Source organism: Bos indicus x Bos taurus, chromosome 14 (assembly GCF_003369695.1).
Source record: "Bos indicus x Bos taurus breed Angus x Brahman F1 hybrid chromosome 14, Bos_hybrid_MaternalHap_v2.0, whole genome shotgun sequence".
In the NCBI taxonomy this organism is placed as follows: Eukaryota; Metazoa; Chordata; class Mammalia; order Artiodactyla; family Bovidae; genus Bos; species Bos indicus x Bos taurus.
Window position 1 is genome coordinate 5,173,324 of NC_040089.1, and position 72,089 is coordinate 5,245,412.

Here is a 72,089-nt window from a genome sequence, read left to right on the forward strand (position 1 = left end):
TTTAACGTATATGCAGAGTACATCATGCAAAATGCCAGCTGGATGAAGCACAAGCTGGAATCAAGTTTGCTGGGAGAAATATCAATAACCTCAGATATGCAGATGACATCACCCTTGTGGCAGACAGCGAAGAAGAACTAAAGAGCCGCTTAATGAAAGTGAAAGAGGATACAGAAAAAGTTGGCTTAAAACTGAACATTCAGAAAACTAAGATTATAGCATCTGGTCCCATCATTTCATGCAAATAGATGGGGAAACAATGAAAACAGTGACATACTTTATTTTTGGGGGCTCCAAATTCACTGCAGATGGTGACTGCAGTGGTGAAATTAAAGGATGCTTGCTCCTTGAAAGAAAAGCTATGACCAACCTAGACAGTATATTAAAAAGCATAGACATTACTTTGCAAAGCTACGTTTTTTTCCAGTAGTCATGTGTGGATGTGAGAGTTTGACTATAAAGAAAGCTTAGAGTCAAAGAATTGATGTTTTTGAACTGTGGTGTTGGGGAAGACTCTTGAGAGTCCTTTGGATTGCAAGGAGATCAAACCAGTAAATCCTAAAAGAAATCAGTCCTGAATATTCATTGGAAGGACTGATGCTGAAGCTCAAATACTTTTGTTACCTGATGTGAAGAACTGACTAATTTCCCTGATGCTGGGAAAGATTGAAGGCAGGAGGAGAAGGGGACGACAGAGGATGAGATGATTGGATGGCATCACCGACTCGATGGACATGAGTTTGAGTAAGCTCGGGGAGTAGGTGATGGACAGGGAGGCCTGGCGTGCTGCAGTCTATGGGGTCGCAAGGAGCTGGATATAACTGAGCAACTGAACTGAGACTGACTGAGTGGAACATTATTCAACTGTAAAAATGAATATGGATATAATACACATTATGTGGATGAACCATGAAAACATCATGCTAAGTGAAAGAGATATGACACAAAAAGTTATCAATACATAGTTTATGATTCCATTTATATAAAATAATCAGAATAAATAAATCTGTAGAGATTAATTTTTGCTCTCTCTGTAGAGAGCAGAAGAAGATTAGGGAGCCAAGGAAGAGGTGGATGGAGAGTTACTCTTAATGAATGGGGAGGGTCTACTTTTGAGGTGATAGAAATGTGTTGGAACTATACAGATGTGTTGTTTAAATAATATTGTTAATGTTAATGAACAATAGATTTTGAAATGGCTGATTAATGTTATGCAAGTTTCACCTCAACAAAAATATATTGGTAACTACTTTCTTTCAATTAAAAAAAAAAAAAAGTCTTCCCACCACTCAGTGGTGGTCACATTATGAAAGAACATATGGGATTGGAGAGATTGTGGCCACCATCCTTGGAAAATATAGTTTGTTGGGAAAATAATTCTCTGTATTCATCACTTTTATTGTACATGGAAAGTACAATTGTGTCCTCCTTATGATTGTTTAGATTACATTTATTAAAATGCATTTTTTAAGTCTGTGGACTCTAATAATAAATCATTAAAGGTTGTATTTTGCAAAAAAAAAGTGAAAGTGAATTCACTCAGTTATATCTGACTCTTTGCAACCCCATGGACTGTAGCCTATCAGGCTCCTCCCTCCATGGCATTCTCCAGGCAAGAGTACTGGAGTGAGTTGCCATTTCCTTCTCCAGGGGATCTTCCCCACCCAGGGATCGAACCCGGGTCTCCCGCATTCCAGGCAGATGCTTTAACCTCAGCCACCAGAGAAGCCTTAAAATGCATTTTTAAGTCTGTGGACTCTAATAATAAATCATTAAAGGTTGTATTTTGCAAAAAAGAAAAAAAAAAGAGGGTCTTAAAGTCTTTGGTCATGATCGGTTCAAAACAGAATTTCTTTACACTGAGTTCTTGCATCATACACATTTTATGATATCTAAATGCAATAAATATTCAGAAACTAAGGTCATCATAAGATCCTGTTTACACAAGACTGTTCCAGCATAGTAATTATTAAGGACATCACCCTTACAGTCTCTAAATCATTCTTATCTGAACATACTATATGATTAGCCTACCATTGATAAATAAGGCTGAAAATGTTTTCCAAGGTATTTTGGAGTATTTTCATACAGTTTGCCCGCCAATGCAGAAGATGGACTGTAACCCACCAGACTCCTCTGTCCATGGAATTCTCCAAGCAAGAATATTGGAATGCGTTGCTATTCCCTTTTCCATGGGCTCTTCCCAACCCAGGGATTGAACTTGTGCCTCCTGCCTTGCAAGCAGATTCCTTGCCACTGAGCCACCAAGGAAGCCCTGTGTTTCACACACCTAGGGTCTTTTCTTTCCTAGGTTGTTTCCAAAACAACCCCAGTTACTTCTACACTTTCTTCTGCTATGTATTTCCTATCTTACCCTACTTAATTACCCCAGGCTGACCACAGCTCAGTTTTTATATCCTTCCATAAGCCTTGGGAGCAATTCAATGTGCTATAATACAAACAGGAGTGGGCTAGGGCACGGGGATCCGATTCCTCAGCTCTGCCAGTAAGCTTATGGGAAACACTAACCTTGCAGTTCAATATCATCCTGTTCCTTTCTCTAATAGACTTTTAGATGAGTTTATGGACTTGTGGGAAAGTATCCTAATCACACTTCTAGCACACCCAGCTACGTGGCTTAGGCATTGACTTCCCAATCCTAAGGATCGGTGTTCTCACCATGGAACAAGTGGCGTAGTCTCAGTGATGACCATTTAGGTAGTTATCCCCCACTCCATCCTTCCCAAAGCAAAATATCAGTTGCCACTGACTTTTCCATTTTCTTCCCTATTCGGTTCTACGTATGAGAACTCAAGGGTCTGAGAACAGGGAAGGCCGAATGTGTTTGAACTGAATTCAGGCCCTCCTCTATGTTTCTGAGATATAGGAGAAAAGATATTCCAAGAAGAAATATAGACATTTTCATTTTCATTCTCTGAGCTTTCCTGATATTTCCAATCTCAGGCAGTTTCTCTTGGCACCTCTTTCCTTTGGGCCTTTCCTTGATCACAAAGACAAAATAAAATACCAAGGCAGTCAGCACAGGCATGGGTGTGTCTTCCCAAAGCCTCTTGTGTGTGTGCATGTGCTAAGTCGCTTCAGTTGTGTCTGACTCTTTGTGACCCCATGGACTGTAGCCCTCCAGGCTTCTCTGTCCATGGGATTCTCCAGCAAGGATACTGGCGTGGGTTGCCATGCCCTCCTCCAGGGCATCTTACTGACCTGGGGATTGAACCCACGTCTCTTGTGTCTCTTGCACTGGCAGTCAGGTTCTTTACCACTAGCGTCACGTGAGAAGTATCCCAAAGCCTCTTGCTAGATGTTTAACTGTGAATGAATCATAGAACTTTTCTGAGACTGTTCTGCAATTTAATTATGAGCTTTTCTGCAATCCAAATAAAAAAAATGAGTGTTATGCATAAATAGGTAGAAATCTCAGCTGAGAAATGAAAACTATAAAAAAGAACCAAATGGAAATGGCAACAAAAAATAGTGATAATAGACTACTCTGTTCTTACAGGCTTATTTTGAGGGTTACTTGAGAAAATGGGTTTGATGGAGTGTTTTAAACTGTAGAGAGCTACATAAATAATAATAACAATACAGTAACCATGAAGTGGTGTTTTGTTGTGTGAGAGGTGTTGAGACTCTGAAGGCAAAGCTTCCCCAGTGGCGAGCAGGGGAATGAATATGGGCGCCCAACTTTGAACTCGGCCAGGAGTGCCACGTCACCTGGCACCTGCATTATCCTGGAGGGCACGATCTGTGGAAACCAATGGGCCTGGCGGACCTCGTACCTGCGGCATCGCAGAGGCTTTCCACCTCATCGAGGCTCGTCTGGTGATCGCCTCACCGAAGGCAGTTGGAAATATCAAAACAGTCATCATTGTTGTAATGAGCTTTCATGTTTAATAGCTCCAAGCATGAAGGATAGCTGGCTTTTCAGAGAGCCATCCATCCAGCAGCATGGTTCACCACCCAGAGGTAACTGCAAGCCTGCAGGCTCTGTCGCAGCCACGGCCTCAGACCAAACTGGGCGCTGTCGGTGGGGGCGTTTTCGATCAGAATGGACAGGCTCACCAAACTGCTGCCTAATGAATGGCGACTTCTCCTTGATACCCAGAGTCCTTCACCAAGGGCATCAGGAGTCACTGGGCTTAGAAGGAATAAAAACAGTAATCATAATAAATCATAATGGTGCCAACGATAGTAAGGAAAGCAAAAAGGATGTCTGTGTCTCAGGCACTTTGCTAGGTTTTTTCACATTTATTATTTTTAATCCTTAGAGCAAAACTGTGGCTTTATTATGCTTAGGTTTTGCATTAAGGGAAAAAATGTTAATATTTATGGTTTGCAAAGCACATTCCTATAATTTTAAGTCACTGTTTTTTTGTTTTTCTAAAACAAACCAAAAAAAAAAAAAGAGTGCTTGATAAAGTAACCTCTAAGTCCTCTAAGTAAGCAAATAAGGCAATAAGCCCAGAGAGTGGAGGTCAGAGGATGTAGACAGTCGGGAGAGACACAGGCAGAAACTTGAGTTTCTCTAGTGACAGCAGTCTTTGTTCTTTAAAATTCCCTGTCATTTTTTTTTTATATAAAGCATATTTTCTCTTTTTTTTTTCTTTTTAAATGATACATTTGGAACCCCTGCTTGAGTTGATGCTTGAAGAATTTTCCCTAAGGAGGAAGGATGCCCTTGTACCCAGACCTGCCTGTAGAGGTGTCTGCTCTCCCATATTCTAGCTTCTGAGGAGGCACTCAGCTGTCTGCACTCTCTCCTCTGATGGCCAGGACTTCCTGAGAAAGCCAGGATCAATTGGGGCTCCTTTCTCCCTTCTTAAAAAAATAAAAAGTACCCTGGCCAGCTTTTGTTTTGTTTCTTTCCTCAAGGATTTGACTGCTTCCACAGCCTGACAGAAGCTTAGAAACATAATAAGCTGAGAAAGGTGAGCAGAGGCCCAGGCACGTGCGGATTCCCTCATTGCTCTTTCCCGGCTTTTGTTCTCAATTCTCAAGGCCACAGAACCCAGCCTCTGCTCTATAACCCAAGAAAGAAAGTGAAAGTGAAAGTGTTGGTTGCTCAGTCATGTCTGACTCTTTGTGACCCCATGGGCTGTAGCCCGCCAGGCTCCTCTGTCCGTGGAATTCTCCAGGCAAGAATATTGGCGTGAGTTTTCCCTTCTCCAGGGGTTCCTCTCCACCCAGGGATCAAACCTGTGTCTCCTTCATTGCAGGTCCCAGGTTTTGATCCTGAAGCCCCAGGCCCAAGAAGTGTTCGTCAACATCCTTCTTCCCACCCCAGAGTGGAAGACACACTGTTTCTTTCAACCTTTAAAACATATTTTTTCTCTAATTAAGATTGTAAGGATAATTTATTTCAAATCAGCTCAATGCAAGCTTATTTATCAAACACTACCTCTGAGGAATGACACATGAAGAGGCATTAATAACTCATATGGTGTCACAACTCCCATGGCAGGAGCGGGTGGCTTTCAATAGAACTGCTGTGACAAAACACCACAACAGAGCCAGCAATGAGAGGTTTGGAGGGAGCTGCAGAAACAAAAGTCATCTTTGCTGCAGGCGGGGAGCCTTCATTACTGGGGTCTGCAGACGGGCTGACCACCTCAGACACCTCTCCACCCAAACGGGAATCTTCCATGAGCCATTCAGCAAATGCACTCTGTAAACAGGTTTATTCTGAAGCTCTTAGAAACAGATTGGTGTCAAGAGACTTGAAGGGGCATCAGTGTCGCATGTCCCCCACTATGCTTTCCAGGAACTCTGGGAAAGTGTGTGCATGAGCTCTGGGAAACAACGGGAGACAGGGAGACATCACAGGAGTAGAGAGACCGGCTCTTGGAATTCTTGGACTCTGCTTGCTCTCTGTGCAGAAATGCCTTATCTAACTCCCTTATAACCTGATATCGGGGTAATTAATCTTTTTCTTTTCTCAGCACAGGATCCCATTTGCCCATTTTAGCAGCATTTTAATAATTGAAGCATTTTCATAATTATCAGGAGTTAATCACTACATTTTAGTCAAAACATCTCATATCAGACATCATTTGGAGCTGGGAAGAGCTTGAATGTATGGGGAAATAATGGCAGGAAAGAGTAGTGCTCATTGAGTAAGTAGCTAAGGAACTGCCATGTTGATGAGCATCAGGCATTCACTCATCTCCCCCAAAGGCCTACTCTAGTAATTAACACACATGGAGGTCAGAGAAGCTTAAGGCTGAAATATTTTAATATTTGCACAGCATTAACCTCCTTCTCCTGTTTATTTCCAGCCAAGAACTTTGTTATCTTAAGGCAGAATAAATAAAATAAAATAAAAAAATAAAGCTGAAACTCCAGTACTTTGGCCACCTCATGCGAAGAGTTGACTCATGGGAAAAGACTCTGATGCCGGGAGGGATTGGGGACAGGAGGAGAAGGGGACGACAGAGGATGAGATGGCTGGATGGCATCACTGACTCGATGGACGTGAGTCTGAGTGAACTTCGGGAGTTGGTGATGGACAGGGAGGCCTGGCATGCTGCGATTCATGAGGTCGCAAAGAGTTGGACACGACTGAGCAACTGAACTGAACTGAACTGAAGGCAGAATAGCCTCAAGGTCAAGAATCAGCAAAAACACTTCCTAACAGAGTCTCCTATTTCCTACCTATTTCAAAATAAATTTGCAGAAAATCTCCCTGTATTTCCTTTATCTTATGACTCTCCAATAGAAACTCCAATCTTCCTGGCTTACATATATTGGTTATCTGTGATCTTGCAAAATTAAATGCTTGCCTAAATTCTAAAAAGTTAAGGGCATTATGGACCATCTAAGATAAGGGTGGTGGCTCCACAAAAATACAAAGGATGTCAGAAAGCAAAGTTCTAAAAAGACAAACATCAACAGTCTCATCACTGATCTGCATTTTGAAGAAGGAGTTTTGAAAGTTCATTTTCTAATCTGGTTCATCCTGTGGAATCCACTGGCTTCCTAAAAATAATAGGATATTTTAATGCAACTTATATGTGTGATTGCTGTCCCAGGGCCGGAAGATGACCGCAGCTGCTGGAGAAAGATGCTGACTTGGAAACAGTGAACGCCTTCTGCATGGTACACGGTGCCTGGCAGTCCATGTCACAACCATTCACTCCCGAGCTGCTCACAGCACACACCCTCAGGCGACCTCTATTCTCATATCTGACTGGATTCTGGGGGGTTTTATGCTGGTTGCAAGTGGCCAAAACGCCAAACCCTGATCTTCTAAATTCAGATCCTGGTGCCTCTAACTTGATTGTCTCTAAATCCAGTATCTCATCTAGGAGACAGTTGATTAATGGTAAATATTCTGATAAGATACCTAATGATCTTTCAAACAAGTGTGAACTAGCAGCCCTTTTTATGGGTTCCTCTAATACATTTGTGGAAAAGACTCTGAAGATGGGAAAGACTGAGGGCAGGAGGAGAAGGGAGCGACAGAGGATGAGATAGTTGGATGGTATCATGGACTCAATGGACATGAGTTTGAGCAAGCTCCAGGAGATAGATAGTGAAGGACAGGGAAGCCTGGAGTGCTGCCATCCATGGGGGTCAAAAAGAGTCAGACACGACTTAGTGACTGAACAACACTGTACACTTTCCTCATAGAGTCTATCAGATCATCATCATTGCTAGCTTAATTGTACATCTTTCTTGAAAGGATGTAATATCCCTATGGACAAGGACTAAGGCTTCCTGGTCAACCTAGAGCTTACAGCCTAGCTGGGGCAAACGCTCAAAGAAAATAAATAATATAAAATGGTGATAAGGGCTAAGGAGAGAATAAAGTGGGGAAGGAGAGAGGGAGGTAGAGATTTTAAAACGGATGGTTGACAGAAGCCTTACTGAGGATGTGGCACTTTGGTTAAAGCCCAGAGAAGGTGAAGGAGCAAGCCCGGAGGACCTGAAGGAAGAAGGTGCAGAGCGCAGGCTCTGAAGTAGGGGCTGGGAGGATGTGAGCCCAGGGCAGTCGGAACACACTGGGACGAGACGGGGGGCCCTGGGGCAGACACAGATGTGGACCACGTGTGGACCCGGAGAACAATATAACCTAATGTAATGGCTCATTTTACGTGTCAAACCAACTTGGCCACAGCGTGCCCAGATATTCACTTGAATGTTTTTCTGGGTGTGCCTTTGAGGGTATATCTGGATGACATCAGCATCTGAGTCCGTAGAATGAGGAAAGCAGACCGCCCACCCAATGTTCTCGGGCATCTCCCAATCTGTGTAGGAGGGCCTGAATAGAAAATAGAGGAAAGGAGGAGTTGCTCCCTGCCTCCTCGAGCTGAGACACCTGTCTTCTCTTGAACTCTTGCCCTGTCAGTGGCCCTGCTTCTCAGGCTTCTGGACTCACATGAGACCAGCTTTCCGGGGTCTCCAGCCTACAGATTCCACGTCATGGGACTTCTCACCCTCTAGAATCCTCTGAGCCAATTCCTCTCTGTACGTTAGTTCTGCTTCTCTGCTTATCCCTAGTAATTCACTTGCTTACTATGTTAGAGGATATTTCTGACTTTTCCATTGAGAACAGATGTAAACTATATGTCTGTTAAAACACACGATCCTTCAGAAAAATGCCTTGAATATGATTGAGAAGATCAGTTAATACTTTTTGAATTAATCTGATAAACTACTTTAAGCCAGTAAAATTGTATCCCTTGACTCCCACCCTTTCCTCACTAGAAAACACTGTCCCTGGAAAAACGTCACAAGACTTGAGTAATAGATCGGAGGAATCTGAGGGAAGGGTGGGCTTTCCCAGTAACTTCCAAATATTGCCACATAAAAATTACACTTATCATATTTCTATTAATTTTACAATGAATATGTTTTAAATGAAATTTTACATGGATTATTCTTAAGGCAGGTCATGTTTACTCTTACCTATAACTTTTGCCTATGTCCTAGAGAAATGGTTCCAAATATTTTGATTTGTAAACTAGGACTATAGAGGCCAGAATTCTTCAGAGGGTTAGATGAGATGAAGTAAGAAAAAAAAAAAAGCCAACACAAATTTTAGTTTCCTCTGTTTGTTTACCTTAAGTAGGATTCAAAACAGATCCTGGTGAAGCTAAATCAAAGTCTGGGCTCAAACGAAAACCCCAGGTTCCTATACATTAAAATATTAGATTTAAAATATCTTCAATCTTCTGTCACCTCCATCACTGGAAACTGAATTAAAAAGAACTCAAAGTAAACACACAACTTTAAAAAAAGCTCACAATATCCACAAAGAAGATGAGATGTAAAATGTCACCTCTGTGGGACAAGGGAAAGGCAATCAATATAAATATGAGAAATATGATATTACTGGATTTCTTTTTCAAAAGCAGTATGGCCACTTTCACCCTGAACAAGAAACATTTTTTTTTTAATTTACATTTTGGAAGCAGGGTGGATTTTTCTCTTTGCCTGAGTTGAAATATAAGCAACAAAGACAGAAACAAATGAACAGTGTCAATATTTCATCTATAAAAGTGTTGGGTATTATGTCAGCTTTTCTTATTCCTCTTTTGAAATTTTGAGGTTATTTAGCTATGTGACATTTTATGACCTTTTTCCTCCTTTTATTGTATACAGTGAATAATATCTTTCAAGATGTAGCTCAACTGCCACCTCTGTGATTCACACAACGACAGAATTACAGAAGTAGAGAGTGTCTCCAAGGTTTACTACCTACGCAATCATTTTCTTCCCAGGTTTGTGCTGCGGTTTGGAGGCAGATTTATCTCTGAAATTATGGTGGTGTTTGTTTCGTCTTTCGGTTTCTCTCTGCTACTGCTGTCCTTTCACAGGCACCTTGGGAACACCCTCTGAACAGAAGCAGTTAGAGAGACGCTGTTTCTTGATTCCTAATCCAATTATATTGATCCAATGATTAGAAAATCTTGAGAGGAGAGAGAGGAAGAGAAAAAGGAGGGCTAAGAGAAAAGAGGAAAGCATGAAGAGAGAAGAGACCTCTAGGGGCAAAAGAAGATGGGAGAAGGAGAAGGGTAGGGACTCCACCAGGCTCTTTTCTTTTGTTCTTTTTAAAAATATTTATTTATTTATTTGCAGCATGTGGGATTCAGTTCCCTGACAAAGGATCGAACCCAGGCCTCCTGCATGGGGAGTATGATGGAGTTTTAGCCATTGGATCCTGGGGATAGTCACTCCACCAAGCTCTTTTCAAGTGTAAACCACCCTCAGTGCCAATGATCCAAACTGTGGATGACACAAAGTCTAGAGTCCTGGGAGCTTGTCAGCCCTGAGAATGTGGACATCTTCTATGACAATGGGAACACTCAGGGATAACTCAAACACTTGACTAGGGCTGAATTGTGAGAGGTATCTGGGAATCAGTCCTCCCTATGCTTGATGTCCTTATACAGTGGGCCAATGACTAGTATTTTTAGTTTGTTTGTTTTAAGTTATTGCAACTTCTTTTCTACAATGAAATAAATATGCATTTAATTTAGGAAATTCAATAAATACATTTAAAACAAAAATATAAATATATAAACACATAAATGTTGTCCATATGTCTCAAAATTGAATACTGTAAGTTATACAATATTATTATCCTTATTAAAATGGTTTTGGCTACTCTAGATATTTGGAATTATCATATACATATTTGGGGATTCCCAGGTGGCTCAGTGGTGAAGAATCTACCTGCCAATGTAGGACACACAAGGGGTGCAGGTTGAATCCCTGGGTTGGAAAGATCCCCTTGGAGGAGGCGATGGCAACCCACTCCAGTATTGTTGCCTGGAGAATCCCATGGACAGAGGAGCCTGGCGGGCTACAGTCCATGGCGTCTCAAAGATCTGGACATAACTGAGCACTCAAGCAAGCAAGCAAGCAAGCAGTATACATATTAGATAAGCTTGTCTTTTCACAAAGAAGAATTCTAGTGTTTTGACTGGGATTGCATTGAATAGCCAACTAAATGAAAGAAAACTGGCATCTTACACTTTTGGGTCTCCAATCCATAAACACTGTATTAATATATATTTTCCTCTTAATATTTCACTTTTATTTTCTCTTGGTAGCATTTCTCTCAGTCATTTTCAGAGTACAGATTCCACACATATATGTTTTAAAATTTATCCCTAAGTATTCCATTTTTTTTCAGATGCAACTAGAACTGGTAACACATTAAATTTCATTTTTAATTTGCCTGTTACACAGGCATATATGTATACACATACACAATTGCTTTGTATATTGAACTTGCATGTCACAACCTTGTGAAATTCACCCATTAGTTCTACGAGCTTTTCTGTAATTTCCTTAGGACTTCCTTCGTACACTATAACATGTTGCAAACATAGAATCAATTTTACCTCCTTCTTCTTTCAAATATCCCTAACTTTTATTTAATTTTCTTGCCTATTGAAATACCTAGAATATCCAATACAATATTAAATCTTTGTAGAAATCTCTGTCTTGTCCCTGGTTCTAAGGAAAATGATTATTTTCATCATTAAATATGATGTTGCCCATAGGTTTTCATTCCCCTATTTCAAGGTATCTTAAACTGAGCACAATTGGCATCTTGACTCAGGCAAATTCACTGTGGTACTGAAGGTGCTCAGTTGTGTTTGACTCTTTGCAACCTCATGGACTATAGCCCACCAGGCTCCTCCATCCATGGAATTCTCCAGGCAAGAATACTGGAGTGGATTGCCATGCCTTTCTCCAGTGAATGTTTCTGATCCAGTGATCGAACCTGCATCTCCTGCATTGGCAGGAAGATTCTTTGCCACTACTGCCACCTGGGAAGCCCCAGTTGCCTATGAGGAAGCGCCGTACTCATTGTAGAGTCTTTAGCATCCCTTTACTGTCTATACACTAATACTATCCCCCCACCCAATGCAGACAACCAACCTGATGGTGGTAGGGGGGCAAAATTGTCCTTAGTAGAGAAACCCTGCATTAAGCCCTTAAGATAAGGGTTCAAGTTAGTCTCATCAGGGGTTGCATTGGGTTTGGGGATTGTTTGTGATGTGGGTAAACTCAATGCATCATCGTCTTTGCATTTATCCAGCAATTCCTTGATTGTTGGGTGGGGGCTTCGGTTTAAGACTCTGTTCCCTGGTGGAGGCAGAGAAGAGCGATCTCATGAGGCCTCTGGGTCCCTCCCTCTGTAGCTGCTCTCCTTTTCCCACCTGTATGAAGTGGTGCTTCTCAGAGTGTGTGGCAATGTTTGCAGTGGATGCCCATGGGAATCTTTGGAGAAAAACCGGAAAACGAGCTCAAACTCCCTATCTATTTCTGGGCCCAGAACTTCTGCACTCTTTTACCAGCCACACCCAGCCTCCACCTGAATTCTTTCTTTAGATTTTAAATTTAACAATGACACAATATGATGTCTTACTCTTTCCATGGGAAGACTTATGAGAAAGCTCTACCAAGTAGAACTTTGTGGTATCAGCATAAGCATAGATTCTCCGAAGGGAGAACTGAAAATTCATCTCACTCTTACAGCACGTGATTTATGACAAAGACAGTGTTACAGAAGATTGGGAAAGGAAAGATTTTTCAATATATGTTATAGAGACAACTGGATGTAGATGCTAAGAATTTTACAACAGACGTCACCTCATGATAAAATATCAGAAAGTTTAGCCTGATTCTAGATACAAATGTGAAATCAAAACCAGCATATCTTTTTGATAATACCATCAGGAAATATTCCTTAAACAGGAGGGAAAATTATTATTACAAGGAAATTATCAATACAAAGAAAACATTAATGAAGCAGGCTCTGCTAAAATTAAGAATGTGTCTTCATCAAAATATTTTATTAAGGAAGTGAAAAGTGAAGCTACAAAGTGGAGGAAGAGGTATACAAACACCTACAATTTCCTTCCCTTTTGGGCTTTGCTGATGGCTCAGATGGTAAAGAGTCTGCCTGCAATGCAGAAGACTAGGGTTCGATCCCTGGGTTGGGAAGATCCCCTGGAGAAGGGATGGCAACACACTCCAGTATTCTTGCCTGGAGAATCCCGTGGATAGAGGAGTCTGGTGGGCTACAGTCCATGGGGTTGCAAAGAGCCAGACATGACTAGGCAACTAAGCACTCACACACACACAACAAACAAGTCTCATAACCAGAACATGCATCTAGAATGCCAGCAAGTAAGTAAGAAAGAGACCCATAACCCAATTAAGAATGGAAAGTGGAGGAAGACAAATTTCATCAAAGAGGATTTCCACAGAGACATTGATAGCACATCTTCAAGGAAATGTAAATTAAAAGCACAAATAGTTGCTACGAAACAGTGACAAAGTAGCACAAATAGTCGCTACAAAACAAAATCAGTGAATTGCTAATTAAAAAAAAAACGACAACACTAAATGGTGTGCAATTCTATTTATGTAAATATATTTAAAAATAGCAATGCTAATTTTGGCATTAAGATTTAAGACAGTGGTTATCTAGTCGGGGAGAGAAAGATTAGTGACTGGGAGAAAGCACAAGACAATTTCTGGAGTGTTGGTATTGCTCTCTTTCTAAACTGGATGCTAGTGGCCTGGTGTGTTCACTTTGTAATTATGATTTGGACCCTATATTTTATGTTTTCTCTGTGTCTATTTTAATAAAACCTATCTTAAATTTAAAAAGGAGACTATTATTTAGAGTTGAAATTTAAGCTAATAAAAAGGTCCATGAAAACATCATGAAAATATATTTGATAATGCAAATGGAATAAAATTTTTTTGAAAAATCAGAAATTTGACTCAAGAAAAAAATTGAAATCCTGAATTAACAAATGACTCATTCAAAAAGGTGAATTTTTAGACATGACAAACTAACATAATTCAGATCGTATCCTCCATCGTGATGTACTTACTCTCTTGATAGACATTTATTAAGTACGGTCCTATAGTCACTCATTTAAATTAATCTTAATTGATATTCACTGTGCCTGTAGCTATTTAACAGACAGTCTAGCAAATGACAGCATCCAGTAGGAGGGTCCTGCTTCCTCAAGACCCTCCAGGTTTTAATCTCAAATTTTGAGATTAAAATTTCATTTTAAGTTCATTCGAGCCACACATCTGACTACACATTTGGTCTGAGTGTCTTCTAATCACCCTCCCTGTCAAATAACAAAACATCGATGGAGAAGTGTACGTGTAATGCTGTAAAAAGAATATGAGCTTGAGAATGAGACTGACCTGGGTTCAAATCCTAACTCTGACACATTTTAACTCTGACGCCTTTGGCAAGTTCTGTAACAGCAACAGCGCACTTACTAAGCACCAAGACTCTTCCAAGAAATGGCACAAACCTACTCATTTTATGCTTGTAGCACTTCTGTGAGTCATGTCCCATTTTTATTGAGATTTGATGGGTGAGATAACTGGAGCCCTGGATGTTAAGATCTTGTCTACAGTAAGAGATAAGTTTTGGAGCTAAGGTTTTAATGTTTGCCTTTTATTTGCAGAGGATATATTAATTACAAAGTCATATTGCTTTTTGTCCAGTTTTACAACTTAAGATTTAGTCTTCTAACTATAGGGTGAGGGATAATTTTGTTTATATAATAAATATAATGTGTCTTGGATGGACAATATTGAATAGGTAATGCGTGGCATGTGCACTCAACAAATTTTACTGAACTGAGATGAGTCACGTTAATTAAAATAAACCATTTACTTTCCAGTTTAAGGGGAAAATATTAGAGGACTTCAGCTGAGGAGATATCATGCTTCCAGTATGTTTTTTATATTCTCTACTCATTGCGATCATCATGCTGAGTTATAGCTTTCTGGTTACTGATAGCCAACTTATTTTGGCCAATTTCCCTGTGACTGCCATGGTCCCAAGCAATTTTACACACATTAAATTCTACAAACTTCAAACAGTAGTTATTATTACCCTCATTTTACAGATAAGAAAACAGAGGTAGACAATGATGAAGTAACTTTGTAGCTGTAATTAGCAGCTGCTTTATTGACTATGCCAAAGCCTTTGACTGTGTGGATCACAATAAACTGTGGAAAATTCTGAAAGAGATGGGAATACCAGATCACCTGACCTGCCTCTTGAGAAACCTATATGCAGGTCAGGAAGCAACAGTTAGAACTGGACATGGAACAATAGACTGGTTCCAAATAGGAAAAGGAATATGTCAAGGCTGTATATTGTCACTCTACTTATTTAACTTCTATGCAGAGTACATCATGAGAAACGCTGGGCTGGAAGAAGCACAAGCTGGAATCAAGATTGCCAGAAGAAATATCAATAACCTCAGATACCCAGATAACACCACCCTTATGGCAGAAAGTGAAGAGGAACTAAAAAGCCTCTTGATGAAGGTGAAAGAGGAGAGTGAAAAAGTTGGCTTAAAGCTCAACATTCAGAAAACGAAGATTGTGGCATCTGGTCCCATCACTTTATGGGAAATAGATGGGGAAACAGTGTCAGACTATATTTTTTGGGGCTCGACAATCACTGCAGTTGGTGACTGCAGCCATGAAATTAAAAGACACTGGCTCCTTAGAAGAAAAGCTATGACCAACCTAGATAGCATATTGAAAAGCAGAGACATTACTTTGCCAACAAAGTCCATCTAGTCAAGGCTATGGTTTTTCCAGTGGTCATGTATGGATGTGAGAGTTGGACTATGAAGAAAGCTGAGCGCTGAAGAATTGATGCTTTTGAACTGTGGTGTTGGAGAAGACTCTTGAGAGTCCCTTGGACTGCAAGGAGATCCAACCAGTCCATTCTGAAGGAGATCAGCCCTGGGATTTCTTTGGAAGGAATGATGCTAAAGCTGAAACTCCAGTACTTTGGCCACCTCATGTGAAGAGTTGGCTCATTGGAAAAGACTCTGATGCTGGGAGGGATTGGGGGCAGGAGGAAAAGGGGATGACAGAGGATGAGATGGCTGGATGGCATCACTGACTCGATGGACATGAGTCTAAGTGAATTCCGGGAGTTGGTGATGGACACGGAGGCCTGGTGTGCTGCGATTCATGGGGTCACAAAGAGTTGGACACAACTGAGTGACTGAACTGAACTAAACTGAATGGAGGATGGGCTGTGAACCTTTATTCTTTGGCAATAACTCATCTGTTTAACTACCATATGCCATGTACTGATTGGACCATGGATTTCTTTATAGCAGAAGTTTTATTTGTTTTTTAAACTCGTGCAGTGACATAGTTTGGGGGTCATCATGCATAGATAAAAAGTTGAAATGTTAGATCTATGCTTTAAGATGTATAGAGGAAGAATTGTTTAGTAGAGATATCTCTTTATTCTGTACCAGAATGTCAGATTTTTCATTAATAACAGAAAGAATGAATGGCTGGACAAACTAGATACAAGCTTGGACATGTCAGAAGGTATCTAAGTATGTGTGTAAGCACGAACAGGGTTTCAAGGGCAGAGTCAGACTTACTGACTTGCTGACAGATTTGTGACTCAAGGAAGTGGACAGAACACCCTGAGGCATCCCCTCTGTGATCACAAGTCTGACATCAGTTCTGAATCTTGACCGATCTGGGGCGAGGATATGATCCTCCCTCCTAGTGACCCAGGGCTCGTGGTGATGAGCCTTCAGAGTTGAGGTAAAACTTCCCGCAGAGGCTTCCTCTCATTGGGTTGGAAACTTAGGCTGATGATACAAGCCTGGTGATGCACAGTCCCCACCTTGTCTGCTGCTGCTGCTAAGTCGCTTCAGTCCTGTCTGACTCTGTGCGACCCCATAGACGGCGGCCCACCAGGCTCCCCCGTCCCTGGGATTCTCCAGGAAAGAACACTGGAGTGGGTTGCCATTTCCTTCTCCAATGCATGAAAGTAAAAAGTGAAAGTGAAGTCGCTCAGTCGTGTCTGACTCTTAGCGACCGCATGGACTGCAGCCCATCAGGCTCCTCCGTCCATGGGACTCTCCAGGCAAGAGTACTGGAGTGGGGTGCCATTGCCTTCTCCAACTTGTCTAGTAGTCATAAATAGGCTGCAGCACGCAAGTACTAGTTTCTGACTATACATATGTGCTGTGAGTATCCCAACTGAGAAGTGAAACCAGTAAGTGGAGAAAGAAAAGCAAATGTCTCTGGGCCAACTGAGAATGTCTCTATGTGGACAAACTGACAGGCTTTGAAAGTGAAAGTCGCTCAGTCGTGTCTGACTCTTTGTGATCCTGTGGTCTGTAGCCCGCCAGGCTCCTCTGTCCATGGATTCTCTAGGCAAGAATACTGTGCTATTGTTACTTATTCAGTCACTCAGTCGTGTCCAACTCTTTTCAATCCCATGGACTGTGGCACAGCAGGCTTCCATGTCCTTCACTATCTCCCAGAGTTTGTTCAGACTCATGTTCATTGAGTCGGTGATGCCATCCAACCATCTCATCCTCTGTTGTCCCCTTCTCCTCCTGCCCTCAATCTTTCCCAGCGTCAGGGTCTTTTCCAGTGAGTCAGCTCTGTATGATTCCCCAATCCCTGAGTTGGAGTGAACTCTAGCCTCAGCTATTGCGAGTCTTGCACTTTCGCTCCTCCCGTCCTTCCAAGATTCCATAAGCACTTAATTCTTTGTATTAATTCACATTTTGTTTAAAATACTTAGAGTGGTTTGTTTCCTGCAGTAAGCCCAAACTGCTGGAGCCAGTCTCTCTCTGAGACCTCAGCTAATTTATCTCTTTAGTGAGACTAATGAAATGATTAAATGCAGGGACCTGGAACAAATTGTCCCTTGAGTTTCATATTATTTTTGTTTAAAAGCCAGGTTGGAAAAATCAAAACCCATAGATAAATTATTCCTCAGTATGCAGTCCAAATACTGTCAAATTAGAAGTGAAATGTATCATAAAAATATTCAATTAAATACTATCTATTTTTTTAATGTCTACTATATTCCAAGCAATGCACTGGGTGGTGATTATATAATAATGAGCCAGACAAGTCCATTGCCTTCTAGGAGATCACTTTTAATCAGGAGAGACACCCAAGCAGGCAGTTTCAGCACCGTGTCACTGGGGGTGCAGTGGGGACAGGGACAGGGAATGATGAAACAAAGGTGAGTGATACTCATCCCACTCGGGAAACAGGATTTCACAAGGGGTTGGGGGGCAGGGGGGGGAATGTCTGTTAGAGCTCTAAGAGAGTGCATGAGTGAAAGTTGCCCAGTCCTGTCTGACTCTTTCACGACCCTACAGATTGTAGCCTGCCAGGTTCCTCTGTCCATGGAATTCTCCAGGCAAGAATACTGGAGTGGGTTGCCATTTCCTTCTCCAGGGGATCTTCCTGACCCAGGGATCAAATCTAGGTCTCCTGCACTGCAGTCAGAATCTCTACTATCTGAGTCACTAGGGAAGCCGCTTAGTGCCCTGAGAGACGAGACAAAGCAATACGCTAGTTGGCCTTGTTGACTGACTGCTCATCAGTCTTCCCTGTTCTGCCACAGTCACGGACCTTACCTCCCACTGCAGGATTGAAATACCATGTGTCTGCGTCAGCAGCCTCCCCTGCAGCTGGTTTATGGGCCTATGACCCAGTTCGGGCCCAGGATCATTGTTGTTGTTTTCAATGAGCCAGGCATGGAAGGAGAATCTCTCTGTTCTATGCATGTTTCAGGCTTCCCTGAAAGCTCAGTTGGTAAAGAATCCGCCTGCAATGCAGGAGACCCCTGTTCGATCCCTGGGTTGGAAAGCTCCCCTGGAGAAGGCTACCCATTCCAGTATTCTGGCCTGGAGAATTCGGTCTATGGCCTCGCAAAGAGTTGGACACGACTGAGCGGCTTTCACTTTCACTTTTTAATGCATGTTTCACTAGCCAGAAACATTCCATGTCCACAAAAAAACCCCAAGAGAGCTTGGCAATGATAGTCCAGCTGTGTGCTCAGGGGGAAGGGAAAATGGAATTGGTAAACAATGAGCCTATCTGTCCATATACAATCTGTGATCATCTATGATATCCTTGTTGTTCAGTCACTCAGTCGTGTCCGACTGTTTGTGACCCCATGGACTGCAGCATGCTAGGCTTCCCTGTCCTTCACCATCTCGCTGAGTTTGCTCAAACTCATGTCCATTGAGTCGGTGATGCCATCCAACCATCTCATCCTCTGTTGCCCCCTTCTCTTCCTGCCCTCAATCTCAAAAGACTCAGCATCAGTGTCTTTTCCAGTAAGTCAGCTCTCTGCATCAGGTGGCCAAAGTATTATAGCTGCAGCTTCAGCCTCAGTCCTTCCAGTGAATATTCAGGGTTGATTTCCTTTAGGATTGACTGGTTTGATCTCCTTATAATACTTTTATGCAAAGACAAATGATGCCCTCGTAATGGCCAAGCTGAGATGGTGGTCTGTGGGATATGTAAGCGGACATGTCCATGAGGTAAGTGTTCAATGGTGCAGAATTCAATCTTGTGAGGGAGTTCTGGTTGGACCTACAGATACAGACATCAGTGACTCATGGCTAATCATGAAGACATGGGGGTGTATGAGCTGACTGCCTCAAAAGCCATTTGAGGAACGGCTGCTGGGGCTTTGGCCAGCACATGACCTCTGCTGCATCTTCATGGTTCTGAGGATGGGAGACTCCTCACTGTTCAGAAGAGCACTCGCATCTCAGTAAGAACACCACCATCTACATTTGTGGGGCTGTGAGTATGCTTTTTCTGGGAGATTGTCTCAAATAGGAAAGGCAGGTGCTTGGTTCAGCCCATTAGTGGGAGTAGACATGTGAAAAAGAAGCTTTACCACTTTTCTTGGGGTTGGAGAACTTAGGGTGCAAGGATAGTCCCAGAAGGAGGTGTGCCAGGCTGTGAAAGGGACTCCTCAGTGTGATTTTCAGTCGATCTTTCAGATCCTTTAATGTCAATTGCCTCGTCTTTTCCTTTGCTCTTCTGGACCTCTCAAAATTATAACCTGTTTGTTATGGTTTCATTTTCTCACTTCCTTCCATTTACACTTAAGTCTCTAAAGTCTGACATTTGTCCCCTCTTCTCTACTGAAAATACTCTTGCTAGAATTAAAAAAAAAAAAAAAAAATGACCTGGAGTTTACTGCCAAGGCTGGAAGGAGGGTGGACTGAGTGAGCCTCCTGCCTCAGCGTCAGAATTTAAGAGGATTCCCAACCACTCAGTAATCAAGACAAATACGTTTTAATGCAATATTAAAAAAATAATAATGGGAAAATGCATAAGGAACAAAATACAAGATTTTAAATAAAGATAAGATCAGTAGCTAATACCTGTTCATTGTAGATCTTTCCCAATTTACTAGCATCTCTTCCTTCCCTGTTATGCATTTCTCTTGCCTAATTACCCTCTGGTTTTTATCTCCTTTAATGGTCTTCTTCTTCTTCCCCTTCTCAGAGTTGCACACATGGGCCATTATGTTCACTAAAAAAAGTCAACCACTTTTTACACTATTTTCAACTACTTATTTATACTATGTTAGCTCTAAAATCACTATTTCTAGGTGAGACTGCCTTCCTAAAATTCAGAGGCATGCATTTAACAAGCTTTCTAGACAGCTCCACCTGGACATTTCTTCCCAATAAGCCCTTTAAAGTTCAAATATCAAAATATAAATTTACTTTCTACGTATAACCAGATATGTACCTCCTCTCATACTCTGTTTTAATTGGTGGTTAAAAATGTCTCCCTTTCATTCCCCACATTTAATCACTCAACACATTCTAATATCATGTCTATATATTTCTTAAATCCACATCCTTCTTTCTCTTTTTGTGACTGTCGACCCTATAAGAATATCATCATCTTTTCTCTTCACTCCCAAGCACCTCCTTTTCCCCTTCTTCTTTCCAGATGTACCTAGATAGACAGATACACAGACATATCACCTATCTATCCAACCACATATGTGCACATGAATATATGTGTATGTCTGTTCTCTGTTGACCTTATGTGTATATGTCAATAAGCAATATGTATTTTGGCATGAATGAGTACCCCCCATTCACATGTAAAAACCAAATGCCCAAAAGTGATGGTATGAGAAGGTGGGGACTTCAGGAAGTTCTTAGGACATGAGAGTTGAGTCCCCATGAAAGGGATTAGCGCTCCTGCAAAACAGACCCAAGAAGGCTCCATCTTGCCTTCACCAAGATAAGGATACAGTGATGACATGGTTAGAAAGTTTCAACTATAAACCAGAAAGTTGGCCCTCAGCAAACACTGAACCTGCTGGACTTGACCTTGGACCTCTGGCATCCAGAATTGTGAGAAATGCATTTCTATCTCTGCTGTTCATAAGCCACTCAGTCTCTGGTATTTTGTGATAGCAGCCCCAAAGGACTAAGATAATATGTGAATAAACTAAGATGTTAATGGAGACTAGCTAAAAACATTAAGTCTAATTTGTGACTGTGACCATCCCTGTGGGAAGTTATTAATAACAAAGAATTTAAGGACCATCCATCAAGGCAGGGGAGAATTAAGAAGCTGGGTGGGAAGAACTCAGTCTCCTGGTCTGAGCAAAAGTTCCAATAACTGGAAAAAAATGGTCTAGCGTCTAGCAATTCCATCACAAGTGAAAGAAATACCCCACTGAGTGCATAAAAAACTGAGTAAGTTACTCCAAGATGAAGTACCCAGCTAGAACCATGGGCCCTTTGAAATTTCTGAAGGATACCCGACTGTTCATCTCAGGAGACAAAATGCTGCTCAGGTCTGCCCTGCCAGCTAGAGATGTCCATCCTGCCGTAAAGCAAAGGGTGTAACAGGACAAAAAGAGATCATATGCAATTCCCCTTTCCCTTCTTTCCTTTCAGTTTTGTTTTTAAACTAAAGTGTCCCCATGAAAGTACCTTACCTTCTGAAGTCACACTGCCTCCTGCTTTGTCTATCACAGATCTCCCAAAAACTCTGTGTAATTTTTTCTTTTTCAGGAAACAAACCATTAGTCAGTTATGAATTCAAACTCAGGAAATTCTAGACTTTCCACTAAAAATAATTATGTTAAGGCTTTGCTCCTTGGGATTCCTAAACAAGAGACTCGTGAAGACAGCTTGGAAGCTGTGGACCAAGTTCATGTCACTAACACATCTAAGGAGCTTTTTCTACAGCAAAGAGCAGGGTAGGCAAAATGAGGCTACACATTATGAGAATTAAGAGGCAGGAGGCTGATGTATTGGTCTGTCTTTCTTGCATCAAAATAGAAATAGTTTCTCACCAAAATACCTGCCTTGTGTGTGCATTTATCATGAAAACCCAGAGGGGGTTTTGATGGCTCCATTTACAATACCTATGCCAGGCAGGTATTTTTTCTATTTTTTTTTCCCCTCTTCTATTGACAAGAGAGTTTGGATAGAGGTGCTTTTTAGTCATTACTTTTCTTGAGCAGTCAGTATTTGCCCTAAGAAAAAAATGCTGTGAATATAACAAATCAGGTTTCCTACTGGGTCTGTGACAGTTCAGGCAGGAGGGACAGAAAGTAGAATTGCGGCGGGCTTGAAATAGTCGCTGATGGATTTCCTGCCTTGCAAACTTAGAACAAAGTCAGAGAGACTCGGTATGATGCAGGGGTCCATGTGGACATACCATTCAGGACAAATCTTCAGGCCTAATTTCAGTTCACATGTCACCTTCCCCACGTGCTGTATTTCCCTCCTTGTCTCAACCTCTCCCTTCTTCCTTGACCCTGAAACGTTCTTGCCCCAAATATGAGCCCCCAGAATCGAATGCCTACCTTTATCTACCCAAACAATTCCTATCTGTGTTCTGAAATCCTGCTTTCATCACCACTTCTAGACACACAAGCTGACCCCGAGTTGGGCCTGGAAGACTCTTCTCCACGTATTCAGGGCTTCTCTCGTCATGGTCATCAGCAGGCTGGGTGCAGTTGCTGGAAGGTTCTGCCTTCTGTCAATCTGACCATGAGATAGGGCAGAGCTGAGCATCACACACAGGCAATCTAATTCCAATATTCCTTCTGCTCTATCATCCCAGGGCTCTGTTTAATATTGCTGCTACCTCATTGAACAACCACCAATGTCTTGTCATTGCCCTGCCGTCCCTGAAGGCCTCTAGTTAGGATTATTTTGCTTCTCTGTGCCAAGTCTCAGTCTGGGAATTCTCCATTTTCCCTAGAAAGTGACTGCTTAAGGAATGCAGGCCTCATTAAAGCCAGAGCTTACCGTATGTAGTTTGCTCTTTGCTTTTGCTCATGAAATAGACGCACCGAACCCTCCTGTAATTATTCTGCCCTCTTCCAACCCTTTTGGTGCCCCCCCCACATCATACCTCTGATATCTCACCCCCTTTTAAAGATACCAGTAAATTTTGTTTTCTGTCCAGTTCTATTTCTAGTACTATTACTTATCACCTTTCTTTTTTTTTTTTTTTTTACAAAGGAATCAGTCATTGTTTTTAAATATTTAAAACACTATATACTGTATTTAAGTAAACAAATATTATTATGGTTGACAAGAAATATCTAATAAATTTTAAGTAATATCTTTATTTATTTTCTGAACATTTATTTATTCAGCTAGTTGGATCTTAGTTGTGGCATGCAGGTTCTTTTAGCCGCAGCATGAAAACTTAGTTTGAACATGTGGGACTTAGTTACCTGACCAGGGATAAAACCTAGGTCCCCTGGATTGGGAGCATGGAGTCTTAGCCACTGTATCATCAGGGAAGTCCCTAGGTAACATCTTTAGTATAAGAAGGACCTTTTATGGATAATGCATAAGGCGTGTGTTAAGTACCTCCAATATTTGTATAGAAATTTGTAAACTTCATAGATTAGGTTCATAAAATTTTCTCATTTAATTTTTGCAAAAGCATCAGGAAATAGAGACAGATGGGAAGCATGTCTGTAGTATACAGACCAGGGAGTAAAGATCCAGAAGTCAGTGCCCACGATAGGGTCGGAGTGCAGTCAATTCAAATCACATCCTCTTTCCTCAAAGCCATGGTACCTTCCCCTGGCAAGCATTTCCAGCAGGATTTTCTAATTGATTTGGCACATGCCATCAGTGTGCTGGTGTGGCTGAAATATCATGAACAAATGCCCTTCACTTATTTTTCAGGATGAGCTCACAATTAGAAACTTGAACACGAAAAAGTTGCCCACTGGGAATAATATTCAGAAGGGCCCTTGCTGTGCACAGGGAAGCTGATGATAACCTTGCATGGAAATTGCTGGCTTCCTTAAGCCTCTGATTTCTATGCCAGACCAGGTACTCGAAAAAGGCAGTGTTAATTTTGTAAATGTTACAAGAGGGGGCAAGTGGATAGCTCTTGTTAGCAGTTTCTCATGATCACTCCTTTATCCATCTCTGTGTCTTTGTCCATTCACTTTTAAGAAAGGCAAAAAGAAGAACAAACCATCTGTTGTACAGGACTTATTCTAAGGACTTTATGCAATTTTCACAACATTCCTAAGGGATGACAGCGTACCATACAGCAGAGGTTAAGAACTCACTCAGAGTCACACAGCTAGGAGGGGTCAGAGGTCTGGGTTCCAAGATCCATCTAATACTCCACTACAGCACTTCCTGAAGTAGACTGATGGCACTGTCCTCCACACCAGTCCTTGCCTTGATCCCTATTCCTTTTCTCCTTTTGTTCCCCTTGTACTCACCTCTGGGGCCTTGTAGAGCCTTCCAATCACCACCAATCTACACCTTAGCTTTTTCATCAAAGTAACAAGCCTTGAGTCCACCAAAACACTATCCCCCGTTAGGATAAACCATTGACTTCTTCTGAGACTTCGTTTTCCCCCCAGATATTATAACAATTATATAATTCTTCAAACTCTGTTTAGTTAAATTCATTTTCCCCAGAATTCAGAAGAAGAAAGAGAAGATAACAAAAAAAGAAGAAAAATTTCTATTTCTCAACTCAGGTGGTGGAGTGATTGAGAAGGCAGGCAGAAAAGAGCAAGAAGGTCAGCAACCAGGCTCTCTGCCCACTCTCTCCTCCCCACCTGCTTTCTGTATGGTCCTCTGGGAGAATCCCCACCTCTACCTGGTGACCTGGTACCATGTCCTGAGTGGTATGAGGCAGGGCATGGAGAGATGACTACAGAAATCCAGAGGATGCCGTGCACTGGGCATCCCAGATGACTCCAATGTGTGCATATAAGTCAGGTTCCTACACATTCCCAGGAGGAACTAGAAGGTGCCAGAAGGCTGAAGGTTGGCAGAAGCCCAAGGTCAAAGTGCAGAGGGGTCAGTGTACAAGGACTTTAAGACGAGCAAATGGCTGGTGTCATGGATTCCAGTCCTGGATGTTAGGGCATTGCAGCAAAGAGCCAAGAGAACACCTCTTCTACCTCCATCCCAGGAAGAAGACCAGCAGGCTGTTTACATCAGATGACAGCTGGATCCAAGGTGGCTACCATGAGTGAGAAGCCTTTTCTTCCCTGGATCTGCTAGACTAGAACCCAGCACCATGATGGGGAAGAAAGGGAGATTGGGGTGGAATGCCAAGAGATCACTACATTGATGGACAAAATCTGAGTTTTTCTTGACAATTCACAAGGGTGAACTTTTGAAAAAAATCAGGTTAAAGAAAAAATATATTTTTTTGCACATTGAGTGAACTATGAGTAAATATGTGAGCCTGGTAAATAAATCTAACATGGGTCAGCTTTGAAATGTTCTTAATTTTTTTAACGTGATAACTGCAGGCCTCTGGCTCCACCCTGGCCTGGTTTGGTATAGTCGCCAAAGTGAAAGTGCAAGTTGCCCAGTCGTGGACTCATTGAGACCCCATAGACTATATAGTCCATGGAATTCTCCAGGCCAGAATACTGGAGTGGGTAGCCTTTCCCTTCTCCAGGGGATCTTCCCAACCCAGGGATTGAACCCAGGTCTCCCACATTCCAGGCAGATTCTTTACCAGCTGAGCCACAGGGGAAGCCCAAGAATACTGGAGTGGGTAGGCTGCAGTCCATGGGGTCGCTAGGAGTCGGCCACAACTGAGCAATTTCACTTTTCACTTTCATGCATTGGAGAAGGAAATGGAAACTCACTCCAGTGTTCTTGCCTGGAGAATCCCAGGGACAGGGGAGCCTTGTGGGCTGCTGTCTCTGGGGTCGCACAGAGTCAGACACGACTGAAGCGACAGCAGCAGCAGCAGCAGCAGCAGCAGCAGCCCTTCTCCAGCAGATCTTCCTGACCCAGGTATTGAACCAGGGTCTCGTGCATTGCAGGCAGATTCTTTACCAACTGAGCTATGAGAGAAGCCCAGTTTAATCGCTAAGTTGTGTCCTAATCTTGTGACCCCATTGAATGTACCCTCCAGTCTCCTCTGTCCATGGGATTCTCCAGGAAAGAATACTGGAGTGGGTTGCCATTTCCTTCTCCAGGGATCTTTCTCATCCAGGGATCAGATCTGATTCTCCTGCATTACTGGCAGTCTCCTGTATTGCAGGTGGATTCTTTACCAACTGAACTACCAGGTAAGCCGTAGCCTTGGCTTCCAGATTGTAAAAGCTTTGAGAGCAGAAGGCTTCCCTTGATGGTCCACAGGCCAGACTGGATAATTGTGTTTTAGACACAATATGGAGCTTGGACACTGCCTGCCTCCCTCTAAGGCTCAGGCATTAGACAGAGGCTGATGACCTGGATGGTTGGCGTCCCCTCTGTAGGAGGAGAGGACCCAATCCACCAGTGTACTATTCCAGAAAAGGACCCCTCTTGTCTGGAGCTGGAGAGGCATCCACAACTCTTTGCCTATTTACTGCAGAACTGAGCTGAGCCCAAGTCTCCACAACACTTTCAACCCAAACACACACAGAAACCGCTGATAATCCACACCCAGGCTCACAAACTGTGTGACTGTCCAGCAGCAGCAGCAGTAATCTGGAATGTCATTTTCCACTGTATAGAATGTTTTCAGACCTACAACTGATCTTATTCTTAGCATCTCCCTGTGAGATATACAGGAACCAATTTTATCCCTTCTTATCCCATTTTACAGATAAGGAAACTGTGACCCAAAACATTTATGTGACTATTTAAATTTGGAGTCTGGTGTGGAATCCTACAGACCTCGCATGAAGCCCAGTACACTTTTAAAAGTACGTTCTTGATGACTTATCCAGGTTTACCTGGTGGCGCTAGTGGTGAAGAATCACCTGCCAATTATAGGAGATGAGGGTTCAATCCCTGAGTCAGAAAGACCCCCTGGAGAAGGCAATGGCAACACATTCCAGTATTCTTGCCTAGAGAATCCCACAGACAGAGGAACCTGGCAGGCTACAATCCATGGGATCACAAAGAATCAGACACGACTTAGCAACAAAACAACAACATTTATGGAATCCCAAAGTTGTGCCAGAAATATCTGAAAATCCTGTAAGATGTGTTCTACTGTTACAACTATTTTCCATATTTGGAAACTGAGCACCTGAGTGTGCTATAATACGTCCCAGGTAAAAAAAAAAAAAACTAGTAACTGGTAAATGACAAGATTCATATACCAGGAATATATGAACCAGCTTTATCATTTTAAGGAAGGCCTACCTTCTATGACTTTAACAATGAAATTAAAAAAAAAAAAATCCACATAGAGCAATAGGGAAACAGAAGGGTTAAAGAATCACCTTTGTCCTAAATGAAAAATTTTCCTAGCACATCCACCAAAGGCATTCAGGGTGAGATCTTGTTCTTGAGTTATTTCGATCATCAATCTGGAGAATTCTTTTGTGTCTGTCTGCTCGATCAGTGGCAGTTCCTTGTGAGAAATTTACAGTGATGTCAGCTTGTTTAAATTGATGATGGGAAAAAGGAGATGGATCTCAAGTTTCCAGACAGTATCTGATGACCTAAATTAACTGTCACCTGATTCTGCATTATGGATGAGGGCTCAGTGTCACCTGGAGATGTGGCCAAGAGGAGACGGGCCAGCGTCTATTTCAGACAGCTGGTGACCACACGTCCAAGAGCTGATTGATCTGGAAGGTCCTCCCTGGGATTTCTGAGTCCTATAGAAAGGTCAGTGGAGGGCATTTCAATGGGGGCATCTTTTCCTCTCTCCCCGAATTCACACTCAGTCCAATTTCTGTTTTTCCAAGTGTTATTGTTCAAATTCTCACACCAGTTTCATCCCTGACCTCCCTGGTTGGAATGTTTGTCCACTTCCCGGTGTACATCTGTCTCCTTAATTACATTTTTTTCTCTCAGCATGAGTTTTCATACTGGAGCTGAGGCTCTGGACTCTGTTTTGTCTTTCATCTTTTCACTGACTTTTAAGTCTAGGTTTTGAATCCGGTTGTGTATTCAAGTCAGTTCATAAAATTAAAAGGACTTGTGCTCAGGACCCTCTGAAAACCAAGTAAATAAAAATCTCTGGAGGGAGAGCCTGACATTTGATCTCTTGTGTTAGTCCCCTGAGGGTTCGCAAAGGCACAGCCCCTAGGTGATTTCTTTCATTTCCACTTCTCCAAATTCCTGCTTTTGAGTTGATAGCTCTCATATCTGTATTTCTGTCACATTTTTCTGAGCTCTAGTTAAATACATTCAAGGACTTGAAGCTTTCAGTGGTTCATCCAAGAGGCATCTAAAGCTCAACATGTCAAAATCTAAACACTTACTCATAAGACATCAAAGTAAGGAAGGGCTAAGTCTCTTTTGCCTACTGTCTGTATCTCTGAGCAACTTACTTACATCTTGGTCTCTTCAAGTACAGATGATTATAAAAATATCTACTTGATAATGAGTAAAATATGATAATACCTGTAAGGTTCTTGGCATAAAGCACAGCCTGTTCTGACATCAAGACAGGATTGCTGTTCCTGTGAAAAAACTGTAAGCCCCACAAGGGAATACAAATACCCATATATCCCTATATCCCCAATGACCAGGGCCTGGTCCGGCACATAGTTAGAACTCAGAAAATGTTTAACAATTATACTTCTATTTCTAAATATGTCACAAGCTTGAGGAAGGAACCAATGATCAGAAGAGCCAGGAAAGGAAGTACAGGGAATCTCAGGTCGAGACAGATAACAGGAAAGGAGCCATTCCTGGGCCTTTCTAGCTTCTAGCACACTGTGACTTCTAAACAGGTTGTTTCTATTATTAGCATATTATCAACATCCTTGGGCTTCCCTTGTGGCTCAGCTGGAAAAGAATCTGCCTGCAAAGCAGGAGGCCGGAGTTCAGTCCCTGGGTCGGGAAGATCCCCTGGAGAAGGAAAAGGCTGTCCACTCCAGGCAGGTCGAGCCCTTACTGAGGAGCTCCTATGCATATGTGTGCAGGTTCAGCGCTAGATCTTTTCTACACATATTTGATTCCGTTCTCCCACCAGCATTAGAAAGTAAATTGAACTATTATTTCCACATTTCAGGTGGGACAATGTAGCTCTCAAAGATTAAATAACCTGCACAGAGTGACAATCTGGACCAGAATCGTGAAGTGTAATCATTATAACTCCCTGATCTTAACTGCAGTTAATAAGCAGATTGAAAGGAAGAACTAATAGTGTGAGATATTCCTAGGGATAAACTTGGAAGACTGAAGCCTGGTCTCATTTAAATCTAAACACAAGGTCATAATTGGATTCAAGATGCAGCCATTGGCTCCTGATACATGACTACAGGGCCTTGATAATAAAGTTACCAAAGATGCATTTTCTCACTGTGTTTTGAAGGAAAATACACTAAAATGACTCTTGGCTCCTAATAAGTGTCTAATTACCAGCCAGATCATCTGGTCAAAGCAGGCAAGAAGGATGGGCACCAACTTGTTTAAAATACAGTTCCTCTTTGTGTTGTTAACATCTCTTGAACACGCTTAATCTTTTGCCTGAGTCTTTGTTTGCACAGATGAGATTAAAAATTGGACTTTTTTTTTTAAGGAGCTTGGCATTAAACCCAAGCAATCATTTGGATACTATGAATGTCCCAAGTATGTCTTTCTTTGTTTAGGAGACAATATTATGTATGTGGAATCCCAGTTCAAGGATTTATCTAAATCGGCTGGGTTATACTAGATGACAGCAAAGGGATTTGTTCAAAATTAGCTTATGCCTTCTGAGGCAGAGCAAATTATGCACAACTCCCAGGAAATCATTTACTGCAACCTCCTCTAGCACTTGCACTGTAGCTGTTCATAGCCAGAGTCTGCTCTAGAGTCGGAAAGCTGAACAAAGAGGGCTTGATTTCAACTGATCATCCCATCCCAGCCCCTAGTCTCCTGAAAGTCTGAGGGGGGGGCGGACATTTGTGGCCTGAAATAATTGCACCAGTTTTCGTATGATAGTGACTAAAGCTTCACCTCTTCCTGTTTGGGCACAGACTCTGCTCCAGCCCCCAGCCCCAGCGGCCCCCACCCGACACTGTTGTATCACTTGACCAAGAAGGTTTAGTCTTCTTGCAGGACTCAGCAACAATTATGTCCAACTTTTCTCATTACAGCTGCCTGGATCACGTCCAACTCAAGACACAAAACCTCTTAGCCTTCACTAAGCATGTTCCATAGGAAAACCCTTCTGCTCAAAATTGGTCTGGGTTTTCAGAGTAAGTTTTCAACATCTGAACCAAATGGAGAGTGAGTGAGTTTATAAGCATGAAAATATGTGACATCTCAGGATTAATATCCTAGAGGGAATCATCAGACCACTTTGTCATCTTGTCAGTATAGCTGTTACATCTACAATGACTTGAGCTCTGATTCTTGAAGCAACCAGATCAGAAATGGGGACTATGAAAAATGTATCAATTCTTCCTTCTTCTCTGACTCTTTCTGGCATCGATGGCTACAGCAGATTAGTCTGGCTAGCAGTTGGGCTGTGTTTAATGTCTGCTATAGTTACAGATGCCAGAAACTTCAGTTTCCTCTCATTTCTTTGTGTTTTTGTTTGTTTTTCTTTCCTTTTTTTTTTTCAGTCCCTTTTCCCAAGGCCAGAGAGAACTTTTCTCTGATCTTTACCATGAAAACCTGGCAGGGCTTCTGCAGCCAAAAATCTGTGAAAGTGTGTGGCCTTGAGACTGGCCTCCTAGGGGTTTTTAATTATCAAACTAAGTTCATATTCAGGACCCAGAAATTCATCAAAATTGCCACGTGCATATTCCTACCAGTCAGTAATGGCACCCCACTCCAGTACTCTTGCCTGGAAAATCCCATGGATGGAGGAGCCTGGTAGGCTTCAGTCCATGGGGTCGCTAAGAGTTGGACACAACTGAGAGACTTCATTTTCACTTTTCACTTTTATGGATTGGAGAAGGAAATGGCAACCCACTCCAGTATTCTTGCCTGGAGAGTCCCAGGGATGGAGGAGCCTGGTGGGCTGCCGTCTCTGGGGTCGCACAGAGTCGGACACAACTGAAGTGACTTAGCAGCAGCAGCAGCAGTAGCTACAGTGGCTTCTGATCTTGGCTATTATCCTCTGTAACCATCTGTCTCTCCAGATTCCAGGTGATGGTCTGTCCTGTATCCACAGTTCTCTGATGGATAGAAGAAAAATCACCGATTTTCACTTTGCTTGGCATTTTTTTCCCCCTTGTTGTAAGAACATCAAGCTCTTTCCCTGTAGAAGCTGAAATCAGAAGGGCTCCTGGAATCATTTAATTCTCCCCTCAGCCATCCTTTACCTGCCAACCAAATTCATTTGGTTATTCAAAATGTATTGTGCTGCTATAACATGTATGGACATTTGCTCTCTTGTGATTCAGCAGTGAAGTCAGACAAGGTCTTTACACTTTGCATGGAACCTAAATTCTAGTTGACAATGAATAAAGGGAGAAAGTGGTAAACCATCTTTTCAGAGAGCAGTGAGGTTTGTAAAAGCACAGAATAATATTCCTCCAGGTATAAGAGGAATCAGAAACACCTCACATAAAGGGACCCAAGAAGTGCTTTAGATGGTGTGGTCAACTGAGAACAACACCACCAACAAAAAGCCCGTGAGGTACGGGACGTTCTGCAGCAAGAGTCTTCCAAGGAGAATGAATCCTAAATACAAGGGCTGTAAGGTTGGAACTTGTTTACGCCCTTTGAAAGGTGCAGAAAACACCACGATGACGGAAGCATTTTGAAGAGAATGAGGTCTGCCATGACATGCATCTGGGGAGAAGACAAAGAGGGTAGAGATTAGGTCAAGCCTTGCGGGTCACACAGCATGACTTTAGGGAGAGGGTGGGATGATTTGGGAGAATGGCATTGAAACATGTATAATATCATATATGAAATGAGTCACCAGTCCAGGTTCGATGCACGATACTGGATGCTTGGGGCTGGTGCACTGGGACGACCCAGAGGGATGGTACGGGGAGGGAGGAGGGAGGAGGGTTCAGGATGGGGAGCATGTATGTACCTGTGGCGGATTCATGTTGATATATGGCAAAACCAATACAATATTGTAAAGTTAAAAATAAAATTAAAAAAAATAAAGTAAACATATCATTAGAAAAATAAAATTCAAGGTACAGGAAAAAAAAAATAATAAATTGTACTCTAGGTCCTTTGAAATGCCATTGCAGTGGATCGACATTTAATGATATATCTTTCTTTTTTTTTCTCATGTATGAAGAGAATGACTATTTTGGACTATATGGGTGTGAGGAGAATAACAAAGAGATGATTGTGGCAGTTCAGGTGGGAGGAAATGAAGGCCCAGATCTGGGCTGTAGCCGTGGTAAAGCGCAGAAGTGGGGGATATGGTCACTTTGTCACATCCTTAAAGAGAGAAGATTCAGAACCTGGCTTTTGAAGGGGTGGAGGTAAGGGAGAGTAGAGGATTAAGACAGACTTACAGGATTTTTGGGGTGGTTATTGAATATTAATTAGATTCTGGATTTATTTTGAAGGCAGAAACAAAGTGCATGTTAGTCGCTCAGTGGTATCAGACGCTTTGCAACCCCATGGACTGCGGCTTGCCAGGCTCCTTTGCCCACGGGATTCTCAGTGAAGAGTAATGGAGAGGGTAGCCACTCCCTTCTCCAGACAATCTTCCCAGCCTACAGATCAAATTCAGGTTGCCAGCAATGCAGACAGGTTTTCCTCTGTCTGAGCTAACAAGGAAGCCTATATATTACAAGGACGGATACATGTCATTATGCATGCATGCTCAATCACGTCCGACTCTTTTCGACCCCATGTTCTGTAGCCCGCCAAGCTCCTCTGTCCTGGAATTCCTCTGGAATTTCCCAGGCAAGAATACTGGAGTGGGTTGCCATTTTCTACTCCAGGGGATCTTCCTGACCCAGGGATCAAACCCAAGTCTCTTATGTCTCCTGCATTGGCAGGCAGATTCTTTACCACTGCACCACTTGAGAACCCCAGGTAAAGAGGTGAATGGAGGTGGGAGGGGGCGCATCTGACACAGAGCAGAGGGAAATGACTGGAATAGAGATGCCCTCAAGTGCAGTGTGGCTTCTCTCCTCTTCTTTTCAGGTGAAACTATTGATAATTATTTGCCAATTTCATTGCATTCTATTTGCACTTGGAAACCCGGGCAGCACCAAATACAGTCAGAGTAGAGAATGAGACTGATTTGGTACGGAGACTGACCTCTGTCTAAAAGCCAAAACAGTCACATCTGTGCTGAAGCTTGGACGTGTTTCATGAATGTTTCGAGCAGTAAGAGTTCACTATTCACAGAGCAGAACTTCTAGAGCAACTTCTTCGGTTTGTCAGCTGATCAGAAGTTGATCATTCCCTAGGCATCCTACACAAATTTGAAGTCATTTATCTGTCAGAGTGTTGTTTTCTGCCCAAATGTCAAAGAACAAAATAAATTATTAAAATGTTTTCCACATTAATACATCTAAGGATATTATCATATATAAAAATGTAGACTCTAGAAAGGGACCTTTGTTTACACAATAATTTAACTCATAAGCCCTCTTCTATAAAACTAGAGAAACTTCTCTGTTCTTACTAATTTATAGTGAAAATAGCAGTTTATGCATCTGCCTCGCACAGCAAAAGTGCTTCTTAAGCATTTGGAGAAGCAGACCATGGTGTGGAGTATTCGGTGTCCATCTTGAATCTAGGAGACGCCAGTGATAAACAATCCACCTGCCAATGCATGAGACGCAAGAGACACAGGTTCCATCCCTGGGTCGGGAAGATCCCCTGGAGTAGGAAATGGCAACTCACTGCAGTATTCTTGCATGGAAAATTCCATGGACAGAGGAGCCTGGCAGGCTACAGCCCATGGGGGTCTCAAAGTTGAGCACACAGCACACATTCAATATACATGTTAACATGCATAAACATCCAATTTAGCAAATGCCTGCATGGCTGGCCATTATGGGGCTCCTAGACACCCCACTCTGCCCCAGAACTCTGATGAGATCATCTAAAACACTGCAGGACCATGTTAGAATCTAGGCTGTAATACTACTTGTGGGGGGAGCAGAGCTTGCGTTCATGCTTAAGAAACCCTGTTCTGGGCTAGAGCTTTGAGTTCTGTAGGGCAGGACTCTTGCAGCTGTAGCTCTTCTTTATCCTCTGGTCCCAGTGAAGGGCTCAGTGCAAAGTCTCTAAAGCCTGCTAGAAGAAAAGTAACACATGGAAGAAAGCTTGGTTTAAGAAGCTGACTTTTCACTGAATAGCAAAAAGCTACGGCTGAATTCCTCATATGTGTGTATGTGTGCTAAGTCGCTTTGGTCATGTCTGACTCTTTGCCATCCTATGGACTATAGCCTGTCAGGCTCCTCTGTCCATGGAATTCTTCAGGCAAGAAGACTAGAGTGGGTTGCCGTGCCCTCCTCCAGGGGATCTTCCTGATCCAAGGATTGAACCTGCATGTCCTGCGGCTCCTGCATTGCAGGCAGATTCTTTACTGTTAAGCCATCAGGGAAGCCCTCCAGTCCTCATGGGTAATCCTGAAAGGATTGGGTCATGTTCTAGATGTAGATATTCTTACTGAACAGATATTCAAATTTAGCTGCATTTGCTTTCCAAAGAATTTTTACTGTAGCATGTATAACTTGAACCATGGTCTTGTGCAATATAATGGGGAAAAGAGGTAAAGAATGAACTAGGAGCTTCAGAGTGAAATCGTGCTGAAGAGACAACTTGTTAGATTCCTGGGGAGCAGGGGAAGAATGATTAATTCTCATTATCATTAAGGAATCAGAGCATAGCTCCTCTGAGTCTGTTTGCCTCATCTCTTGGTCCAGGTCTTACCACTGTCTCTAGACTTAGTAAGGAGAGGATAAGCTTGTGCTGCTGTAACAAACAATCCCTCAGTCTCGATGGTTTAAGGCAAAGGTCCATCCAGCAGCCCTCACATGAAATCTGTTGGCTGGATGACTGTGCAGCTGTCTTCTGGGTTGTGATTCAGTAGATCAACCTGCTTTAGCCCCTTGGTACCTTCCAATCAAAGGCTCCCACACTTACGTCCTCAGGGGAAGAAATACGCTGGAGAATCATGTATTGCAAAGGCTGTTTTCATCCTCAGCTCAGACACAACCCTTATTTTACTGGATAGGATCAGTCATGTGGCCTCATCACATTGACGGGAAGCTGGAAGTGGTTGCCCTTACACTCAAGCACAGAAGACTGATGCAGTGTGTGATGAACATACGGCATCGTCCTTGCCACATCGTTCCAACATTTTTCTAGACTTATGGTGCCTCCTGGTTTCTTTGAACATGCCCAGGGCTTACTGTGCTTTTTATCCACTTGGCATGTTCCCTGAGAACTCCCACAAGATACTTTTGGTGGGTTAATCTGCTTCTTGAAATGCTTAGTCATCCTGTAAGACCCCTGCTCCAGCACTACCCACCCTGAAACCTTCCCTCACCCTCTTGGAAAAATTGTTCATTCTAATTTTTGACACAATCTGTTAGACCATGTAACCTATGGTGTTTGTATTATTTCTATCTTGTCGTACATGTCCTTCTTATCAGTTTAGCTGTTTTGGGGTGAGTAAGCAGAGATAATTTTTTGTCCTATCCTTATTTATTTCTCCAATTTTTAAAGTTCTGCACTTGCAGAATCTCTCAAAATAATAATGCTTAATCATTGTTGAGTGAGCTGAATGTTTACCAGAAATTTTAAAAAATGAGAATATATTTCATTTTTAAACAATCTATTCATTCCCTTCTTTAGGAATAGTTCAACTGGATCCTAATTCCCATCATCCATACATATTGGAAGTGCCTAATTCTCTATAGAACAAGAAAACATTATGGTCATTTTCCCACTTGAGCAATATCTCACACTAACAGTTATTAATGGAGTGAGATAGGGAAACTCAATTAGGATAAGAAGGAGATGATATCTCCAGCTAGAGAGAAACATCAAGAATAGCTAAATTGGGTTAAACTTTTATTCTCATGTCTCTGAGCTATAAAGAGCTCCACTCGATATATTTTTTCTATTCTTAGCTTGAGAAATTACACTTAATTTCAATACCTAATTTAGTTTCATTTCAAATTTTCATTAAAATGCTGCAGATTCTCTTCCTCTGTTAATGCAAATAGTAAGTCTGGACCCAGAATTATCCCCACCAGCACCTACTTCCTGCCAGACATTCTTTTCAACTATTTAAATAGACATTTTATAACAAATCATTTAGTAGAAATATATGATTTATGTAGGCAGAACACAGTGTTTCGTTAAAATAAATTAGAAAAGTTTAGAACTTGGGTTCAAACCAGAGTAATTACTTTGTCATTACCTTGCCTATAGTTCTTTCATTTCCAGTTGTACATTGATTGGTTAATTCTCTGTTCCATTTTCTTTGAAGAATTTACAATGGTCCGTAAAATAGTCTTTGTCTCTCTTCTGCATGTATATTCTGTATCCTTCAGTTGAATACCATACCAGAACCATTTTGAAAATGTAAAGGGGCACGTTTAAAAATTATCCCAGGATAAGAGGCATACACAGGGGAGAGGAGCCAAGATGGCAGAGGAGTAGGACAGGGAGAACACTTTCTCCCCCACAAATTCATCAAAAGAGCATTTAAATGTCGAGTAAATTCCACAAAACAACTTCTGAATGCCGGCAGAGGACATCAGGCACCCAGAAAAGCAATCCAACTCTTCGAAAGGAGGTAGGAAAAATTATAAAAGACAAAAAAAGAGACAAAAGAGGGAGGGACGGAGCTCCGTCCCGGGAAGGGAGTCTTAAAAAGAGAGAAGTTTCCAAACACCAGGAAACCTTCTCACTGCCAAATCTGTGCCGAGCTTTGGAAGCACAGAGGGCAACATAACAGGAAGAAAAAATAAATAAACAATTAAAACTCGAAGATTGCGAGTCCTACGGTAACTCCCCCAGCAGAGAAGCAGCGCAGACGCCTGTAGGCGCCATTAACAAGCGGGGGCTGGGCAGGGAGGCGCAGCGCGGGCTGCATCGCTTAGAGTAAGAATCTGGCCTGAATACCCTAAGCACTATCTGAGCGAAATAATTTGGGCTAACAAACCAGACTGTGGGATATCTACCACGCGAAAAGCCAGCCCCAACCTAAGACCGCCAGGCCCACGCACGGAACAAAGAATTGAACAGAGATAGCCGGCTGCAGACCTTCCCCCTCCGGTGACAGGCAGCCAGAGCCGGAAGGGGGCAATCGCAGCCCCAGAGAGACATTATCTATAAAACTGTAAGCAGGCTTCTTTGCTAACTAAAACTTCTTGGGGGTCTGGACGGTTAACATCTGCCTAAGAAGGTGCGCCGGTTTTGCGCCCAGATAACCGAGTGGCGGGGAGGCGATAAGTCGCAGCATTGGCGCTCGCCAAACACCTCATCACTTGAGCTGCTCGGACCTGGGAAGAGCACAACACTCAGGCCCAACTGAGTCTGCGCCTCTGAGGACTACCCGAGTGCCTGAACCTGAGCGGCTTGGACCTGGGAGGTACATACAACCCAGGGCCAGCCTCGGATTGTTCCCGGCGGAACAACCTAGAGCCCGAGCAGTGTGGGCAGGGAGGCTACACGCGCAGTGAGCGGGGGCAGAACCAGTGTGGCTGAGGCACTACGAGCGCACGCCAGTGTTATTTGCTTGCAGCATCCCTCCCTCACTCCCCACAGCGCGACTGAACAAAGAGAGGAAATACAGTTCCACCCATCAGAACACTGACACAAGCTTCCCTAACCAGGAAACCTTGACAAGCCACCTGTACAAACCCACACACAGCGAGGAATAGCCACAATAAAGAGAACTCCACAAACTGCCAGAATACAGAAAGGACACCCCAAACTCAGCAATTTAAACAAGATGAAGAGACAGAGGAATAGCCAGCAGATAAAGGAACAGGATAAATGCCCACCAAACCAAACAAAAGAGGAAGAGATAGGGAATCTACCTGATAAAGAATTCCGAATAATGATAGTGAAATTGATCCAAAATCTTGAAATTAAAATGGAATCACAGATAAATAGCTTGGAGACAAGGATTGAGAAGATGCAAGAAAGGTTTAACAAGGACCTAGAAGAAATAAAAAAGAGTCAATATACAATGAATAATGCAATAAATGAAATTAAAAACACTCTGGAGGCAACAAATAGTAGAATAACAGAGGCAGAAGACAGGATTAGTGAACTAGAAGATAGATTGGTAGAAATAAATGAATCAGAGAGAATAAAAGAAAAACGAATTAAAAGAAATGAGGACAATCTCAGAGACCTCCAGGACAATATTAAACGCTACAACATTCGAATCATAGGGGTTCCAGAAGAAGAAGACAAAAAGAAAGATCATGAGAAAATACTTGAGGAGATAATAGTTGAAAACTTCCCTAAACTGGGGAAGGAAATAATCCCCCAAGTCCAAGAAACCCAGAGAATCCCAAACAGGATAAACCCAAGGCGAAACACCCCAAGACACATATTACTCAAATTAACGAAGATCAAACACAAAGAACAAATATTAAAAGCAGCAAGGGAAAAACAACAAATAACACACAAGGGAATTCCCATAAGGATAACAGCTGATCTTTCAATAGAAACTCTTCAAGCCAGGAGGGAATGGCAAGACATACTTAAAATGATGAAAGAAAATAACCTACAGCCCAGATTATTGTACCCAGCAAGGATTTCATTCAAGTATGAAGGAGAAATCAAAAGCTTTTCAGACAAGCAAAAGCTGAGAGAATTCTGCACCACCAAACCAGCTCTACAACAAATACTAAAGGATATTCTCTAGACAAGAGGCATACACAGAAATGTTCCTAGCATGGTCAGACATGCGAGACCCTAAGAATAACCTCCTACCCACGGCTTTGTGTTTTTTGTTTTTATTTCTGTTTTTTTTTTTTTACACCTTTAAGGCAAGCATCTGGATCAAGTAATTTGCTGCTTATTCATTTCTTGCTCTGTGTGTGTGTGTGTGAGGGAATTTTTTTTACCTGGTCAAGTCAAGTTAAAAGAAAAAAAAAAAAACCTGTATAAAAGGTATTCTTCAGAAAGCATCAATAGGAGGGCAATTGCAGGGTTCAGAAAAACAATTAATGTAAGAAGGTGCTACAGATTCAGGCTTGTGAAGTCAGGTTATCTTTTAAAGAATTGTGGCATAAAAATAAAATAAACCCTTGGGCTGGATGGTAGAGAATCCTGAGAAATTAAGAACTTTACCAATAGCTGAAAGTTAAAACCCTCCACCTCTATCACCCAACCCTTTAACACTCAAGATAATCTGAACTACCATTTGCAGATCTCACTACAGCTCGAGTCCCAGATAGTGCCACGTGGACTCGCCACTGGACATGCAGACGGACAGAGGGCACAGGCTCAAAACACAACTCCGCCACTTTCTCTCAAGCTGTGACTGGGACACTTACTTCATTTCTTGTCCTTTTCCCTAAATAGGAGTCATAATATCACCTCTGGCTCAGAGCTGTGGGGTGGGAATTTATAGTAACAGCAACAACTTGTAAAATAAAACTAATGATTGTTCTCATTCCTTGAGGGATTACTGTATGCGTGCTCTGTGCTAAGTACTTGGCATATATTAACACATTTAGTCCTTACAACAACCTTGTGAAATAGGTCATATTTCTTTTTAGATTTATGGGTAATGAAGATCATTCTCAAAAGGTTATGCTAAGTTTTCCAAATCCACCTAGACATGAACTGGTAGAAGCAGAAATCATATCCAGTGTTTTTACACTCTGAAGTCCATGTTCTAGCTGTGGATGAGAAATAATTTAAAATCAAAAGACAGCATTGCCTGGGTTATTATCAATGTGGTTTTGTTATAGTTATCATTGTCCCTAGGGATCTAATGATTCATGTGTCTTCCATAACGAACAAATGTCTAGGGCATGGATTGTCTTTAGACATCCCTTGTACCACTTAGGGAGGTACACAGTTTTCTGTCATATATAAATAAATGTACTGCTACTGCTAAGTCACTTCAGTCATGTCCGACCCTGTGCGACCCCATAGATGGCAGTCCACCAGGCTCCCCCATCCCTGGGATTCTCCAGGCAAGAACACTAGAGTGGGTTGCCGTTTCCTTCTCCAATGCAGGAAAGTGAAAAGTGAAAGTGAAGTTGCTCAGTGTCCTACTCTTAGCGACCCCATGGACTGCAGCCCACCAGGTTCCTCCTCCCATGGGATTTTCCAGGCAAGAGTATTGGAGTGGGGTGCCATTGCCTTCTCCGAAATAAATGTAACTACTGCATTATGGTTAGGGTATTAAATTGTAGTTCAGTATACGGAAACTCAGAGTTTCTGATAGAGGGCTCAAGCTCTGTAAGTGATGGAGATGCATGCAAACCCAACTTGAATTTCTTCACTTTAATATAGTGCTTGATACATAATGTTATTGTTGTTGTTTAGTTGCTAAGTTGTACCTGACTCTTTCGTGACCCCATGGACTGTAGCCTGCCAGGTTCCTCTGTCCGTAGGATTTCCCAGGCAAGAATACTAGAGTGGGTTGCCATTTCCTCCTCCAGGGGATCTTCCTGAGCCAAGGATTGACCTTGAGTTTCCTGCACTGCAGGCAGATTTTTTACTGCTGAGCCACCTAGGAAGCCCTAATATATAATGAGCACTTCTTAAATCCTAAATTTTCCATTAGCCGATTTAGAAGTAGGAAGATGAATCAGCATGAGGTGGTGGGTTAAAGACGATACCTTTGTTTCCAGTGTCCATAAAGACAAATATTTGGGGACACAAAAGTACAAATGTTCTTAAAAGAGTTGAAATAGTAAGACATGAACAGAGTTGTGATACAGAGAAGCCCTGTTAGTGTAGATTCAGGTGCTGTCACCAAGGGGGTGACAGGTTATATAATTCTGCTGCAGCGTAGTCCAATAACTCTAGTTCCTAAACCACTGAATGTAGGTGTTTATAGAGATTCCCGTAACTAAAAGCATCTTTGCCAAGGCACAGTCTGGTGACAGTTAATGTTCATGGCCCTCTTCTCACCTAACCCTGCTATTCTGATTGTTCTCGAAAGGTTTTTTTAATAACCCAGGGCCCCACCCTCTATGAAGGTGGGGTTAGGTAGCTGGACAGGACAAAAGATTCTTGTGTCTTGATGTCTTACACACATTAGAGGCACACATTTCCTACATACATTTCCACAGGTTCCTCCTTAATTTACTGTAAGAAAAATAAAGTTCTATATAGTTTTTCTATAACGTATCATCATCTTTCAACTTTTCCTTCTGTGGCCGTATTTCTGGACATGCTAACCTAGTCTTTGCTCCATCAGTAGCTACCTGACATGTCCTGTGATTACTCAGTCCTTCCTGTTCATCACATGCACTGATGCCAGGACAGGATCCTGTTGCAGCCACTGCTTTATCTCCAGAGCTGAACACAATATCCAGTGTGCCGAAGGGAGTCCATTCATTTCTCTACGGCTCCTGATAAATCTCCTTCTAGAATTATCTCCCTCTCCTACGAATGCTGGGCATTGCTGTAGATTCCTTTTACTGATACTTAAGCTAATCACCCCTATCAGTAAGGGATCATCCAGAGAAGCAGAACCAATACACCACACACACACACACACACACACACACACACACACTTATTTGTTACAGGGATTTGGATTTATGCAACCTCAGAGCTTGTTAAAAGTCTCTCCGGGCATTTTGTTTTCCCTTGCAGCTTGAAGTCCACAAGCACACAGGCAGGGAGGAAATATAATGAGCAGGCTGGAACCTCTTAAGTATAAACTGGACAACACTAATATACTAACAGCTATGTCAGTCCTGGGTGTTCTTTGGAAAGAATGATGCTAAAGCTGAAACTCCAGTACTTTGGCCACCTCATGCAAAGAGTTGACTCATTGGAAAAGACCCTGATGCTGGGAGGGATTGGGGGCAGAAGGAGAAGGGGATGACAGAGGATGAGATGGCTGGATGGCATCACCGACTCGATGGACTTGAGTTTGAGTGAACTCTGGGAGTTGGCGATGGACAGGGAGGCCTGGGTGCTGCAATTCATGGGGTTGCAGAGTCAGACACGACTGAGCGACTGAACTGAACTGATGCCTTCGAACAGAGATCTGGAGGAGAAAGAGCCAGAAGTGAAACCCAGACTTCTTGATGGTCCCAATAAACCTGAGGTGGCGTCTTCTTCTTCTGACATGTTCAACTTCAGAGCACGCCAAGAAGCCAGCATCCAGTTGCAAACCTGTACTTTCCTGCCTGATTTCAAGGCTGGTATTTCCAGCGCTGACAACACATTGCTTTAGAAATTACCATGTGACATCATTGCTGCCTTGTTACTTTCTAAAGCTCTTCCTCCGCACAGAGCCTCTCGATGTATCATTGTGTCCAATCTGACCTCCTTTCAGTGACAATTTATCCCATTTGTCCCATGCCTTCAGATTTGGCACATTTATTAAAAATGAAATTTCCTCATATCTTGGCTCAGTGCGCAATTTAATCTGTCCTTGGGCTGCTGCACTCTAGGAAGGATCCTTTACCTCATCCTAACCACGACCTTGTTCATTTCCTAACTCTAAGGTCCCTTGAATGTAATTACTTTATCTTGGGACTGCACCCTTCTGAAATTGATAGCTTCAGTGTGTGTGTTCCTAACATAATTTGTTTCACAAGGGCCTCGTTATTTTATTAATCCAAAGTAGAGACTGTTGGTATTTAACATGTCTTTCTCGGTTAAGAAACCAAGAACAAAGTTCTCCATGGCATCTCCTCAGCTTGGTGGACTCCAGTGCCTTTTACTCTGCCCTATACTTTCTCACTCCATCTGCTAGATCACATGATATTCTAAATGCCGGTAGGGAGGTGCTCTTCTGAGACCTCACAGGTGAGATCTCAGTGCATTAGGAAGACATTTCTGTCTGGCACTGGGACTCTAAAGATAAGCTCTGAGAATTGTGTCGCTGCTCATGTCTTCAACCTTCAGCCAAGAGACCAGGGGTCTTTAGCCAGGGGAAGTGAAGGAAGCCTCCATCTAACCTTATGTTTCCATGCTCCCAGAAACTGCCTCCAGGCCTGGGTCCCATGGGAGGCCCTGGCGTCTTTAACAAGGCATAAATTATGGAACTGCCTTCCCAGATATCCACACTAGGTTAAGCCCATCCTGTTTCTGAGTGGCTGCTTTAGTGGACAGGATTCTGGGACATATTCCAGACAGGCCACTTTGCACTAATGGGACAGGTTAGTGTGGTATGGATGAGGTGCTCCCAAACTCAATCCATACTCAGTCCTGATGACACAACCTTAATTACACTGTTTCTTATTTATATGCATCTTGGTTAAATGTTCTTATTAAAAGAGGAAACTTGATATTACCACTGTAATTGGAAAATCAGCATGACCTGCCATAAAGCTCTGAATTGTAATATAATAAAGAAATGTAATGAAAACAACATTTTCTTTAAAGACTCTTTTTTATGGTTAAAATAATATCACTTATGTTTCAGACTGTTTCCTAGTTCTTATTTTTTTAACTGATTGCTTTATTGAGATATAATTCATATATACACAATTCCAGTACATAAAGATCTTAGAAGGGCTTCCCTGGTAGCTCAGTGGTAAAGACCCATCTGCCAATGCAGGAGACATGGGTTCAATCCGTGGGTCAGGAAGATCCCCTGCAGAAAGGAATGGCTACCCACTCCAGTATGCTTGCTTAGAGAATCTCACAGACAGAGGAGCCTGGTAGGCTACAGTCCATGGGGTTGCAAAAGAGTCTGACATAACTCAGCAACTAAACAACAAGAAAGAGCTTATTCTTATAAACAAACAAACAAACAAAAGACAACCACCTGAAAACCTGATATGGGACAACCTTCCTGGGATGTAGCAGAGAATAGAGGCTGCATAACAAACAGCCACTCTACAGCCTGCATAGACGGGAAAATCCAGAGTCATGGGTGAGATCTGCTGACCTGAGGCAGAAGTTGCTGGAGTCATAAGCTATTAGAAACACAAAATGGAAACTTCTAAAAATTGTTGGAGGCTGAGTTTTGACTAGTGTGAGGATGAAGAGCTCTTGGCTGCTTCTCGTGAAGGGAACACCAAACTTTCATGAGTTTCAGCAACAGGAACCGTGTCAGGCTGTCACAGTGAAGATGCCAGAAAGATTCCCTTGTTACTGTAGTCGGAAGTGGCTGTTGTTCAGTTGCTAACTTATGTTTGACTTTTTGCGATCTCATGAACTGCAGCACGCCAGGCTCCTCTATCTTCCACTATCTCCTGGAGTTTGCTCAAATTCATGTCCTTTGAATCAGCGATGCTATCTAACCATCTTATCCTCTGCCATCCCCTGCTTATGCCTTCATTTTTTCCCAGCATCAGGGTCTTTTCCCATGAATCAGCTCTTTGCATCAGGTGGCCAAAATGTTGGAGCTTCAGCATCAGTCCTTCCAAAGAACATTCATGGTTGATTTCCTTTAGAATTGACTGGTTTGATCTCTTTTCAGTCCAAAGGACTCAAGAGGCTTCTTCAGCACCAGTTCTTCAATCTTCAGTCATCAGTTCTTCAGCACTCAGCCTTCTTTATGGTCCAAAATCACTATAGACACTGACAGCAGCTATGAAGTTGAGAGACTTGCTCCTTGGAAGGAAAGCTGGCAGAGGCAGGGGAAGACTCATCTTTGTAAAATACTCCCAGTGTGTTCTCCATAGCAAATGCCAGTTCTCCGGGGTATAAGACCTTCCCAGGACCTTATTCTGCATGGACAAAGAGCATTCCTCTTATCCCACTCCCTTCTGGGTTACCTGTCTCAGGCAAGGGAAGGATGAAAAGGAAAAAAAAAAAAAGACTGGGAAACACAAGCAAAGGTCACAGCCCAGGGACAAAATAAAACCAAAGATTTAGTCCAAACATGATAAGGCACTCCCGCTTTCCTGGATCTTACTATTGAATCAGCAGGACCTCAGGATATTTACGGGGTTACAGCTGGAAGAGATGCCAGACACAGACCCTCTCTGAGGAGTATGTAGGGAAATTCAGCGTCAACAGAGAAGACAAAAATGAGAACACGAGAAGAATTTGATGCTTCTGACACTGTACAACAAAATCCAGTCCAACTTCTAACCAGAATAATATAGAACCTCTTGGGAAAAGCCTATGCACTTCAGTTCCTAATATCCAATATGTTAAATTTCGCCTTCAACAAAAAATTACGAGTCATCATGCCCAAAGGCGAGAACAGAACGCATCTGAAGTGAATAAGCAATCACCAGGACCAGGATGAAATATGACTCAGACAATGGAATTATCCAATAGGGGATTTAAAATCACTATGATTAATGTGTTAAGGGTTTTAATGGAAAAGATAGACAGCATGCAGGAACAGAAGGGCACTGCAAACAGAGATAGAACAAAGTTAAGAGAGAATGTTAAAATTTTAAAATATACACATATAACATAAATAAAGAATGCCTTTGATGGGTTCATTGGTAGACTGAACCACCAGGGACAGAACCAATGATCTGGAGGTTAGGTTGATTTAAATTACCCAAACTGCAAAGCAAAGGCTAAAACCAAAATACAAAGAACACAGTAGAACCTCCAAGATCTGTGAGAAAATTTCCAAAGATGAAACAAATCTGATTGAAATATTAAACATATAAAATAATGTAACAAGAAAGTTTTGAAGTAGTAATGTCCAAACTCTTTCCAAAATTAATGACAGAAAAGAAACTACAGAACCAGGGAGCATAAAGAACACCAAATGTGATAAATACCCAAAAAATCTACACCTAGATATTTCATATGCAAATGGAAGGAAAGCAAAGGCAAAGGGAACATTCTGAAATAAACCAGAGGTTGGGGAAGTATACTTTATCTTATGTGGAGCAAGGATCAGAATTACAGAGGGCTTCTCAACATAAAGCCATACAAACAGGAAAAGAAAGAAAGAATTATTGTTTATTGATAAATAATTTTTAGTATTATTGTTATATAATATATACTTATAATATTAACTTCTGTGCAGAGTACATCATGCAAAATGCCAGACTGAATGAAACACAAGCTGGAATCAAGATTGCCAGGAGAAATATTAATAACCTCAGATATGCAGATGATACCACTCTATCTATATAATATAATAATATTATATAATATCTAATAATATTTTTCATACTTGAAAAAAAGAATGAGAAATAAAGGCTTTCTCAAGCAAAAAATAAGGGAATTTATTGCTAACAAAAGTATCCTGCAAGAAAGACTAAAGATGTTCTTTTCTGTCCAGTTGCTTAGCCATGTCTGACTCTTTGTGACTCCATGGACTGCAGTACGCCAGGCTTTCCTGTCCCTCACCATCTCCTGGAGGTTGGGAGAAGAAAAATTGTATAGGTCAGAAATACACATTTACATAGAGAAAGAAAAAAATGTCAGAGAAGGAAAAACAAAAGTGAAGTGTTTTACTTATTCTTGGTTGATCTAAAATATATCTACCTGATTGTTTAAAGTAATAATAAGGTGATTGGAAATTACAGCATGCAGGTAAGTGAAACAGATGGCAGCAATGACATAGGGATGGGACGGAAGAAGTGGAAACACCCAGCTCTATGGCACCTGCTGTCACGTGAAGCAGCACACTGTTACTTGAAGGTGGACTTGACTTAGATTTACATGTACATTGAAAACTCCAGGATCACAGCTACAAACTACTAAAATATAGTTATCATTAATGTTGGAGAAAGGATCAAATGAAATCATATAAAATATTCAAAAGAAATCAGAAAAAAAAAAAAAAGAGGCCTCCAGGAACAAATGCAGTAAATATAAAAGTTACTAACATGGTAGATATTTTTTAAATATTTCTTTTATTTATTTATGTGGCTGTACCAGATCTTAGTTGTGGCATGAGGGATCTAGTTTCCTGACCAGGAATCTAACCCTGGCCCCGTGCACTGGGGGTGCAGAGTCTGAGTCACTGGATCACCAGGGAACTCTGAAACATGGTAGATATTAACACAACTATACCAATAAAAAGCAGAGACATTACTTTGCCAACAAAGTCCGTCTCATCAAGGCTATGGTTTTTCCAGTAGTCATGTATGGATGTGAGAGTTGGACTGTGAAGAAAGCTGAGCAATGAAGAATCACTGCTTTTGAACTGTGGTGTTGGAGAAGACTCTTGAGAGTCCCTTGGACTGCAAGGACACCCAACCAGTCCCTTCTGAAGGAGATCAGTCCTGAGTGATCATTGGAAGGACTGATGTTGAAGCTGAAACTCCAATACTTTGGCCACCTGATGCAAAGAGCTGACTCATTTGAAAAGACCCTGATGCTGGGAAAGATTGAAGGCAGGAAGCGAAGGGGATGACAGAGGATGGGATGGTTGGATGGCATCGTTGACTCGATGGACATGAGTTTGAGTAAACTCCAGGAGTTGGTGATGGACAGGGAGGCCTGGCGTGCTGTGGTCCATGGGGTCACGAAGAGTCAGACACGATTGAGCGACTGAACTGAACTGATACCAATAATCATTTTAATTGAAAATTATACCAATTAAAAACAAAGAATGTCAGAGTGGCTAAAACAAAGGAAGAAACAAAGACTCAGCCACATGTAGTCTACAAGAAATCGTCTCTAAATATAAATACACAGGTAAAAGTAAACAGATAAATAAAGATTTACCAGGCTAGCTCTAATCAATAATAATTTGTAAAAACTGTATTCACCTTAAACAAAACAGATTTTAGAACAAGAAAAATGATAAAAAATCTGGAGGGGTGTAATATAATAATGCAGTGAATTCTGCAAAAATAAGTAACCACCTCACCAAGCATGGGGGAATCCACTCCCACCCACTAGCACTGTGATAACACAAATTGTTTTAATTCACAAAACATCCTCACATATATAAAATTATATAATTGTCTATCATCATATTAAGTACTCTGAAGGTTACTTACTATGGGCTCAGCGAGTTAGAACAACAGAGTCAAGTCTTCAAGTTAGGATTTCAGTTTCTGAGTCCTCCTCTCTGTCTATTGCTGCAGCTTTTACTCTTCATATCACCCTTTTCACATAAGATGGACAAGTCCCTATTAGTCCTTCTGTTCATACATTATCATCATTATCATCATCATATCAGTTTGTATTTGATCTTATCTCTCGACCCACATTTCTTGGAAGAAAATCAAATGAGCAGTGCTTTTACATATTTCCTTTCCATGGAGTAGCATTAAAGTTATATATTAAGTTGTTTTCCAATAAGATGTATTTCTTCAGTTAGTTTCTTGCAGGACTCATAAGAAATATAGGGAGGTATGGTATTGAGAGAATCTGGTATTTTTCAGGCCCCTTTCCCCTAGGAACAAAAAAATGTCATAAAAGTCCCAGATGAATAAGCAGAACCTGACATAAAATTCTTGCTGTCATTCAGAAAACCTGGAAGTTGGGCATATTCATATTTTCAGAAGTTTTCATTTCCTTCCAAGAAATGGTGTTCATGTCTCATAATTTGACAGACAAATGTAATGAGTATTTGTCAGTGCTAATATGAAACCACTCAAGGTCTTGAAAACCAGAATAAATGGTACATTGTCTTCAGGGTATCATTGGGAGTTTTAAAGCAATTTATTTAAATTATGCAGTTGCAAGGTAATGAAGAAAATATATTATCACTTGCTTATTGATAATTATTTATTCAGTGCCTTCAATGTGTCAAAAACTATGCTAAGTGCAGAGGGTCATGGAATAGCATGCTAAAACCAACTAGGACCTACTGCCCCATAAAGCATTCTGACCACTGAACTGAACTGGTTAACCACTGTCGGGCTGCGTGATGAAAAGACAGGCCTGCACCTACAGTCACAACAGTAATAACCTGCACCGACTTGTCATCAACTTTAGTCTAAGCTCTTCTGCAATGTATTATTTCATTTTGCAATACATTATTTCATTAAGTCTTTACATCAACATGTCACTGGAAGATGTTAAGTTAAAGGGGGTTTGCGTGACTTACTTCAAATCACGGAGCACAAAAAGAACGTGTTTTGGTCTGATATGTTTTGTTTTCTCTAAATGCTGGAGGAAGCAGGCTTAAACAGGAGGCACAGCGTCTTTCCAAAGCTTGAACAGGTAGTGACTGTTGGAGCTGGAACTCAAACATATCTGACTCCAGGGCTCTCCCTTGACCAACACGGGCTCTTAGTCCATGATCTGCTGGCCTCAGGGAGATTGCATCGTGCTGTACTCTAACTTTAGACCAGTTGCCCAACCTGTCTGTGAGTTCCCAGAAGGTGGGTGGGTGAGAATCTTATTTTATACATTTTCATGCCTGTGTGCATGCTAAGTTGCTTCAGTCGCGTCCAACTCTTTGTGACCCTATGGACTGTAGCCCACAAAGCTCTTCTGTCCGTGGGATTCTCCAGGCAAGAATACTGGAGTAGGTTGCCATGCTCTCCTCCCCGTGATCTTCCAGACCTAGGGATCAAACCCGGGTTTCCTGCATAGCAGACAGACTCTTTACTGGCTGAGCCACCAGAGAAGCCCCAGATCATCAAAATTGAAACTGAGACGGTCTCCTGGCTACCTGGGAGGCAGCCCTACTGGACATGTTAAGTGAAATGCCCAGTGTGGGTCAGCAGTGTTGAGATAAGAATTACCAGTTCCTAGGTGGCTGAGATATCTTGGCCCATCTCAGCAAAGTGAGAGAACATGTGTGAAAACACGCTGCTGTAATAATGCAGTCATGCTAGGTCGCTTCAGCCGTGTCCGATGCTGTGCCACCCTATGGACTGCAGCCCGCCAGGTTCCTCTGTCCATGGGATTCTCCAGGCAAGAATACTGAGTGGGTTGCCCTGCCCTCCTCCAGGGGATCTTCCTGTCCCAGGGATCAAACCCCTGTCTCTTATGTCTACCCGCTGGCAGGTGGGTTCTTTACCACCAGCACCACCTGGGAGACCTGCTGTAATAATAACAACAGCCTTTTCTTCTTGAACAAGATGATCCTGTCAGACACCGCTGGGCTTCATTATCTAAGAATTCTCTTGCTCACCCTTCAGGTATTCTGCTTCCCAAGTCACAGCAGGTGATCTAAGCTTCAGAGACACTGAGCTAACTCGCCCAAGGTCACCGGGCTCCATGCTGCGGAGGACGAGGGTCTAGCTCAGGCCTGTCTGGCTCGCAAGCCCCTGCTTTTTCATCTCATTGAGGCACGCCCACCGTGTGCACAGGTTGGATTTTGTCATCCTCCGGCCGCTGGCTTCTCGGTCTGCTCCACCTTATCATCTCTTTCCCCATCATCCCTCTGGAAGCCAAGCTGCTCAGCTTAATGAAACTCAGGCCACGGTGACAGGAGCCAAACCCAGAGGGGCCCTAGGGATGGGATGAAACCCAAATCTCCCCAACAGAGGATGCGAGAGCCAGCTCCCTCATTAATCATGTAGTGTCAGCGAGTCCACAGCCACACGCGCTTCTCAGCCAAATGAATTCCAAACACAGTTATCTCCACCAAGAGCAATTAGAGAGTCACACATCTCATACTGGGGAAGCGAGTCAATGTCAGAGGTGAGCAGTCCGCGCGTCTCTGTTCCTCCTCTGCCCTTGGACATGCGAAGGGGAGGCCTGTCCTCTCCCAGGGCACCTGGAAAGGGACTGGATTTATTTCTCCGGAGGTTCTGGACTCTTCTTCCACAACTGGCCTGCTGCCAGGTACCCTAATCTGATTTCTCAGGCAAACGAATCCTACTTCTCCCTCAGGTGCAAATTTCCCATCTCTAATCATTCCCCTCTTTGCACCTTTAATTAACAAGCTGCTGTGATCAGGCAATCAAACCTTTTAAGCCCATGTTATTATTACATTTTAAATATCTGATGAAAGAATTTAAACAGTAAAGTGTTATCATTCTTCTTCCCTCTGCGAAGTCTCAGCTTCGTTAATGCAGGGGGTGGGGAAGACACTTTGATCTGGGAGGGATACATGGGTGTTTTTTTTTGTGAATTTTTATAGTTCTGATTTCTTGCCAGTTGCAGTCTTTCCTTCTGGCCCAGGAGCTCACTTTCTAAATGGCAGAGAGCAAAATTTCTGGTATTTTGTGTTAAATCCCCAGGAACGATGCAGTTTGCAAAGCTCTCTCACTGTGATCAACTCAAGGCTCTGGCCACTGCCTCCCTCTCCAGGCCCGTCCCTCCATCCCCTGCACTGTCCTCTGTGTATCAGCCCAGCCCCATGGTCACTCTTTCAGGTCCTTGAAAATGAGCCAGGTTCCCACCTCTTCCCTCATCCACTTTTCTCCCCTTCCCACTTTGTTCAGGCACCTCTTTCTCACTTTCTTCATTTTAGATCAAATTTCACTTCCCCCAGGAAGTCTTCCCTGACTTCATCCCAAGTTAGGATCCTTTGCTTTGTAGGGCTTCTTGAGCCTGAGGTTTTCTGTCAATGTCGTCAGCTCAACTGCAGTCATTTATGTTGTAGTCTGATGGAAGGGCTGATGATGAAGCTGAAGCTGCAATACTTTAGCCGCTTGATGCAAAGAGTTGACTTATTGGAAATGACTCTGATGCTGGGAAAGATTGAAGGCAAAAGGCAAAGGAGGTGGCAGAGGATGAGATTATTAGATAGCATCACCGACTCAATGGACATGAATTTGAGAAAACTCTGGGAGATAGTGGAGGACAGAGGAGCGTGGTATGCTGCAGTCCATGGGCTGGCAAAGAGTAAGACACGACTTAGTGACTGAACAACAACGATGAATGCTGTATTTATTCCATATACTTTGTGTTGTTGTTTCATTCACTCCTGTGGCCCCCACTAGATTCTCATCTCAGGAAAAGGTGACCCTGGTTGCCATTTTTATTCCCAGTGTTCTGAATATGGTGGCTGCTCAATGACTGCATGACTTCTCAATGACTGCAATGACTGAATCTTGTTGCATGGGAAACCCATGATGTGCCCGTGCAGGCACAGGAACTAAGACTCAGGAAGGTGATGGAGCTTGCTGGAGATCTCTGCCAGTCAGCGCTCCATACTGTTGACTCACAGCTTCATTTCTTAATTCCACCCCATTGCTGTACCCATTGCTATACACACACACGCACACACACCACAGTCCTTGCCCTTGAGGATGGAGGATGAGAAATGGTCCAGTAACCTAGCCCCGTATCTGGAGAAGAAAGACAGAAACCCCAGGTCAGTGCTGCACATGCTACCAACTAGGTGTTATGGGGAAACTCTTGATGAGGCTCTCGTATCGTCAATGAATGTGCCGGTCATTACGCGCTAATGGCTCTAAGCAGCAAACTCACTCTTGTCTACTCAGCTGTGTGTGGCTTGGGTTGTGACTTGGCCAACAAGATTTCTGTTGTGAGAACTGACTGCATTTATCCTTTGCTGACAGGGAGTGCCAGAGGAGGCGGAAGGCGGGAGGGGAAGCAAGAGCACAAGCCTTCGTGTTTCCTCTGGGCTTCTGTTTTTGCCTCCTGGGTTTATGAGCTTCACGGAAGCAGTGGTTCTTCACCCAGAAGTGAGCAGTTTATTCCAGTCTGTAGGGTCTCCAGCGAGCCCAGAATCCACCTCACTATCTGTCCCTGAGATGGCAGCACGTCCCACGCTGCCAGCTCCACGGGGCCCCCCCTCTGAACTTCTCAGTGTTAATAACTCCAACTCACCTCTTGGTTCCAGTTTTGTCTTTCCAGGTCTTCTAAACCTAGTTAACAGTCATTAGATTAAATTTTCTCTTTTAAAATAACTGGAATGCTTTCTATCTCCTAGCTGGAACTTGACTGATAACATAGACATGAATAAAAATCCATTGCATAAAGTTGCTGGGGCAATTAAATGATAATATCTGGGAAAAACGTTTCCTAAATTATAAAGGGTGATGTCGTTGTTAATATTTTATCTTTTTAAATAAGACATGGGCCTTGCACATGACCCCAGATAGTAGATACACATTCGTTTCTGAATGCTACTGGGCGGCATACTCTATCCTAGCATAAAAAGAGAAGTCATAATGGTTATAGTTATTCATAAATGAGAGTGATTCATTATGAGGTCTTGATTTTTCTAAGAGTAAAGAAATTAAGACTGGCTGTAACTTCTATATATATTGTATGAGAATATATATTTATATTTATACTTATATGTATGTGATCATTAATTCAATCAATGATTTTTTAAACATGTTGTGTGTATATTATATTATGAATGCGTGTTAAATCGCTTCAGTCATGTCTGACTCTTTGTGACCCTATGGGCCAGGCTCCTCTGTCCACGGGATTCTCCAGGCAAGAATACTGGAGTGGGTTGCCGTGCCATCCTCCAGGGGATCTTTCTAACTCAGAAATCGAGCCTTTGTTTCCTGCAGCTCCTGAATTGCAGGCAGATTCTTTACCACTGAGCCATCAGCGATGCCCATATTACTTCATAACACACTTAAAATGGTAAGTATATGTGTGTTTATTAATCCAATCAATGTTACTTTTTTAGTACATATTGTGTGTATATTGGAGAAGGCAATGGCATCTCACTCCAGTACTCTTGCCTGGGAAGTCCCATGGATAGAGGAGCCTGGTAGGCTTCAGTCCATGGGGTTGCGAAGAGTCTGACGTGACTGAGCGACTTCACTTTCACTTTTCACTTTCACACATTGGAGAAGGAAATGGCAACCCACTCCAGTGTTCTTGCCTGGAGAATCCCAGGGACGCGGGAGCCTGGTGGGCTGCCGTCTATGGGGTCGCACAGAGTTGGACACGACTGAAGCGACTTAGCAGCATCAGTGTGTATATTACTTTGTGATACATTTAAAATAGTGAATAGAACCTACTTTACGCCCATAAGCAGTTTACATTGTCTTAGAGGTGGTGGTGGTGGTTTAATCACTAAGTTGTGTCCCACTCTTGCGACCTTATGGACTGTATGTAGCCTGCGAGACTCCGCTCTCCATGGGATTCTCCTGGCAAGAATAGTGGAGTGAGCTGCCATTTCCTTCTCCAGGGGATCTTCCCGACCCAGGAATCGAGCCTGGGTCTCCTGTATTGCAGACAGATTCTTGTAGTAGTGGAGACAGGATCAAACATTAGGGACACACAATGATACGGGTTAAGGGACATGTGGAGATAAACACGTGCTATCATGAGACCATGGAGAGGAGCTACCTAATGACAGAGATGTGTAGGAGTGAGCCCACAGGAAGCTTCACATTCGGAGAACTGAGAATGAAGGCTAAAGGGTGGGTGCGGGTAGGTTGTGGAGAGAGGTAGGTAGAAAGGGAGGAAATGGAAGAAGAGAGGCAAGTTTGAATGGGAACCGGAGAACGACTCTGGTGTATACTTCCTGGGGCTATTTTCCTCTTTATGGTGAGCCCGGCTGGATTCCAACACGCCTTATGGCTGAGCTTGTCTAGGTGGTGGGGATGAGGGTCATGTGGGGATGAGAGTCATGTGCGTCAGAGTTGGATTTGCTTTGGGTAGAAAAGAAACCTTGTCTTTCTTTTCAGCTTCTTCCTCTTATGGGAGGAGTTAGGAGGGATTACATAATCAGATCTTATTAAGCATAGAAAATTGTTTGCTACAGTCCTGATTTGGGGAAAAGAGTCCCCTCTTTTATAAGTGAGGGACAGAGTCTGGAGAGGCTCTATGGATTTCCTTAGGTTAGGCAGATGGTACACATGTGGAGAAGAGCCCCTTCAAATCCTTTCACAATACCACTCTGCTGGAATTATGTGCTTGGTTTTGAAGACATTTTTAATTATTTTGTAAAGCTTTCAACCTTTCATTTCAATGCGGAGTCTTAGTGTTTCTTATCTTGTTTCTGTTATATGAATTCATTTTATTTTCTGATTATACTAAAGAGCCCAGGGGAATTTCCGAGTCAGGAGAAGTGGCTTGGCTATCGCTTGCACTAATCACCAGCAACACATCGAGCTTGTTGAAAGGAAAATGAAGCAGTCACATTTTAGGATCTGTCAGATTTTCTGAAGCAAGGTAGCCCCTTGCAGTGTGGCAGGCTTTTGTGGTTGGGGCTGGGAGGAAGCCATTTAAGCAGTAGAATAAAGGGCCTGAGGCAATACGTGAGGTGTAGTATAGGCATTTCTGGAACAACAGACATGCCACATCGTTACATTTTCAGCATTATTTAAATGCCCAGCTAAATACGTACTCGATACCTTTCATCCGTCGTTTGGGCAGTCTCCATCTCTGAACCCTACATATTTTTTTCTTCCTTTTTCAATTTCACCCCTCTTGCTCTCATTTGCTATCTTCAAAATCTTAACATTAATCTCCTGGAAGCAAACAGATAGTTATGGGTTTGATCATTGCTATCTGAAGGGTTAAGTGACAGATTTCTGTCGGTGTGAAGCACATTCCATGGCATAGTGGAGGGTTCCAATGGGTAGGTGAAGGTCACTGGGAAGTCATTTGCGAGTAATACGCACTTACAAAGGCAGTCGGTGGGGGCTGAGGTTCTTGTGCAAGGACTGGACTCCAGCCCTAGGCAGCGGGTGTCCTGGCAACAGGGAAACATCCCGGCACTAGAGAGAACTGAGTTAAAGATTTAGAAGTAAATGGTGACAAGCAGAAAGCCAAGTACACTAAATGGGGTGTGGAATTGAGTCAGGTATTATTGGTTATATCAGGTGCTCTGTCCTTGAGCAGAGCACTTCAGAAACCCTTATGCCCTTCACCAGAACTTATCTTAGAAACTGGAGCAGGATCATGTAGACCACTTCTGATGAGAAAAAAATATGCAGAGACAGAAAGCCAAAAAAATGAAAGGTGTGGGTCAAGGATGAGGTTAAATGAGGAAGTAATTATTGTTCAGCAAGGAAAAGTCCAGTAAACTCAGACACATTTGTGACATACACAGACCCACAAACATAAATAAAAACATAGGCACCAATATATATGTATACAGAACATATGTAAACAAAATGCACACAATCATTTGCATATATATGTATATATACACCAGTCTTGCATACGCATGCACATAAATATGCATACGTGCCAGGTATATGCCTGTTTTTAGGCACATGCATGTATGCACCCACACATACGTATCTTCAGAAGAGTCAGAGATTGTTTTATTAATCAAATAACACTTGGTCAGTTCTCTATAGCTTACCCATGTTCTCAGAACCATTATCTCATGCACACAGACAATTTGGATCGGCTCCCTTGGTGCTGCAGTCACTAAGTCCTCTCTAATAAGGTCATGGAACACCTGGCGTGAGCCTAGCCAGGCAGCCCAGGGCCAGGAGCACTGTCTACAACAAGGGTTAAGCAGTTAGAGTAATTTCCTGGGGCGATTATGAAAACAAAACCAGACACAAGACAAAGAACATACAATTATTCCAGGAAAGCTAAATATGTTTTTGGGCCAAAGAACGAATAGATTATTCAGAAACAGAGGTCATGAGAGAGACAAGCAGATGATGGGGTAAAGGAACAGGTCAAAAAGGCAGACTGAGGAAAGATTACTCCATGTTCTGTCCTGAGCTGGGGTCCCGTAGGCCAACCACTACCCTAATGTATCAATCGCCGTTACAAAATATGTGTATATATTTATCTGAGTTACAAGTCCAGGGTTGGGGACATACAGTATTTCTCATCATTTACCGTAAGTAGGAATGAGGTTTGATCATTTCAGCGTCATATTACAAACACCTTTAAGAGTCGAAAGTGGCACACACCATTACAAATATCTCTAATATTGAGCCAATTTCTATTAGATTTTAAGGCTCAAGAAACTTTGTTGTAAAGAAAAATGGTGGACAACCTCATTTTTAAGTCAGGTTTCATTATTGCAAGGTGCTGTCTTGCTGAAGCTGCAGAAAGATGAAGACATATCACTCTTAGAAATAGCCACAGCTCATTAACTATTGAAACTCATATCACTGGTAAAATGCATACTGTACATCATCAGACTGAAATAAATACTCTTCTTAGGAACTAGACTGGATGAATCATTTATTGGGAAAAATGAGTCATGTGAAGAAAAAGAAGTCACCTCTCAGCCCAATACCTCTACTTCATGAAAGTGAAAGTGTTTGTCACTCAGTCGTGTCCAACAGGCTACACGACTGTAGCCCACTAGGCTTCTCTGTCCATGGGATTCTCCAGGCAAGAATACTGGAGTGGGTAGCCATGCCCTTCTCCAGGGAATCTTCCCAAGCCAGGGATTAAACCCAGGTCTTCTGCACTGCAGGCAGATTCTTTACAGTCTGAGCTACCAGGGAAGCCTGTGAGCTACTTCATGAGTTGAATAGAATAATGGAAACATACAAGTGGAGGGTCACAGCCAGTGAAGGGGCAGTTCCTCCATTTTTAACAAACAAGGAAACTCAATTCTAGAAAGTTCAGGAAATCTATCTAAAGTAATGGATAAGATTAGCAGAGAGTATCAGACTAGAGTCAAATTACCCTAAAGTGAAAATGAAAGTTGCTGAGTCATGTCCAACTCTTTGAGAGCCCATGGACTGTCCATAAAATTCTCAAGGCCAGAATACTGGAATGGGTAGCCTATCCCTTCTCCAGCAGATCTCCCTGAACCAGCAATCAAACCAGGGTCTCCTGCATTGCAGGCAGATTCTTTACCAACTGAGCTATCAGGGATGCTCTCAAATTACTCTAAGTTCAAGCCAATTGCTCCAGACAATGAATGTCAAGAAAAAAGAACAGCTTTGCAATTTTTTTTTTTTTTTTAACATTCAGGGCCATGAACTTAGATAAGCCTTATAAAAATTAATAGTAGAAAATATCTTCATCAGCCATTTAGACATAGATCAAGCTTTATTGGAAACTGAAATTTAACAAAGGTTGAATATGTGTGTTGTGGGAGGCTGAGTTATTTTTATTGATAATAAATCTCCTGCTTTCCCCCCACCAGTTACTCCCTTCAGAACTCTGCACTTAAGGCAACAGTATTTTGACATTTTATGTCTTCAGTTACTGGCTGCACCCACACTCATCTTTCTCCTGGCCACATGACCACCAGGAGGTTCATCTCTCAGAGACTCCATTCTCTTGTCTATAAAATGGAGTTTCTTTCCTACCTTCTTCAAAGGATTGTTGTAAATTGCAAACAAGACAAAGAGAAACGCATGGTAGGTTTCAGCTGCAAAAATCTTTAGCTTTAAAAACTTGTTCTAAAGCAAGTATACTAAAAAATACATCAAAGCAAACAGATTGGGGGAAAAGAAAAATGTGTTTAACTATTGAATTTGAGCTAGAGATAACAGTAGTCTAATCCTGAGAACTCAAAGAAATAAATCAATGAAAGGTATAGGTATATATTTTAAAAAGACTCATAACTGAGTAGACATTTGAATTACAAAAGAAAAGTAAGAGCTTAAAAGATAATCTCCCAATTTCTTGGTTACATCAGAGAAAGAGAACAAGTTAGAGGGAAATTAATTGAGGTAGGTTTTAAACATTTTTGGCTTATGTGCTATATGGTATCTCAGTCAGTATATCCAGGATGATGAAAGGATGAGTTGGTGAGTTTTGCTAACAACCTAAGGATGACAGATAACAGCCTATGGATGACAATAGAAACTGCTGGAGGCATAATGATTTGGGAGTGTCTTCCCAGCTCATCAGAAATTCTTAAATGTCTCCCATTCACAGGAGTGGCTCCCAGAAGGCTTGTGTGTAGACTGAGCCCATGAGCCTAGTCAGGACTGACTGAATGACAGGTGGGCAGCTGACCCACACGGCACAAGTCTCTTCCCTTAAGAATGACAAGAAGAACCAAAGAGAAATCACTTTTAATGTGACTGCTGCTGCTGCTGCTAAGTCACTTCAGTCGTGTCCAACTCCGTGCGGCCCCATAGATGGCAGCCCACCAGGCTCCGCCGTCCCTGGGATTCTCCAGGCAAGAACACTGGAGTGGGTTGCCATTTCCTTCTCCAATGCATGAAAGTGAAAAGTGAAAGTGAAGTCGCTCAGTTGTGTCCGATTCTTTGCGACCCCATGGACTGCAGCCTACCAGGCTGCTCCGCCCATGGGATTTTCCAGGCAAGAGTACTGGAGTGGGGTGCTGTCACCTTCTCCGTTCAATGTGACTAGATGTATAAAAAAATAAGGAATCGTGAATATTGGATGGCTTTGTATGGACTGTGATCATGGAAAGAGAATAAATTATATGTAAAAAGAGAAACAGAAAAGAAATGGAGAATAATACAGGATTGGGCTTCCAACATGAATCCAACACCTGGTCCCACGTCCTTCCGAAGAACTAGCTGGCTTTCTGTCTTGAGTGAGGAATTCTCCTAAGTCTGTCTTTTCCCGACTATCGGTCCTTCCCTCCTCCCTCTTCTCTCCTCTCCTCGCCTTTCCCTTCTCTTCTCTTTATCTTTTCTCACTCAGGAAGCTAAGTGAGACCTTTGCAACCAGAGAAAGGACTAATAACAGAAAATGAAAATGATCCTCCAGAGAGTGTGGGTCAGGTGAGGAACAAGTATGGGAGCCCTGAGTTTCTCTGGGTGCCAGGGTGCCCCAATATCAAGGGTTAAGTAGAGACAAAGATGCTGCCAAGAAGACTGGACAGAAATGAACAGAGCCCTAGAGATCTACTGTACAGACTGGGTCAATAGTAAACTATGCTGTATTTCATACTTTAAAATATACTAAAAGGCTATATCATGCTAAGTTTCTCATCACAAAATAATCACAACAATGATGATAACAGATAAAGGAGGGAAGGAGGAAACTTTCAGAGATGATGGATGTATTTACGGCATAGATAATGGTGATGGTCTTGTGAGTGTTTTCACGTCTCCAAGCTCATCACGGAGCTGCGAAAGAAAGCCAGGAGACATTTTTGTTTTTGTTTTCTTTTTCATACTGCTTGGCGTTTGTTGTTAGGATTATTAAATCCAGGAGAAAGAAGTCAGATAAAGCATATTGAAATAAGACCGCCGCATAAGTAGAAGCAAGATAAGAACCCAGAAGAAGTGAATTCTAACAATAGATGAAGGAAATCTTCATTAAGTGTCATTTAGATGTTTTGAAGATACCGGACAATAAAAAAAAGAAGATCTTTCAAGGCTGTGTGAACAGATGGCATAAAAAGCAGAGAGAAATAAAAATTTCTCAGCGATCAGTCTGTTACGTCTAGAGTCTCGGGTGCTGGAACAGAAATGGTGTTAAAGGAGACTAAACAGATATTTTTGGGCCTTCCGCATGGATTTGAATATCGGGTTTAGAAGCCTGATGTTTATTCTTTGGGCAGAATGAAGGTGAGAGATTTCCTCTCTCAACTTGGGTTCTATGTATTTCTTGGTGTCTGAGTTTGCATTCATCCTTTGGCAGTCAAATCATGGCTCTTTCCTGAGAAAACTGCCCATTAAATAGGGCTATGTCCTGTCTATAAAATCCTGGGCAATTTCAGCCATTTAAGGAGCCTAGAACCCTGAATCACACTTCTATCCATTTCCTGAGCACCTGCTCTGTGACAGGTATCTCTGGATTGTAGAGATACATCGTATCAAATACGAAAATGGGTGTTGCCTCCGGTACTCTTGCAAAGAAGGCAGCTGTGGACACAAGGGGACTGAGCAAGTGTTTGCACCCTGTGAAGGAGGGTTGCCAGTCATCTTCCCAGGCAGAAGGAGGACATCAGATGCCTGGGTGAAGAAAGAGAAGAATGCTGGGGGAATCTGAACAGAAGAGCAGTGGTGAGGACTTGGACGATGAGCCCCTTGCTGGTGGAGTCAGGAGAGGGGAGATTCTAAGTGGATCGAGTGCCAGAGTCAGTCTATGAGAGTAAGAGGTGAGGCGGTCAGTGTTTCTTAAGTCAAGAGAGATGAGAAGGCTCACTTGGAGGTTAGACAGGGGATGTGCTGTGATTCTCACGGAAGTGCTATGAGGGGCTCTCCAGGAAGCCGGGTCTGCGTTTGAGCCGCTAGTTCTCTAAAGATACCTTCCTCTGAGTTTGGCATCTGACAGGCCCTTGTTATGACATATCTTTATAATTAGGTGCCAGGAAAATTTTAGATAGGTGTCTTCCTTCCTGATAATCAGAAATATTTAGCCACTGTTATACTCTTTGCCATGGTAACCAGGGAGTGTGGAGACTAAATTGGTGCTCTACTTGTGCTCTTGGTTAGCACATTTCATTCTTCCTGTTCCCACACTTGTGGTTTGTGTTTGTACTGGCTTTACTTTGTTTTGTATATCATATGGGAGCATGCCAGTTATTCCTCCTGTCCACACACACACACATACACAAAAAGACCCTCTGTGACCTCTCCACCCACGATGCCTTATTATACCCAATAGCATTTAAGAGAAGTGACTGAAATAGGGCATCCCATTCATACCTCTGAATATCCTCACTCACTAAACTGGTGTTGACTCTGTGTGTGTGTGTGAGTGTGCGTGTGTGTGTGTGTGGGTGTGTATGAGCTCAGTTATGTTCAATTCTGTGCGACCCCATAGATGGTAGCCTGCCAGGCTCCTCTGTTCTTGGCATTTCCCAGGCAAGAAATTGGAGTGGGTTGCTATTTCCTTCTCCAAAGGATTTTCCTACCTAGGGATCAAACCCATGTCTCCTGTGTCTTCTGCATTGCAGGTGGATTCTTTACCACTGAGCCCCACTGTTGACTACATACTAAGTTCTTTAGTTCAGACACTGAATTAGGACTGGGGGACACAATGATTAATGCAGAAGGTTACTTGCCATCTCAACATGCACAGCTGGTCAGACGAGGGAAGACTTTTTTACAGACAACTATTATGTGAATGCAAAGGAAGGTATGAAAGGCTTTAGAAGAACACAGGATGGGGAAAGGGCTTGGCCATTTTGGAGACTTAGCCCCTGCCATTGTGCTGGTTGTTCTGCAACTGCTCTTTCGTATTATAATAGTCTAGGTCTCAGGAGGATCTCAGGACTTTGAGTTCACTCACGTTTCACTCCTTCAACAAATCTCCTTTGAGCCTCTAAAACGTGCACAGGTGTTGTCCACTTGTTCTGAAGGAGTACATGAGGAGGAAACACACAGATACCCAATCCTAAGGTATCCTGGGAAGCCTGGATGGAGACATTCACAGGAGTGCATGTCACGGAGAGGAAGAGAGACTGATGTCAGGATCTTGACACTCACGGCCCCCCTGCCACGAGCCTCAGAAGGCTGCACTCTCTGGAATTGCTCAGCCTGCCCCTCGCATCCACAGGATGGTGAAGCAGTAGGAATTAATGCCTCCTAGGGCTGAGTTTCAAAGGTTGCTTGCTTTCACAGCAGATTATTGCTCAGCTGTGTGTTTTTTCTATGTCTTCACAGACAATAGCAGTGCATTTGTAAATTGCTGTTCTTTTAATAACAAATCATAGCTGGGTATTCTCTCTCAGGAATATCGGCTACTTTCATGTTTAATGCCTCACATCAGGGATTTAATCTGCTTCCTTCTCTGGGCATGTCAAATGCGACTAAATTATAATGTCCTCAGAACACAGTGTATTGGATTTCAAGATGAAGCAGATTATAGTAAATATTAATCTTTTCAAATGGATAGAATCAAATATAAAACTATTTCAAACAAGAATTTTAATGTGGAAATTAAATCTTTGTTAATATTTCTAGCATTCGAGCATTGAGAAGCCAGGTGACAGGGTGATTATTCAAAGGTTACAGCTTATCTCATCGAGTTGCTGATACGTTAAATTGTTAGTCTTTTCTGTAGAATTATGTAGAAGGAGCATTTCTCCAAGTGAAACAAGAAAAGCCAATTGATCAACAGAGATGGACAACACTAGCTTATAAGTCGCCCATTTTTTTTTTTTTTTTTGAAGCAGTGTTCTATCTTTGATCTGCGAGGCCTGCAACTTTGTAATTGCTCAGTTTATGATTTTAGGGTAAAAAAATGGATGTTACTAATTAAATTAATGCTACGTTTCAGCAGTTTATCATAGTCACCATGGTTTCTAATGTAAAAATGTAACTTCAAGTATGCACATGCACAGAAAATTCAAGTGGTAACAGTGACACAGACCATAACATTTTACCCCAAAAATCCAGGGTACATGCTATGGTATCACCCAGACTATAAAGGGGTTTCCCAGGTGACATTAGAGGTAAAGAATCTGCCTGCAAATGCAGGAAACATAGGCGATGTGGAAATCAATCCCTGGGTTGGGAAGATTCATCCCCTGGAGTAGGAAACTGCAATCCACTCCAGTATTCCTGCTTAGAGAATTCCATGGACAGAGAAATCTGGCAGACTATAGTCCATGGGGTTGCAAAGAGTCAGACGTGACTAAGGCTACTGAGCATGCTAGATTGCGTGCATATAGTGACGAAACTGTAGAAGGTAAAGGGATTGCTGTTGTTGTTTACGCACTAAGTCGTGTCCAGCTCTTTGCGACCTCATGGACTGTAGCCCACCAGGCTCCTCCGTCTGTGGGACTTCCCAGGCAAGAATATTGGAGTGGGTTGCCATTTTCTTCTCCAGGAGACCTTCCTGACCCAGGGACTGAACCTTCATCTCCTGTGTTGGCAGGTGAATTCTTTACCACTGAGCCACCTGGGAAGCCCGTAAAAGGATTAGGGGGGAAAAATGCCCACAGGATCCTAAGGTTAATGTGTTGGCTCTGCTGCCTCCATGCTATGTCAGCCTTGGATAAGCCAGTTTCATATGAAATGAGGATAAAGATACTCTCTGATCCACTTCACAAGTTTGTTATAAAAATCAGAAAATATAATGCACAATGAAAGATTGCATCAGCTAAAAGAATACAATAAAATCTAGGAGAATAGCAGATACCAGATATTCTTTGTGGTAAGACTGTTTACAAATCAAAATGCCTGTGGAGATTTTAAGTGGAATATTTTTAAAAATTTGTTTTCTGACTACAAGCTTACATATTTTATCACCAGAAGAGTAATAGCATGTTTCATTTAGTTTTTCTATTTAAAATTCAAAGTCATCTTTTCAAAGTGAGTCTACTTTTACACAAATGCACTTGCACTGGTTTTAATTAAAATTAGGTTTTGTATTTGTCTCTGCACTGAGTGAATAATTATTTTTAATTAAAAAATCAAGAAATGTAATGTATTTTAAATGTGTGCTGCTTCTCTCAGATTTGGCTAGTATGTTGATGCTTAATTAATGCAGATAATAATTTTAGCAGTCTCTAAGTGACTTATTAAAAGAAATAATTATTTGTAGCAAGTTTGTTTTGAACCAGGCTCACCTTTACTTCTGGTGCTTCACGGAGGTTCAGAGTTGAGTACCGCAAGTATCTGCCCACAGAAAGTTCAGTAACAGACTTGAATTCAGAATTTCTTGTCTTCCCCATAAAATATATGCATGAGATTTTAAAAATAAAATAATAACATGAAAAAGGAAATATAGAGATTAGATTGAAATTGCCAGGACCAAGAATAATTAAATGCATGTATGTAAATATATGTGTGTTTGATGACCATCATCAAAAAATCTACAAACAATAAATGCTGGAGAGGATGTGGAGAAAAAGGAGCTCTCTTGCACTGTTGGTGGGGTGCAAATTGATGGAAGGCAGTATGGAGATTCCTTAAAAAACTATGAATAAAACTACTATATGACCCAACAATGCACCTTCTGGGCATATACCCTGAGAAAACCATAATTGAAAAAGACACATGAAACCCAATGTTCATTGCAGCATTATTTAAAATAGCTAGGACATGGAAGCAACCTATATGTCCATCGACAGATAAATGGATAAAGAAGCTTTGTTATATATGTACAATGGATTATAACCCAGTCATAAAAAGGAGTGCATTTGAGTCAGTGCTAAGAAGGTGGATGAACCTAGAGCCTATTATACAGAGTGAAATAAGTCAGAAAGGGAAAAACAAATATCATATATTAATGTATATATATGAAATCTAAAAGGATGATCCTGATGAAGCTATTTGCAGGGCAGCAGGGGAGATGCAGACGTACAGAACAGACTTGTGGATCCGGGGACAGGGTGATGGAAAGGGTGGGACGAATGGAGAGGGTAGCATGGACACATATACACTATCACATGTGAAACGGAGAGCCGATGGGGATTTGGTGTATGCCTCAGGGAGCTCAAACCGGGGCTCTGTGACAACCTAGAGGGACGGGATGGGCTGGAGATGGGAGGGAGGTTCAGGAGGGAGGCGTCATATGTATACCTATGGCTGATTCATGCTGATGTAGGGCAGAAACCAACACAATACTGTAATTATCCTTCAATTAAAAATAGATAAAAGAAAACATATGTGTTTGATATCTGCATAGAAATAATCTATAACACTGGAGGTAAATAAAAAGATATGAACTTTGGTCAGTCTCTGACCCTAACCTAAGTCACGAAAGTCACATGACAGCAAATGAGGCGCTCCCTGTCTTGGCTCAGTCTCCTCACTAGAGAGCCCACCTTCTTCATTAGGCCATAAGGTTTGCCCCTCATCCAGTGAGAGTAGTTTACACTAGAAAGAAGGGTGGCAAGACCATGTAGATTAGCCATGCTGCATTGTTTTTTTCATCCTAGGTGGTGGTAGGGGTGGTCCCCAAAGGAACACCCCAGCAGATGAGACCCAGACCAGAATAACTCCGTCTCTATTCTATCAGCTCATATTGATGAGAGAGTGAGGTTAGAAGATTGTGCTGTGTTGCATGGAGTGATCCTGAAGGAATGCTTGGTAAGTATGGGCTTCCCTGGTGGTTCAAACAGTAAAGAATCTGTCTGCAATGTGGGAGACCTGGGTTCAATCCCTGGGCAGGAAGAGCCCCTGGAGAAGGGAATGGCAACCCACTCTAGTATTCTGGCCTGGAGAATCCCCTGGACAGAGGAGCCTGGCGGGCTACAGTCCATGGGACTGCAAAGAGTCAGACAGGACTGAGCCACTAACACTTTCAATTTCACTTCATAAACTGAGGCTCAGGTTGCCCTTCTCCTTCAAAACCAAGTGCAACTTCCCCTCAGTACCCAAGAAAACTGTGACTGAAAAGAAGGACAATAAAGAAATGGACTAAAAATTATCTTTCTTTGTTGTCATAACCGGTACCTCAATAAATCCTGTAGATAGGATTTTCAAAATACGCCCTGAATCCTGCCATTTCTATTATCTACCAAGCTGTTGCCCTAAGAGGTAGCTACTATCATCTCTCTTGTTTATCTCTTAATGTTTGTCCTAAATTTGCTCCCTGTTGAACTAAAATGAATATTGAGTCTGTGAAAAACAGAGTTTTACTTGGGATCTTAAGAATCGCAATTTGGGAGACAGAGATTTGGGTAAAACCAAAAGAATGTTCAGGAAAGAGGAAGAGTCAAGGGCTTAGAAAAGCAAAGCCAAGAGTCTGTTCTCTGACACAGGAGAGGAGCTGCCTGTCCTCACAGGATGGCTGTTAAGAGTTATTTTAGAGTGTGCAACCAATAAATAGATAAACAGCCATGAGTTATTTTAGGATAAAATTCCAGTAAATGTCTTGAGTTTCCTGCAGATGTGCTGGATACCTTCATTAAGACAGTGAGTGGCCAAAACTTCATATTCCACCCAGGCTGAGACTCTAGGTAAATCATTTTTCTTCAGTGGCCTCTCCATCTCAGAGAGCTCTCTTAGGAGTACTAACTCCATCTTGATTTTTCTTTCATATTTCCCTCTTTTGATGGAGGTTTCTCTTTGGAAAGCACTGGAGATCAACCATTAGGTTATTTAGCATTCATGTAGGCTTTCTCAATGTTGGGAAGGCTTATTCTGAAAGAGTCATGTCCTTCAGAGGGAAAGAGGTCTCTCATGCTGCCAATCCCATTCCTCTAACTGAAATGCTTAATGGTTATGATTTTAGTACATGATCAATGTCTGAAATAATTTTGATTAAGTGTTTTCCCCTAAGATAAAGATTGCCATTGTTCAGTTGCTAAATCATGTCTCTTTGTGACCCCATGGACTGCAACATGCCAGGCTTCCCTGTTCTTCACTATATCCCTGAGTTTGCTCAAACTCATGTCCATTGAGTCAATGATGCCATCCAACCATCTCATCCTCTGTCCTCCACCTTCTCCTCCTGCCCTCAATCTTTGCCAGCATCAGGGTCTTTTCTAGTGTGTCGTCTCTTTGCATCAGGTGGCCAAAGTACTGGAGTTTCAGCTTCAGCATCAGTCCTTCCAATGAATATTCAGGACTGATTTCCTTTAGGATGGACTGGTTTAATCTTCTTGCTCTCCAAGGGACTCTCAAGATAAAGGTAAATATTTATAGATATTGTGTCTTCATTTTTGCTTCAAGTACCCATTGACAAAAAGGGCTAAAATAAATGTCTTAACTCTAATAATAGTGGTTCCAAGAAATATGGACTGCTTCTCTATATTTGGATGGTCCATTTGTCGGCAGGCAGTTACCATCACTTGGAGAACACCCACAGCACAGATGATGGCTGTTATGTGCCAAAGATAAAGAAGATAAGCTCAAGAACAAGACTCAAAACCAGAGAGTTGATCCCCCAAGCTCTATGTTTCTTGCTGGGGAAGGGTAGGAGTGAAGTGGACAGGGGATCTTAATACAAAATTTATAGTTTTTAGACTCAATGAATAAAATTTTTCAAAAAATATAAAAGATAGTTTGATAATAAGAATCTAGCTTTATTACTTGTTTTTTTGGAGTTTGTCACCAAAATCTGGTCAATGCATATTATGGTGCTGTTTCAAGAAAATACATTAAAACTGCAGAAGGTAAAAATAAGGAAAGCAGGAAATGTGAAACCATGTAAAGGCCTTCAACTTAATTTTCTTTTGAAGTCTCTAAATATTTTTTAGAATTTCTTTTCTTCTGTAGTGTATCTTCTGTTGCTTTTCAGAGCAATGCACACACAAAGATTTTCTCCCCCATTATTTTGTCTTAATCAAACTCAGTTCTTTAATGTTCCAGCCCTGAGCCTTCAGGTTTGTTGTGGATAGGTTTCCTCATACTGATTCAGCAAGAAGATTTCTGCTGTACTTCAAGCTGACTTGATTCAGAATTGCAGGAATGTTTCTCCTGAGAATACTTGAGTGGTGGATAAGAATGACGATGTCAGCAATAACAGCAGCTTCCTTTTGTTGAAATATTGTGATGTGCCAAAATGGTACTAATAAGAATTTATGTTTCTATTTATTCTTCAAAACAGCCCCTTGAGATATGCATCATTCTTATTTTTCAGATCAAAATTCACTGGTTTGGGTAAATCACTGATTTATATAACCAACAGTGGTAGAGTAAGATATGACCCTAGAACTGTTTGAGAGTAAAGCTTTCTATTCCTACTTCTACTGTTGCAGCTGCTACTAATACCAGCAACTGGCCAGAGAAGGTAGAGAGGAGGAGGAAAAGGGCAGAGAGAGAGGAGGAGGAGCTGAGGGTGAAGCAAAAGAAGGAGAAACTGTCATCACTCAAAAGTCTTTCCCATCCACAGTCATCCCTCTGGGATGCTCAAGCCCATTAATGGGAAGGCTTCCCTGGTGGCTCAGATGGTAAAGCATCTGCCTACAATGTGAGGAGACCTGGGTTTGATCCCTGGGTCGGGAAGATCCTCTGGAGAAGGAAATGGCAACCCACTCCAGTACTCTTGCCTGGAAAATCCCATGGACAGAGGATTCTGGTGGGCTACAGTCTATGGGGCCGCAAAGAGTCGGACACGACTGAGCGACTTCTCTCCTCCTCCTCCAACATTGGTTAAATCTGTGAATGCAGAACCTGGGGAGTACAGAGGGCTGGCTGTATTTTCTTATTGAAATTTTTGCATTCTGAGAACTGGGCAAGACGCGATAGGCAGTGGGCACTACAGAGGAGTAGCATACATGGATGCACAGGGTGTACACAGCTAAGACGGTACCCTAACCAACGCTGCCAGTCTAGTCAGGGCTATAGGGAGGGTTGCTGAATGCCAGAGTCAGTGAAGGACGGTGAGCACAGAAGAGCTGAGTGTGTGTGCAGAGGACGGATGGTGGGTTAGGAAGACCTTCCTACTTAACAAACTAAGCTGGTGTCCCAGGCTTGTTATTAATCACACCCAAGAGCATGCCAAGTGGTTGAATCAGCTCCTGGTCTAGGTGTCAGTGCGGATGGTAATACTCAAGAGGGCCGTTTAGTACATACTCATTAGACAGATGATCAAGTGTGCTTAAAGAAATAGAAAGATACCAGATTGAGCATGCTGTGCATTAAATCAGCATTTATGTATTTGACAGTGGAGTGTGCACAATGTCTCTATGCTGGAGCAGTGCCTAACAAACAGCAAACTCGGGAAGATCGAATCTTCTTGCCTCTCTCCAAAGTATCTTACAGACGGAAGGGACAGATTAACAGACATGGGCAAACTGGGAGAAAATGCTCTCACGTTTCCCAGAGACAGTCAAGTCATTCAGCACAGAAAGGTTTGAGTTTCTCAAGAAATGGTTTCTAAGAAAAATTGTCACTGCCTTGGCAATCTTGGGATCAGGCTGTATAGACTGTCGGCAGAAAAAGAAATGGGAAGAAATGTAAAGGGCTGGGAGTCAAGCACCGCCACCATCAGTCACTTAATCGCCTCCGGACCATTGGCTTCTCAGGGAGGCTTGGAGCAGGCTGGGGAAAGGTACGGGCTTGTTTTAGAAAGAATAGATTCCTCTCATGTTGCCCTGGACGAAGCACGGTGGTCTGGGAGTCTGGAGTTCTCCCAGTTAGGAGGCTTGTTTCCAGCTCCAGCACTGACCAGCTCTCTGACTTTGAGTCTCTCAAATTACGCACATTCCTAGTCTTTCTTGGGAAAACAACACAGAACAAAATTCATATCATGGAATTGAAAACATTGAGACTTTTTAGAACCATTGCCCTCAATTTGAAAGGAAAAGGTACCAAGGAAAATAAGGGAAACGGATGTCTGCAGAGTTCTCTCCATCAACAACAGAGGTATGCTTAAGTGTTTGTATATTTTGGGCATTTAAATCATCAGAGTACGATGAGATGTATATTCTTACCTGCATCTTGATGATAAAGGACCAGAGGCTCAGCTCATTTACAAATGAGTCTTCCTGGTCAGACCCATCAGATACCAAATTAGACCTCATAGAACCTAAAAATCCACAGGATTGGTGTATATTTTACACACTTGAAAGACACAGTGCTGAGTACTGGTGTGGAGGGAGTGCTCAAAGTAGAAAATCACAGAGAAATAAGGAACCATGAAGAGAGCACTCAGTTTATAGTCAGAGACATGGGTGTGGGGGGAGCTGTTGTGGTTGCTGTTGTTGTTGTTTCCCTTTTGGGCATGTGGCATGTTGTATCTTAGTTCCCTAACCAGAGACCAAACCTGTGCACTCCTGCACTGGAAAGGCAGAGTTTTAACCACTGCAGCAAGAAGGAAGTCCTGGAGACATGGTTTTGAATTCAGTTGTGAGTTCAGTTCAGCTCAGTTCAGTCACTCAATCATGTTTGACTGTTTGCAACCCTATGAACTGCAGCACACCAAAACCAACTCCCAGAGCCCACCCCAACCCATGTCCATTGAGTCGGTGATGCCATCCGGCCATCTCATCCTCTGTCATCCCCTTCTCCTCCTGCCCTCAGTCTTTCCCAGCATCAGGGTCTTTTCAAATGAGTCAGTTCTTCCCATCAGGTGGCCAAAGTATTGGAGTTTCAGCTTCAACATCAGTCCTTCCCATGAACACCCGGGACTGATCTCCTTTAGGATGGACTGGTTGGATCTCCTTGCAGGCCGAGGGACTCTCAAGAGTCTTCTCCAACACCACAGTTCAAAAGCATCAATTCTTTGGTGCTCAGGTTTCTTTATAGTCCAACTCTCACATCCATACATGACCACTGGAAAAACCATAGCCTTGACTAGACGGACCTTTGTTGGCAAAGTAATGTCTCTGCTTTTGAATATGCTGTCTAGGTTGGTCATAACGTTCCTTCCAAGGAGTAAGCATATTTTAATTTCTTGGCTGCAATCACCATCTGCAGTGACTTTGGAGCCCAGAAAAATAAAGTCTCTCACTGTTCCCATCTATTTGCCATGAAGTGATAGGACCGGATGCCATGATCTTAGTTTTCTAAATGTTGAGTTTTAAGCCAACTTTTTCACTCTCCTCTTCCACTTTCATCAAGAGGCTTTTTATTTCCTCTTCACTTTCTGCCATAAGGATAGTGTCATCTGCATATCGGAGGTTATTGATATTTTTCCCAGCAATCTTGATTCCAGCTTGTGCTTCTTCCAGCCCAGCATTTCTCATGATGTACTCTGCATATAAGTTAAACAAGCAAGGTGACAATATACAGCCTTCACGTACTCCTTTTCCTATTTGGAACCAGTCTGTTGTTCCATGTCCAGTTCTAACTGTTGCTTCCTGACCTGCATATAGGTTTCTTAAGAGGCAGGTCAGGTGGTCTGGTATTCACATCTCTCAGAATTTTCCACAGTTGATTGTGATCCACACACTCAAAGGCTTTGGCATAGTCAATAAAGCAGAAATAGATGTTTTTCTGGAACTCTCCGGCTTTTTCGATGATCCAGTGGATGTTGGCAATTTGATCTCTGGTTCCTCTGCCTTTTCCAAAACCAGCTTGAACATCTGGAAGTTCACAGTTCACATATTGCTGAAGCCTGGCTTGGAGAATTTTGAGCATTACTTTACTAGCGTGTGAGATGAGTGGAATTGTGCGGTAGTTTGAGCATTCTTTGGCATTGCCTTTCTTTGGGATTGGAATGAAAACTGACCTTTTCCAGTCCTGTGGCCACTGCTGAGTTTTCCAAATTTGCTGGCATATTGAGTGCAACGCTTTCACACCATCATCTTTCAGGATTTGAAATAACTCAACTGGAATTCCATCACCTCCACTAGCTTTGTTTGTAGTGATGTTTTCTAAGGCC